The 72,089-nt window shown below is 44.3% G+C and overlaps 1 protein-coding gene across 1 annotated transcript; it reads right to left on the reverse strand.

The window, feature by feature from the left end:
- Window positions 1-25,015: 25,015 nt before the first annotated feature.
- LOC144103517 (uncharacterized) lies at window positions 25,016-28,364 on the reverse strand. Its single transcript, XM_077636215.1, has 4 exons — window positions 28,001-28,364; window positions 27,240-27,401; window positions 26,738-27,011; window positions 25,016-25,030 (listed from the first exon to the last, which is right to left on the reverse strand). Exons 1-4 carry the CDS (start codon window positions 28,180-28,182, stop codon window positions 25,016-25,018), a joined length of 633 nt encoding a protein of 210 aa, XP_077492341.1. The 5' UTR covers window positions 28,183-28,364.
- Window positions 28,365-72,089: the final 43,725 nt, after the last annotated feature.

A 72,089-nucleotide genomic window follows, 5' to 3' on the forward strand; every position in this document is an offset into this window, starting at 1 on the left:
TGCCAGCCTTCTCTAGGCTTTGACATGTAGGAAATTGTCATCCTAAAGCAGAATAAAAGACCATTAGCAACTAGGCAGGGAGGCCATGAGTAGCATTTGATTTCTCTTCTCATAGCCTTTGCTGGTTTTTACTAAAACTTTAAGCAATGCTTTGAATATGACACTCGGAATGTGATCCCAACATTCGGATTTTTTTTTGATAATGATACAGCATTTTGATATCTTACGCTTGTTTGTGCTGAATGCAATAGGTCAGGCAGACCAGCGGCTTTTGAGGCGTTTAAGTGGGCACACCGAAAAAAAAACTAGAGCAACTTGGACAAAATTTTCTAATTCTGTATTTTTTATTCCTCATTTGGGGCCCTGTAGCTATTTTGTCACTAATAGTATCGAGAAATTTGCTCTCAAATGTTATAAATTGATGTTTTTTCGCTTCCTGATGAACACTGCACAAGACCTGTGCCCCCGATAGCTCAGTCGCAGATCGCATTACGCGAGTTCCTAAGAATTGAGCCCGACCACTTTAGTTTCACCGTAAAGGGAAGCAATATTCGAGATCTTTTGAAAAATAGTGCAATTTTTCTGGCCAAGCGGAAACACAAATATGCTGATAAATGGGACGAATGACGGAACGAACATTTGGGTTGATTTTTCCAGATTTTAGTGTCTTTGCTATTGGCAGCATAGATTCCTGCAGTGTGTCATGACAAATCAAAGAGCAAAGATCTTTTTGCGAATCCACCCTGAAATATTGAGTAGTGCACTAAACGGCCCGATGTTTGAATGTCAAAGTGGAATAGTTCTCGGCAAATTCTTTTCATGTAAATAACAGTGGTGCACCTAAACTTCTATTTTTCTCTATACACGCGAATATAAAAAATCTAACGGCATTTACGAAGAGAAAATATTTTTTTAATATTCTGACTTGCAAAAATATGTTTATCTTTTCTCCAAACCTTTCCGACCAAGGGGTCACCTAACTAGTACAGGGATTGCATATACTGAGGGACTGCAATAGGTTGCTTTGAAAAAGTACTGCTGTAAAATTTGTATGAAATTGTAGACACCGTATTTCTATTCGATTTCTCACGTTATAAGCATACACAACTAAATAACTAAAACAATGACAAAAACATCGCGTTTCTTTGAAGAAAACAAGATTTTTATCACAATCTGCTATTCAGTGAAGCTCACTTGGGCGCTTAAAAGATGAAATTAAATACGGGTGCGCTCGAAAGCTCTGTAATGCATTGTACCACATTAGCGTCAGCAAATTCGAGCGAAAATCATCAAAATTTCCTTTCCCCGAATTCCTAATCCCATGCGCTTCGATAGGTTCCCTTTTAGTTCTGGCAACTATTGAGCTAGGATGACGGTGCCGTCATAAAAGTCTTGAGAAGACAAAACTTGAAGTGTGGATGTTCGTACTGATTTTAGAGATGATAGAGAAAATAACAATCTCTGTATAAAAAAAATTGGCAGTGGCTTAGCTCGGCTATGCCAGGATATACGTAGCGAGAGGTACGTTTCCCTGGCTGAGCTTGTGGTCACTGTATGATTAGAAGTGAGAGACATTGTTTATACACATCTTTTATTCATTTTGGTTGACAGAGAACAAGACTGCCCGACGATCGATGAAGTAGCAGGCAGCGGTCTCAATTTTGTAGATACAGCATTTCGATTTGTTAGAGCCTCTTTAGTATACAAGCTCTATTGTAGTTCCCCATTGTGTAGCCTGGACGTGAGGGTCCAAAGCTAAATTAAAGTCAAACTCTTCTTTTATACACTTAGAGAGTCCTGTTTTCTGTTGAAATCACCCGAAATTACACACAACTGTGAAACCGGGCCGTAGGCTGGTCCATACTTGGCAACCACGTCCATCGTCTGCTTTACAGATGTCCCCGGTGCCACGTAGACTCCTTGGATGATATTTCCGCTTTCCAGAAGCCGAACACAGCAGGCTTCACCATTATTCACCGCGATCGAAGGCAGATGTCCGATGGCGGCGATCCCTTGCTTCACTTACACACATACTCCAGCGTACTTATTTGGTTCAGGTCAACTGCCAGGCGACAACCTCAGGATCGGAAGAGTTAATCTTCTCTGGTCTATACCGCCGCTTAGCAGCGGCTGGACTCTCCTTTGCATGCATGTCAAACGTTGTGATAGACGCCCACTACATCTCAGCCTTTTGTACGCAATCCTGCGCATGCGACGCGGAGTTCGGATGATAGAGCGGCGTGCGTTGAGGCGGCGACGAACGCGGTGCAGCTGCTGGGTCTCTCTGGTTACCATGGTATCGGCGCATGCGCACAACTGCTCATCTGCATGACGTTACGCTCGGCTTAGACGGTGGAGCGGGCGCGCGACCGCGGCGACGGCGAAGAGGACGCCGCACTTTGCTCCGCTTCGGCTGCTATGGTAACGGGGCATGCGCACAACTGGCCTTTCTCATGAACCGCGAAATGCTCGACTGGTAGCCCAGTGTAGCTCCCGCTACAAAACACCTTCGGCGGAAAAGCAGAAAATTTGTTGACAACAGGTTTCGTTTATCTTGATTTGAAGTCATTCCCGGCTACTCAGTGCGAGCAAGTAGAAGTATGAATGCGTGCAAAAGTAAGAATGAGAGTAAAGGGTTTAAAAAAGTTCAAAGTACAAGTCTGCATATTACTATTCCTTACAGGCGGGGAGTTCGGTCATTGTTCAATAATAATAATAATTAATATTAATTGGTTTTTGGGGAAAGGAAATGGCGCAGTATCTGTCTCATATATCATTTGACACCTGAACCGCGCCGTATGGGAAGGAATAAGGGAGGGAGTTAAAGAAGAAAGGAAGAAATAGGTGCCGTAGTGGAGGGCTCCGGAATAATTTCACCCACCTGGGGATCTTCAACGTGCGCTGACATCGCACAGCACACGGGCGCATTAGCGTTTTTCCTCCATAAAAACGCAAGCGCTGCGGTATGGTTCGAACCCGGGAACTCCGGATCAGTAGTAGAGCGCCCTAACCACTGAGCCACCGCGGCGGGTCCGTCGTTGTGCTCAAAACAACGATTACAACTTGCCATTCCTCAGGTGGGTTTTACCGTACTGCACGCAAATGGCTGTCTTGTCGAGAGTAAGGTGAATTTCGTAGCGTTGCTGCAATGTTGGTGCGTATGTCCTGTTTAACCATAGCTCTCCTGGTCACCGTCACGCGGCTCCAGTGGGCCATGTCACGGAATGCTGGAATGCTATAGCAACCAGATGAGTGCGATGAGTGCAGAGAGACCATTAAAGGGAACTCCTGCTTCTCGGAGCACGTATTTTATCCTGCTTGATAAAGCTCATGGTTTGTGGCGGTTTAACGTCCCAGAGCGGCTCAGGCTATGAAGAACGCCGTAGTGAAGGGCCGCCGTCACGTGGCTGGAGCGGGCCATGTCACGGTATCCAAAGAATGGAAAGCAACCAGCAGAATACATCAATACGATGACAGCTAAGAGAGAATTAAGGGAACTCCTGCTCCGAGGAGCAGGTCTTTGACCCTGATTGATAAACCTTATGTTTTATGGAGGTTTAACGTGCCAAATCCCCTCAGGCTATGAAGGACGCCGTAGTGAAGGGCCGCCGGTACGCGGCTCGACCGGGCCAAGTCACGGATTCCGGGGAATGCTAAAGCAACTAGCTGATTACGTTAATACGATGACCGCAGAGAGAGAATTAATAACTCCTGCTCCTCGGAGCACGTCTTTGATCCTGCTTGAAAAAGCTTATGGTTTATAGGGGTTTAACGTCCCAAAGCGGCTCAGGCAATGAAGGACACCGTAGTGAAGGGCCGCCACCACGCTGCTCGAGCGGTCCATGTTACGGAATCCTGAGAGTGCTAAAGCAACCAGCTGAATACATCATTACCAAGAGAGCAGAGTGAGAATTAAGGGAACTCCTGCTCCTCAGAGTACGTCTTTTATTCCTGCTTGATAAAGCTTATGGTTTATAGGGGTTTAACGTACCGAAGCGGCTCAGGCTATGAAGGACACCGTAGTGAAGGGCCGCCACCACGCTGCTCGAGCGGTCCATGTTACGGAATCCTGAGAGTGCTAAAGCAACCAGCTGAATACATCATTACCAAGAGAGCAGAGTGAGAATTAAGGGAACTCCTGCTCCTCAGAGTACGTCTTTTATTCCTGCTTGATAAAGCTTATGGTTTATAGGGGTTTAACGTACCGAAGCGGCTCAGGCTATGAAGGACACCGTAGTGAAGGGCCGCCACCACGCTGCTCGAGCGGTCCATGTTACGGAATCCTGAGAGTGCTAAAGCAACCAGCTGAATACATCATTACCAAGAGAGCAGAGTGAGAATTAAGGGAACTCCTGCTCCTCAGAGTACGTCTTTTATTCCTGCTTGATAAAGCTTATGGTTTATAGGGGTTTAACGTACCGAAGCGGCTCAGGCTATGAAGGACACCGTAGTGAAGGGCCGCCACCACGCTGCTCGAGCGGTCCATGTTACGGAATCCTGAGAGTGCTAAAGCAACCAGCTGAATACATCATTACCAAGAGAGCACAGTGAGAATTAAGGGAACTCCTGTTCCTCAGAGTACGTCTTTTATTCCTGCTTGATAAAGCTTATGGTTTATAGGGGTTTAACGTCCCAAAGCGGCTCAGGCTATAAAGGACACCGTAGTGAAGGGCCGCCACCACGCTGCTCGAGCGGTTCATGTTACGGAATCCTGAGAGTGCTAAAGCAACCAGCTGAATACATCATTACCAAGAGAGCAGAGTGAGAATTAAGGGAACTCCTGCTCCTCAGAGTACGTCTTTTATTCCTGCTTGATAAAGCTTATGGTTTATAGGGATTTAACGTACCAAAGCGGCTCAGGCTATCATAGACACCGTAGTGAAGGGCTGCCGCTACGTGGCTCGAGCGGTCTATGTCACGGAATCCTGAGAATCCTAAAGCAACAAGCTGAATACATCAATACGATGACAGCAGAGAGAGAATTAAGGGGAGTCCTGCTCCGCGGAGCAGGTCTTTGATCCCCCTTGGTAAACCTTACGGTTTATGGGGGTTTAACATCCCAAAGCGGCTCAGGCTATGAGGGCCTCCGTAGTGAAGAGTTCGGAAATTTCGGCCACCTTGGGTCCTTTAACCTGGACTGGCATCACACAGCACAGGGGTGTGTAGAATTTCGCCTTCTTCGAAATTCGGCCGCCGGTGCTGGGATTGAACACGCGTCTTTCGTGTGAACAGCCTTGCGCCATAGCCACTTAGTCACCGTGGAGGCCCGTTTGATAAAGCAAGCATCTTAAGTAGAACTGTTCCTTCCATGACAAATTGTGAAAAAAAATTTGAATATTTTGGATATAAATGAAGCAAAATTGCGACAGTCGCGTGTAGCATCCAAAAGCTTAAGTGAGGAGTCTCGTGTACCTTGCGTGCTACGAAGACAACTGAAAGAATGGCATGGGGCTAACTTCACTTGGTAACTTGTTTCATCATTCGTGGCATGCCCGCTGGAAGTTTTGCTATCGTGCCAATAAATTCTACTGGCCTGTGTCGGTGACCTGTGTTTAGGAGGCACGCGTATAGCAGCGAACTGAAGTTTTATTTTCGGACAGCTGCACGTCAGTGGCCGGAGATTTTGTCTCCTGTAAAAAGAACGTTGTGCTGTGGAGGTTCGGTGAAAGGGCCCGAACATTTTACTAATTGAAATAAAAAAGGAGCAATGGCAAGCTTAAAATTTTTAGTGAAACTAAAGCTTTATAAATGTAAAAGCGTGTTTTCAGGATGTTATTAATGTTATTAGGAATGCTGAAGGCTGTAACCTTTTGTTTAAAAGAAGAGAGTAAAGTTCAACTCACAACAAGTAGAGAGAATTTGACCCCAATCAGTAGCGAAATATGCGCCTTGACCTTGAATTTACGTGCTATGTAAATATCAACGAGCGCAGTTTATAAGCGGCCGCATGTCTATGCCTCAGCACACATATCCAGCCATCGCCAGCCCAGGTGACGACCACTATGCGTAGCCATACATTCCTGGTGTTATTTCTGGTGTTTTGCTGCGCCGTGCTCCTGGTGGAGGGCCAGAGGAACAGAGGTACGTATCAAGCAATTTAGGTAATTTGCAAATGTCCTTCGCAAGTTGTCGCCATTTGATTTCTTTCTGAATTAACTCAGGCACTTCGAGTTGTTACTCTGAAACATGGACAAAAACTGCATAGCTATATCTGTAGAGATCAGGATAAAAATCGCTATACAGTCGGCACCTATGTGCAAAATATCTACTCTACTGCCGCCGTGATGGCTCATTGGTAATTGTTCTCGGCTACTGACCTAAAAACGCTGGTTCTTTCCCGGCCACTGCAGTCTCGTGTCGATGGTGACGAAATACTAGAGGCCCATGTGCTTTGCGAAGTCAGCAGATGCTAATAAATTAGAGGTGATAGTAATTACCTGGAACCCTGTACCACCGCGCCCCTAATTGCCCGAGGGACGTTAAACCCTATAGAACCTAAGCACAAATTCTGTAGTGAATTCGACGCACATCAAAGTATTTGTGCATGCAAAGCTCAGCCTCCTAATGTGTGACAAATTTCTCTTTTGCTGAAGTAAAAAAATTGAGCAATACTTTACGGTATTGGTATGCGGTTGGATGAGCAGCGCCGTTTTTAGGATTGATACGTTTTGTGTTACATTTTTCTCGTATACTGAATGCTACAATGTAGCGCAAAACACTTCAGCTCAAGCATTTTTTCTATAAAAGGAAAAGGCTGCCGCGCTTGACACTTCGTATTATAATAATTGTTTGTGCATATATTGTTTCAGTCCTGATATGAAGAACGAAAATATTCAAGTCGACACATTCAAATAGCGCTAGTATGTGCAGCTAACGTGTTTGACTTCGTTCGCTGCCATCTAGAGACAATCGCTTGCGGGCTACACGTGCGCACTAATTGTACTTCTTCAAATATGGAATGCATAGACACTGAATAGCTCGCATATTCGTACATGCGTGTAGAGAACGCCAAAATGCCCCAATCCATAGAAATAGTTCTGGAAAGAATTCAGCTCTCTTTCCAACAGTTTTATAAGCGAGTGTAAACTTGTTGTTTTGTATATGAGATTCAGTAAGTCTACTTCAAATCTGATCTTTTTAAAGGCGGAAGACGTATTTAGTCTATGCCTTCAGTATTAAAGCTTAAGCATATATTCACTCTAATGCTTAGTTTCCAGGTTTAATCCGCTATATATTACATTTTTTATAAGTTCTGAAAAACGACCATCGGATCCGCGTAGCAATAAAATGACCCGCTGTACAACTCAATCAAATATTCACTTCTTAGAAAGGTCTGGTAACAAACCCTTTATTACTGCATTCACGTCTGTTTTGAATTAAGAACGCTTATATTCCCGAGAAGTGCAATGGTATATTTGTCTTACTTTTCCAGTATGCTTGCTGTTAGATTGCGGCTTCAGTAACGTTTTGATGTATGTAGGGTTGATTTGCCTTCATTTGTCTTTTCTTCTGAGCATTTAGCTATGACAGCTAATATTTGTAGCAGAGATAATAATTATAATAATGGCTGGTTTTTTGTGGGGGCAATCAAATGGCGCAGTATCTGTCTCATATATCGTTGGACACCTGAACCACGCCGCAAGGGGAGGGATAAAGGAGAGAGTGAAAGAACGAAGGAAGAGAGAGATGCCGTAGTGGACGGCTCCAGAATAATTTAGACCACATGGGGATCTTTAACGTGCGCTGACATCGCAAAGCACACGGGCGCCTCAGCGTTCTGCCTCCATAAAAACGCAGCCGCCGCGGTCGGGTTTGAACCCGGGATCTTCGGATCAGTAGCCGAGCGCCCTAGTTACTGAGCCACCGTGGCGGGTGTAGCAGAGATCCAAAGCGCGCTATTTTTATCAGCTATGGCATTGCAATTTCAGCTGAATACTGAAGCCTTGTATGTGCAATAACCGCTGAGTTAAACTATAAATACCTGGCTCTTACGACGATGTCAGTTTTCGCTCCATTAAATCTTATAGGTGCTATATTTTCTACGTTAGACGCCACTCTTTATTACAAAATAATAAGGTCTGAATAAACCGCGTTCTGAGATGATAGTGAATTTAGAATGATGTTAGGAAGGAAGAAAACGACCTGTTAAGTACGTTAAGTTGAAAAAAAGGTCATCAGAAGAAACTTCAGCCTGTAAACGGACACTTCATATGCGCCGAGCGGAAATAAAACTCGTACAGTTGAGAGAGAGATGAGAAGAAACGAAGACATGAAATAATGGCCAAAAATAGCGAGATGAAAGAAGTACTTATCAAGCCGAAAAAGTCTACACTCGGAGAAATGAGAAATTTAAACGTAACAACGCGAGTATAAACAGTTGCTCCAGTATACACGCAGTATTAATCATGTGTGGCCAGATCGCGGGAAAACAAAGATCAGAAATATTATTCCAGCACTGTCGACACACGCATCGCGCTGTAGCGATTCTGAGGCACATCAGTAGGAGAGCGGGTCGTACAATTGACGTGCAAACGCGGGAGATCTGCATGGTATTGACAGAAAAGAGAGCTAGTTTTGGCGAACAGGGCGCATTCAGCTAGCGTAACATCTGCCAGAATTTTTTTTTATCGCTGGCGCTCGCCATCCACCGCAAAGGGGTGGTGACTTGGAGTTGTTTCTAGGCCAATGATTTCTTCCGTGCTTTCGTTGCCTACGAAGCTGCTTGGAGAAGACAATGCATGGACACGATTCGCAAAACCTCCTTGCGCGAGGCTCTCGGCGAATCCTCGAAAAGCGCATAGTGGCGGTAATAAACGGCCACTAATCTGCCTACGGCTCCGCACAACGAGAGTGCGGGCCTTCTGTATGGGAAGAGGCAGCGATGGAGTTGTGGTAAAGAATGCACAAACCGATTTCAATGCTTATTAGCACCGCCGCTGCTGACAAGCCAAGACGCGCAGTACATTTTCGTGTAAGGCTTGCAGGTGTTTAGGACCGCAGTAACATAAAGAGAGGCATTCTTGATTGAGATCGAGACGTCTATGTACACGATGATGCGGTCACTGAGTTCCTAATATTTTACTGTCTGGTCCACTCAGCTGCCGGGTAGCGGAAATAAACGTGCTCTACTTCTTTAGAAGCCGCTATGAGACAACATCGATTTTCTCTTTGTATTTGCAAGGCTTTTTATGTCTTCTTTTTGTCTTGACGATCTCCTACCATAGCAACTGCAAAAACCAGCCAGCTTATCATTATACAAGGGCAATAAACCCTTCTCTCTAAATTTTGAAGAAAAATGAATGTAGCCCGGTACATAAACTGTAGCAGCTGCTTTGCGTAGACGTTAGCATTTTGTGACACCGAAATCCGCCTCTGACATCAAGGATGGGTACGAAAAGATAACTGAGAAATCTGGTTGAGAATATAATGAAATAAAATGACCAGGCAAAAGACACAGTGGTGTCGATGATGCCGCTACTAGCGTTTGACTGGGTATAAGGAAGATGAATGCAAAAACCGATTCTTTCGCTTTGACTTTCAGCCAGACAAGGATGCAATATTCTTCCCGACAGCCCGAGGTGTCAAAAACTTCCAAGAAAAGGTACGCATATTTTGCGTCCCTGTTCACTCAAAATATGGCTATGTTACCTCAGCACGGATGGTACAAGGAGGAATTAGACCTGTATTTTTTACCGTCTGGTTGTAGTCAAGCTCAATAAATTTATTGACCAATTCATGGCACGCCTAGAATAGCGTACTGCAGTACTTCATAAGTTCTGCCCCGTGTTTCTTCGCATAAGCATGCGTTCTATTACATAATTTATGGGCCCGTTTCCTGAGTTTAGCATCTTTGTAGTGGTAGCAGCAGCACGTGGCTTAACCGGAGTGTGGTTGTGACGCCAGGCACTCGGAGGATGTTTACCGTGGAAGGAAATGAGAAAGACAACAGCAGTGGAGGAGTGCGGAACAATAGAGTGGCTTCGACTGCAATCACTGAGGGCTGTTGAGTGTACCAGGCGGAGGACGCCGCGAAACTGTACGAGTGGACCGGAACGGAACTTATTGTAGAAGGTATAAGGTATTGTAAAACCGCGGCAATGATTAACTGTAAGGTGGCTGCCGTGGAAAAAGGAGGCTATGGGGAGAGAAAGGAGTTGGCGACCACGAGGTTCATGCCGAAAAGTGTTTATCGTAAAAGAAAGAGACAGACAATAACAAACGCGCCGTAATTTAGCAGGGCATGTATGTGGTGGCAGGAGCATTGCAGCAAACAAAAAAATAATGAATGAGGTCTCTGCACATCAGGGTCTTTGCATAGATTTTTGTCATGTTACCTGTCTGCCTTGAAGCTGATATCGTTTGGTTGCTCAGTTGGTAACACTGAAAAGATCAAAGAATTTTTTACTGCCTAGGTGGGTTGAAGGATTATATTTTCACCGCGCATTAGGTGAAAAATTTGGCCTGCCCGTCCACACATGGGAGAATAAAATGCACTAAAGAAAAGCACGGTAGAAACTGAGATCGGTACCTATGCACCTTAGATCACGGGCTAACGTCTCTCTCCTTTCCCAGGTCTCTTTATAACATATTATTTGTTGCGATAGGTTTATGGCTATTATGTATTTAAAAAGGCTTTGCTAATCAGAGTGAAGTTTATATGAAAACAAGGAAAGGCAAGGTTGAACAATTTTAGAATTGAAATGACTAAACGATTAAAAATATTTTTATGCAGCAATATTGCATCTACCTCGAAACATGAGACACCCAAATAAGCATTAGAATAGGCGAAGAACTAAGCACATCACCAAGAAGGAGTGCGACCCCTTGTGAAGTGTGTGTTGGGAAACACTCCTCAGACAGGCGGAATCAATCGGCCGAAGTGATATTTTGTTGAAAATACAGAATAACTAGAGCAGTTGATTAAGCGAATAATGTGTGAGCTTTACAGCCCAAAAAGCAATAACATTTATAGGTGTTCATCAACATATTAAAACACAATAAAGGGTACTAAGCTATCAAAGAATAAAACCAACATAAAAAATGCGATTTTTTAAATACCTGCTCGAAGGCATCGGAGAACAAATTTTCTGCTTACAGTTTATTTATTTATTTATTTATTTATTTATTTATTTATTTACTTATTTATTTATTTATTTATTGTGTTTACCCTCAGGGCCAGAGACATTACAGAGGGGAGTGGTTACAAAAATAAAAAGAAGCAACATACAAAGCAGCTAAGAAATTAGTAATACAGAAATGATGGCTCCTAGTCATGCAATATTATATAATGGGTTATTGATATGCTGAGTATTAGAATATAATATAGTACATACATTGCATCAATGCAATAAAAAACACACACATTTTGTTAGTGCAACAAAGAGAGTCAGATGGCCAACTTATACAATGTTATACAATATAAGACTACGTACAGTGCAGCAATACAGTGAAAAAAATAGGCAGTACAACAAGTAAAAAGAATAAAAGAATCAGATGCTCCTACTTACGGAGTGTTCTCTAATGCGGTCTTAAAGTGTTTGTTGTCAGCAATGGTAGCGGTTGATGCGGGAAGGTGGTTCCACTCCACAGCTGTGCGCGGAAGCAATGACTGAAACATGTCATTTGTTTTGCACTATGGAATTCCGACTTTTTTACTGTGATCTAACCTTGATGAAATGTATTGGAGAGGTGAGATCAGTTTGTCGCGAAGGGAGGGATGATGAAATATCCTGTGAAAAAGTGAATCTAAGGGCTTTACGGCGAGATGTTAACGATGGCAAGGTAAGATTTAGTTTTCATTTCAGAAATGCCGGCAGTTCGGTTATAATTGAAAAGAATAAAACGAGCAGAATTGTTTTGTACAATTTCTAATGAGTGCATTAGGTTTTGTTGAAAGGGATCCCAAACTGCTGCAGCATACTCGAGCTTTGAGCGGATCAGTGACTTATTGGTAAAGCAATGTTCATTCTTCCCAGAGCATTATAGTCATATTTTTCTCTATTCCTGGAATTTTGACAACCACAAATTTGTAAACTAATTGTATGCACCCAATAAAATCAGAATAAAAGTAATGAAATATAGGGTGACATAGAAGAGGAAATTATGCGAAGCACCATGAATGGAGTGCTTACTTTGAACCGAAGCCGCGCATATTCTCGAGCAAAATATATTTCAGGCGCACGTGAGCTACCAAAAAAAAATAGAAATGGCGGCCACACGGGAGGTCAAAATATTTGCTGGCTTGCTTAACACATTCAAAAATTTTAAAAAATCAATGGCAATTTTCTACAAACTTGTGTACATCAAGTCTTTTTGCCTTCATGGCAAAACCCTCCTTCTAAAAACAGCGGTCTTTTGATTTAAAGACTGTATTTAAAAATAACTATTTAAAGGGGTTGCAATGCATTAGGAATGTGCGAACATTATTCTTTTTCTCTTTCGTTGCTAATTTTTGGAACCCTGCGTTGGAAGCTTGTATTGATCTCGATCCAGCCTTTTGTAGTAAATTGAACTTTTGGCAGCCATTTTTCTGTGTCAGCCGATTGTCTACAGCTTGAACTATACGCATCAGACATCCTTAATTAAAATTCTCAGTTAGGAAAACAAATTTTTGGTGCACGCAAAGATGTACAAGAAAATTCTCCTTCCGAAATACTACCTTTCACATTTAATTTAGGCACAACGTTGTTTCCGACCCGTGTATAAACTTTTACTAATATGCAAAATATATAGCATCGCTTATTTTACTCTTTTTTGCCTCACTCTACCCGTAGGTTGCCACTGCCCAAAGAATTTAGGCACTCCCGGCTACATACGAAGAGAGCGCTGGTACTACAACAAAGACACGAGAACATGCGAACAATTTGCGTGGTCCACTCAAGGTGGAAATTGCAACAACTTCCCATCGTTTGAGGACTGTTACACGACGTGTTCAAATTACTGATGATGAAATAAATAAAACACACCAGGTTTATGAATTGAGTGTATTTATACTGATTCATTGTTTTGAACAACTTAAGGCATAAAACTTTGCTGGTTTGGTCTTAATATAGACAAGACAAAGCAAAAGCGCTACAGGACAGGCACGAAGAGAGAGAAGACAACACAAACGCTAGTATCAACTGAGCTTACTCACAGAAAACCGCATTTTTTTGCAGGAAGCGATCATATGCCTACAAATTATCATCAACCAAAACATATGCGTGACGCCACCTTCCGTTTCTAGAAGATCCCCTCGCTGCCAGAAAGATAAACAAACATTCGGTTTGATCACACACGAGTGCCTTTCCATATGCGTAAGATAACCTACAAGTATCTCTCTATCTTTCAAGTCCGAATTTGCAGAAGCAACAGAAGTCCGCTCTGAAAATAGGAAGCATTGATTTTCGTTTTGTAGAAATTGTTTGCAATTTGCCGCGATGTCTCCAGATCTTTATATTGCCGTTACAGCCGCCTTGTGCAACATCAGCAGAACGTTGACACACCGGCTAGGTTGGCCCATGTATTCTCCTTACGTTATTACAATTCTGCAGGCTACATAAGTGTGGCATGCCAAATACAGCTTTCTGTTAATTATGGGGCAGGGAAGTATTGCGTTGGTGGCATCATGAAGAACTTTGGAGAGTTTGCCGAATTGGTCGGTGCAGTAATCGCCACAGTTTTAAGGCGATGCTTCGGTCGGTGAACATAGGGAAGTGCCGTGTTTCTAGACTGCTCTTTATCTGGTCGACCAGCCGTCTGCGTCTGTTACCCAGATTTTATCTTCTTGATACCGATTCCATTTAAAGCGCTGCACTTGTCATGTGAATAACCTTACCCGGGCAGGTCTTTGGTTTAAGGACGTTGGTCGAACAGTGCAGGAAGAAATAATGATTTTTTGCGGACATGCCTTGGGCTTTTTTGCGTGATGGTAAAACTCAACAGAGAGTTATAACGCGGTGGCTTAATGGGTTATGGCTAGCATATGAAGAATCGACTATTATCTACATTCTTACTTCGCTGACAGTCTTGATACCACTCCTGGAATACTGGTGCAGTGGTTAGATGATGCGTTACTGCCCTGCGATGGTAGGCACGGCCCCCGGCGCGCTTTGTGCGAACCAGGTTGCTGTCACCGAGCAATTTCTCCCAAACAATCATTAATTTTCTTGCCGTGGTGCACACTCTGCTCAGAATCCGGTGGCCAGGTTGTGAAGACACCACAAGTTCACAAGACGTAGGTGACCCACCTACCTGCAGCGTTCTTTTTGAGGAGATTTTTAGTGGATTTTTCGCACTAGGTCGGCGACGCCGATGACTCCGACTCCGGATTTCCTGCGACAAAAGCTCCTTTACGCTGTTGCGTTAAAAGGCACTTTCGGAAACTTATCATGTGAGCACAGCATTCCGCTTCTGTGCCGCAAATACCCCCGAAGGCCTCGCGACCATCTCATTATTTATGAAATCAAAAGTAGGAGTTCTATCGCGTACCGCATATGTAACCAAGGTGATTTGTGTTCCAATAACATGCACTGTATTGTATTCATCATTTTGTTTTATCGTAAGTAACCCACTCACCTCTGTATTCTCTCTGGAACAGATGGTACATTGAATAAATAAAGAAATTTAAAAGAAGGAACTTTGAGAAATTCTTGCGTCTTATCCATTAATGCTCCAGTATATCAAGGCTTATAAATGGGCCACAGGTCTTATATTGTTTGAGTAGCCCCTCTGGTGAAAATTATTTTCTGGAGAGCAAGATCTTAAAATCCACCTATTTCAGAAACGTCTATCGCAATATTAGGAACCAAAGTTTTCGTCAACCAGGTCGTTTTGCGCCATGGCACACCAGAAGTTATCCCGAACTGGGGAATAGCATTTACGGCATAGCTTGCTCAAGGCATTATGAACCACAGCCACATAAGCCACCGGGGAGCCACTGTATACTATGCATTGGCTGACACACAGAGCGTCGGATCAAAACCTTCGCAGACATACACCGATGTATATGGACGCCGAAACCAACACCTCACATACCATCCTCCCTTATGTACTCTTTGCGACCAACACTGCTGTGTCAGAGACTACCCAGAAACCAGTGTTTAGGCAAGTCTATGGCAGGAACGCAACCACCATGATGGAGGTGATGTTTCTAAAGATCATCGCAAATGAAGAAATTGTCGAACTTGCCACATACCTCAAGCGCGCACACGAAACCGTAGGCTTGCACAGCTACGGATCAAGGACCAACAGTACACCGACACTGCACGAATACAATCCCCTCGAGCGTATGCAGGTATGGAAGCACATTAGCCTTCATGGGCTCAAATAAAATATTTCGCGCCGCCACTTCAGCCCGGTCGCGATTCTTCATGAAATAAGAGGCCTTCACCACGAGGGTATCTTCGATGAAGTTACGGCATATCAAAGTCGCCGTTCACGCATACAGGTTGTTCATTTTGTGCACCTGAAGCCTTGGCAAGGATCATAGCAGAAGAAACATGTTGGTTTGCGTTATCAGTGATTTAACGCAAAGCAATAAGGCATCCTCTGTGCCAAAAATATGGCGCCGTCGGCATACTAGAGCGCTACTTTGTAACTTGCACCAGCGGAGAATGAAACGAAGGCAACACATGGTATTTATCAATTGAGAGACGTGGCCTCACGAAAATTTGGGCCAATTTTGTCGTCACTTTGCAGCCTCGTAGCGCGCGCCCACCGGGGTTTGGAGCGGCGTGGAATTCCTCCGCAGCCTATACTGCTGCTGAAATCGCCAGTCGTGTGGTCTTTAAAACGATTCTACGCCGCAAGTGAGCACTAGGTGGGGGCTTCATTGTGCTTTACGAGGTTCCAACACTGAAAGACGAGACGCAGTAAAGAACATAGATGCCATACTTCAAACTTTTTTGGTATTGGCGAGGCGGCCGCAAAGCTTGCACCATGATGTTCAACTGCCGGCTTTTTGTGCAGATTCACGGCTGCTCTGTGGACCCTCTCACCATCATCATCATGTATTTTGCCTTATTTCATGTATTTACTTCATGTATTGACATCATCATGTATTTACTTTACAAGATTATAGCAGTGAGGGTAGACATCAAACATACAAGCATAATGTCACGGTGTTGGTGGCAAGTCGGGCAGCTTGGCGGCACGTCTTTCAGGAGGGGAAACTTCGAAATTCACCCTTCAATCCGTGCGCCACCAGCCTCAGTCTTCTTGCCCGATCGCCACCTGGCATTCCTCTCCTCTTAAAAAAGCCGCACGAGAAGACCGCGCAGAACACAAGCGAACTCAATCACACACACAATCTCACACGAAAGGTTCCAAGAGTCTGGGGGGGGGGGGGGGGGGGGTGTCACCACACAAAATACGGCTTTATGCATATAACATGGGCAATTTCTGGGTGATGTAGTCGACGTCGCATAAAAAGGATACTACTGCGCGAATTAGACACGACAGGAGAACAGGAACAAACACGACAACAGAGGCGCAGATTTCGAACTGTTTATTCGAGACCGAAAGGCAAACGCTATATAAGGAATGAACCTTGGCGCATAACCATCATTGTCATTCACACAAGTCCTGATTAAAATCTAGACCACATTATGAAATTGTTAAGTTGCAGAAGGGCCGATAAACCACTGAGCACTCAGCCAACATGTCCCCAGACACTGTATGCCAAGAAAATGAAAGTAAGGAACCTAACAATATGGGGTTGCATAATTTTTCTAGAATAAAAAAAGCTTCAGCCAGCAAGCTCAACGTTTTCGCGCAGCTGGTTATCCGCCCCACCTCATCACCGCACCGTGTGAAAGCCTATTACAGTAGCTTAAATGCCGTAAAAAGAATGAAAAATACAAGGAAAAGCCACTGCAGGTGATGCCTTGCATACACCGGGTTATCCCAAAACATCAAAAAAGTGCCGAAGATGGTTTTTTCGGCACCGATCAAGCTGAGCCGCGTGTGCGCTTTGCTGTTGACTGAAAAGAGAACTAGGCCGCAATGCTATATCAATCACGAGAAGAAGTTCCCAAAGTGCGACTCGGGCCTTGTTTACAAAATTCCCCTCACATGCGGTAGAGTTTACATAGGGCAGACTGGTAGGTGCTTCAATGAACGGGCACGCAAACATAAATTGGCAGTGAAGAACAATATGGGAGGTCATCGGGCACATCATTGTAAGAACTTTAAAGGGAAGGTTAAGGGCAAGAATAAAGTACCTTGCAAGCCAGTTTTGCGCAACACTAACTTTTTGTTTAAATCGAGAGATAAGACAAAAACGGAGGTGGTTGAAGCCTATCACATTGTAAAAAATGGTGAAATATGTCAGCACTTCGTCTATTTCGCTTTCACTGAGTTTATCGCGATTTTAGAAGGCCACATATATATGTTTCATTTCTGTCCTAATCTTGTTCTTGGATGTATGTACCCCAATTAAGGCCGGAAATGAAGTTTTTTAGGTCTTATTTTCACCTTTTATGCCACACCATGATTTGGTCTCGTTTCGATATTTCTTTACTCTTGTTGTCTGTTGGCTCACCTGCATTGTCATTTCGCGTTTTTTTATCCTCTTTACTCGGGTTGATTGTTAGGTTCCTTACTTTTTTTCATTTTCTTGACATGGAGTGTCTGGGGACATGCTGACTGAGTGCTCTGTGGTTTATCGGCCCTTCTGCAACGTAACAATTTGACAAATGTGGTCTAGATTTTAATGAGGACTTGTGTGAATGACAATGATGATTATGCGTCAAGGTGCATCCCATATATAGTGTTTGCCTTTCGGTCTCGAATAAACAGTGCGAAGTCTGCGCCTGTGTTGACGTGTTTTTTCCTGTTCTCCGGTCGTGTCTAATTCCTGCAGAACTAATGTTTTTTTCGTCAATGAACCAACTAGCCCGCAAGAACGTTCTACTTCTTTACATTTCTTCCACCCAGGGCTCTGTTTTGTGTGCCCAAAGGAAGAGCGATACTGTGTTGACGTGAGTGAACCTAATCGCTGTGACCACCTGTCAGTCCAATGTCCTGGCGTACTGCTTGAAACGCAAGATAGTGCCGCCGCAAGTACGAGTCTTCTTCGGACAACTGTAACCATCATCGGGCCACGTAAGGAGGATATGTGAGGGGTAGAAATCAGAGTGCTGGAGACATGTGAAGATTTTATTTTGACTGGCTGCAGGCTTCACTTCAACTGGAGTTTGATGCTATCGTCGCAGCTACCAGGTACGCGGAGTACAGAAGGCTGTCAGCGAATGCCACAGAATTCCTCTGGCAGCAAGCGAGACGGGTCCTTGCACAAAGGCCTCGCGGCTCTCAGGCTGATAACAGGGTCACCGTCCTTGATGGTGTTGTGCTACCTAGAGACGTACAGAGGATCCCAGAAAAATGCCCCAAGTTCTCTTAGCAGCCTCCCGTCAAGCGCTCTCAGCTGGTTGTGGTCGTGGGACAAGTCGGGCAGCGTGTTCCTGAAATTCATCGAGAACGAGTCATCGGCAACGAAATGGACTGCCATCAGCGCTATGTAAGTCACCTACCTCCTAAAAAATCTCCTATAAAAAAAGTAGTCATCTATTTAAAAGAAAATGGCCCGACCATCATCTAGACGGACAAAGAAAGCGGATTTGTCGTCTTACCTGTCGGATCGTTCGACAAAAATGCCACGGAAGCAATGACAAAAAACTTCAAACCAGCAAAATTCATTCCAAAGAAACAAGAAGGGTTTGCACTCAAGATACTTCCGAGCATGAATCATGAAACTTAAGCCAAGAAAATAAAGAAGAAAGAAGCTGGTAGCCTGCATGTATTCTTCAGTGGGAAAACCCATAAACCGGAGTATCCTCTAAGAGCCATCGTTTCCAAAAAAGAAAAACGGCAAAGGATGATTTGGGACAACCTACAGCGTAATCTGGAAATGACAGTTGGAAAAGACCCGTTTCTCGTTCTGAGCCCAAGTGAAGTGGTGGCATACATGAACCAAAGCTTGCTGAAAGCCACTACTGGTTTCTCTATTGACATTCAATACCTTTTTTATTCTGTACTACATGATGCCTTCTTTGATGCAATCCGCCAAAAAGTACAAGAAAGTCGGGAAATAGGTTTTCAGAATAAGGCACGGGTCAGCAGGGAATATTTTCTTGAGTTGTTAAAATTTTACCTTAGATCCACTGTCATTGAATTTAAACCCAAACACTTTATCCAGAAAGCCAGAATTTGCATAGGATCGTCTGTAGCCTCTGTCCTATGTGATATTTACCTGTCAGCGGTACACCAGCGCATTCACGAATGATTGTCCAGTGACAAGGTTTTGCGTGTTTTCCGTTAGGTTGATGATTGCTTTGTTACACTTAACTTGTCCCCAGAAGATTACCTTGGTGAGGTGGTGACTGACATTTTAGGGTTATGTGACACCTCCTCCCTGGGATTAACATTCACCCACGAATTAGCTGACGACAGCAGACTGCAGTACCTTGATCTTACACTCGAATTCGGCTCTAAACACATCTGCTGGTCATACATTCTGAGAACCTAAAAGAACCCACTGCCTTTTGGAAGCGCACATTCTAAGCTCGTAAAACGTGCCAACGTAATCTTAGCCTGCCAATCTGGGGTAGAAAAATCATGCAACCACAAATAAGAAGAAGGCATTAGCCAGCAAGTTCAACGTTTTCGTGCAAGTGGTTATCCGCCCCACCGCAGCGCGTGAAAGCTTATTACAGAAGTTTAAAGACCGTAAAAAGAATGAAAAAGACAAGGAAAAGCCACTGCAGGATATGCCTTACGTATACCGGGTATCCCACAAGATCAAAATGTGGCGATTTTTCGACACCGATCAAGCTGAGCAGCGTGTGCCCTTTGCTGTCGACAGAAAAGAGAACCAGGGCGCAATGCTATATCAATCACGAAAAGAAGTTCACAAAGTGCAATTCGGGCCTTGTTAACAAAATTCCCCTCACATGCGGTAGAGTTAACATTAGGCAGACTGGTCGGTGTTTCAATGAACAGGCGCACGGGCATAACCTGGAAGTGAAGAACAATATGGGAAGTCTTCTGGCACATCATTGTAAGAACTGTAAATGGAAGTGTAAGGGAGAGAATAACGTGCCTTGCAAACCAGCTTTTCGCCACACTAACTTTTTCTTTAAATCGAGAGATAAGATGGAAAGGGAGCTGGTTGAAGCCTATGACAATGTCCAAAATGGTTACAGATATGTCAGCACTCCGTCTGTTTCGCTTTCACTTAGTTAAATTGCGTTTTTAGAAGGCTACATATATTTTTTTCATTTTTGCCTGAATTTTGTTCCTATTTGTATGCATCTCAAGGCCGGAAATGTAGTTTAATCAGGTTTTATGCTCCCCTTTAAACTTGCTCTATCTTGCCGTCCATGTCATGCTTGTTTCCATAACTCATTCCACTCTTTTAGCTGGTTTTAATTTTCACCTTTACTCGTGTTCTTTGTTTCCATACTCTCATGCCGGTTTTTCCAAATGTCACACCATTATTTTGTCTCGTGTCCATAGTTTTTTACTCTTGTTGTCTGTTGGATCACCTGTATTGTCATTTGGCGTATTTTTCACCCTCCTTACTCAGATTGATTGTTAGTGTTAGGTTCCTTCCTTTCTGTCATTTCTTTACATGGAGTGTCTGGGGACACGCTGACTGAGTGCTCTGTGATTTATGGGCCCTTCTGAAACGTAACAATTTGATAAATGTGGTCTAGATTTTAATCAGGACTTGTGTGAATGACAATGATGATTCTTCTTCTTCATCTTCTGTTGATGTTGGAAGAATGGAAAGTGGGAAGGCACGGGCTTGTCTACTGGAGCCTCCACGCCCACTGCCTCGTGTCATAGAAGGAGGTAGGGGACGGGAAGAAGATTGAAAGGAGAGGGTAGGCGCGCAGCCAATGATCATGCCAGCTTACATGTGCTGCCCCCTCAGGCCTAGAGGCAGCCAGAGATTCCGGTGGCCTTCAGGAAGGAGAGGAGGTGCCGGAAGGTCAATGATGGTTATGCACCAAGGTTCATCCCTTACAGGGAACCGCGGCGTCGCAGAGTGGCGGTACTGCTCCTGACAGAAAGCGCCATCTCCGACAGAAAAAGAGAAACTGGGGGCATCCGCGGTGGCGCGCGCCCTTTGAGCCGCGTCGCTCCCGCTCGCTTCCGTGCACGCGCCGAGCTCACGCCGCGCCAATATGTATCGTATGAAGTGCGGCTACAAAAAGGTCGCTCAGCTTGACAGCTACTTCCAAAAAACAAACTTGAATAAAGGTCAAAAGCTAATTTCACATGTATACTCTGTGGAGCAGAGTATTGACCACGATGGAGCCCGGCTATGTGGCAAATGCACATCGCAAGTGAGCGACCACATCGTGTACGACGTGTACGTCGAGGTAAGTCTGTCATTTTGTTATATGCTCGAACTACCGATAAATGACTCGCAATGATTAGGGGCACTCGATCCATCTCTGCTGGAGAATACGAGGCAGATGCTTTAGTTGCTGGTTGGAAAATTCACTGACGCTTGCGAGGTTGGCTGAATTAAAGCACTGCGAAACTCGGCTTACTGCCGCATAATTTTTTTTATTCGGTTCTCACGTCTGCCTACGAGTTTTGTGGGCTAATCTGCATTACAGGCGTTAAACCTGCGGCGTGAACGCGTAGTTAGCTGCGAGTGATACCCAGCCACGGGTGTCGTGCTTGCGACGCAAGCGCGGAAATGTACAGTGTTGTTAGTTTTATCCACGAGGAAGCCGTTAAGCAAAAAGAAAACTCAATCTGTGTGCGTGAGTGCGCGCGCGCGTGTGAAGAATCGGGCTCGATTATAACCGAAAGATTTTTCACGGAAAGCCAATGCGTGTGATAGGACGGCCGATCAGATGGTTATATAAAGTGATGTAAGATAATGAGACAGTGAATGCGGTAACAGAGCAATTGCGAACAGTAATGCAGCGAAACATGCATGACGAGATGGAGACGTGGCTCTAGCAAAAAGCAATGTCTTGGCGCATCCAACTATAAGCCAGGCCACCCAAAATCTGACGTTGCCTTACATTTACAATTAGTTTGATGGTCTAGCATGTCTGGCTGGTTTGAGAAATACCCAGACAATTTCTTTCTCTCATAGTTGGCGTGGTCAAGCCAGGAGAGGCGGAACCTCCTTGTTCAAGGAGGGAGATGCCCATGCAAAGCTGGCATCACAGCTCATTGCAAGCATGCAGCTGCTATGTGCCTCTATGTAAACCGCTACGAGGAGGAATCATGCACCAGCCAGCCCCAGAAATGGGGAAAGCCGAGTGACAAACCAAAGAAGCGCTTAGAACAAGATGTTTCGGACCTCTTCTCCTGTGAGTAGAATTCGCTGCTTTATTAGATGCTTCAACACTGCAGCCTGAAAATATGCTTTCTGGCCAACTAGTTTAGCTGATCTTTTTTATTTCTATGCATTCAGCATGCCGCCCTTCATAGCTGCTTCCATTTGTTAAGTATGCCATTAACTTGTTTAGTTTTTTTTTCGTCCTTCTTAACAGGCCAGGACACTAGCACTCCAGAAGGAAAGCCTCAAGGCCCAAACATCATATTTAGCTATTTGGGCATAGCATGTTCCCTACGACAAATATTGGAAATAGAAAAGACAAGTGCTGAGGATATGATTTTTGAGGAAGTAGTCAATGAAATTGTTGAACAAGTGACGGCAAAATTGGAGAAAGAAACTCTAAAGGAATTACTACAGCCAATGAAGCACCAACCAGTCTACAGATACCTTGAGGTTCTTGAAAATGAAAAAACCCAAATCAGAAATTTTGCCAGCGAAATAGATGAGAAAAGCGCTGCGAGCTGCGATGAAAAAGTAGTGCTTAAAGAGAACCCATGTGACCTATGCCTTCACACAAGGGGCCAGGCAAACTGCTCACGGTATGTAATGGCAATTCGGCAAATGATAGCAAGCACAACACACATAATGAATGAAATCATGTTTATAATGCTTATAATTTGCAGATGGCAAGAAGAGCGTCACGTGCGAATAAGCAGTACAAAAGCACATGCCATCAGGACAAAAAAGAATGATGACGGATTGCAGAGAGCAGCTGAGCAATTATGCAAGAGATCATCCTACACAAGTGCTGCAATGCAATACGGTATGCTTTCCAGCAGCACATAACTTTATTTAAAAGGAAAACATGCTGTGCTTTGTCATCAAATCACATCATTGTGCTCCCTGTGCCACAGCAGGATTGAATTCTGTCCAATGTCCATAATAATAAAGTCTATGACGTCAAATTGTTTTTTCAGGTATCAAAACAGAAGCAATTGCACGAGATGAGCTGCAACAAAAGCTTGGTATTTGCATTGTACAAGTAAGTTTGCTTGTTGTTTTACCTTGCATGAGTTCCTCCTTGCACGTCAAGTCTTTTATTCCTTAGATCTTTCAAATAAAGTACTAATTAATCCCATTCGTTATTTTTAGACAGGACTCGTCGTGCTTCCAGAGCAACCATGGCTTTGCTGCATCCCAGACGGTATCGCCAAAATTGACAATGAAACTGTGCTCATTGAGATTAAGTGCACATATAAGTTCAGAGATGAACCTTTCATCTTGTATGAAGAAAGGCGCAGCCTGTTGCCTTTCTTAGTTTTCAGTGGGGATGACATTGTATTGAAAACAACACATAGCTACTACACTCAAATCCAAGTGCAAATGTATATAATGAACGTTTACAGGGCCATTCTCTATATTTACAGTGCTAAACACTCAGTGATAGTAAATGTAAACCGGGATGAGGCCTTTCTGTGGAATCTGATTCCAAAGATGGAGTATTTTTATTTTAAGTTTTTAATTCAGTTTTAGTTCTAGATCTCAATACTTTATTTCCTCAGCTGATTCAAGATGCTTCGCTCAAGTTACTTTACATTGCATAACCACCTTCTTTCATCATGCACGCACTGAATTCCTTATCAATTTTGAACACCTATCCGTTTTTTTTAATTCCATTATTATCCAATTATTAAACATACTTAAGAATTTTGTATTCAGAAGTTATCTAATGAAAATGTGTTATGTTATGTGATATTTATTGTCATGAAGCAACTCTGGCTATAACAGGTGCCTTTTGAAAGGACGTGCCATGTTAATTTAATACACCTGGAGATTTTAAGTGTTTGAGCATGAATTTTTGTTCTAATGGTAGCTTTTTCGTTTTTTAGTCCAAGTGCCCCCTAGTCATGACATAGGAAAATTTGCCAGATAAAGCATTAACATATTTCATCCATAATAAAACTGCATTTCAGTATAAAACAGTGAAATGCCTTAAATTTTTTTAGTAAAGCACAAGTAAAACTGAAAAATGTAAGTTATCAATAATATAGCGCTAAAAGTAGCATGCAAAGACCACATGACAAATTAGGGGAAGCGTCAAGCGTTGGTTTCCAAGAGTTTTATGTCCAAAGGACAACAGTCTCAAGCTTTTACTACATTAAATTTCGGTGCATTGTACTGCATTTTTATTGTAAACACATCTGGGCTGACAACCCAGATGTGTAGCACTGTTTATGCTAGTCAGATGCCTAAGTGATCTCATTTAAGTGTAGTCGGGTGTAGCTCATGTGCAATAAATCAGAGTTCTGTGATATGAAGTCATCGTCATTAGCCTGGCTATACTCAAAGCAAGGCAAAGGCCTCTCCCATATTTCTCCAATTAACCTGGTCCTGTGCTAGCTTGCACCCACTTGACCCCTGATTTGCTTCTTTATCTCATCTAATTATCTGCCGCCCCCCGCTACACTTTAGTTCCCTTCAAATTCATGTTGTTACCCTCAGTGACCACCGGTTATCCTTTCTTCGCATTACATGTTCTGCCCATGCCTATTCTTGATTTTGACAAGAATGTCATTAACTGAAGTTTGTCCTGTGACCCACTGTGCATGCTTCCTATCTCTTAACATTACACCTATTATGAGGTGATATCAAGTGATGTTCAATAAACCATATTTCTGTGATACCATTTCAGTGCCATGTACTGGCTTGCATCCATTGCTTTGACTATTTTGCTGCCATCTATGGGAGAATAAAAAGTTAAAAGCACAGATCTGCTGTGCGAAACACATGGTTACCAACACAGAACCTTTCACAACAAAAGTAAGTAAAACAAAAGTCCTCAGTGCTGTGATTAGCATACCCATTTATTGGCTGGGACGCATACAATTGAGTTGTGAACTCACTTGAGTGCTAACATGAACTCTTATGAATGTAATTCATGCAAACTAAGGTATGGACTACATCAAGCAAAGCAGGCCTATTGCTTAATTATTGGAGGTTGCAAATTTACTTAGGCAGCACACACTGAAAATACTTTCTTCATGTGTGGTATCAGGCTAAGTGGTACTCTGTTCCTTAGAATATGAAAAATTTTCAATCTTTGGATTACTCTCTCAACATGGATACATACAGAGGCAATCTTGTAAGCCATGTCCATGTCATCATCAGACATTTAACCACCTGTTGAATTAAAAGGAGGCATGAGTAGCACCGCACCTTTCCCTTCTACCATTGTGCGGATGCTTGGAAATCCTTTATCACTTAAAATTAAATCACCTGGTCTAACAAGCTCCAGAAAGCCAGTCTTGGGTAATGAATGAGTCAGTATGTCGCCCTCCATAAACCTTTGATACGAAGATTATCATACCATTAGGAATTATACCAATTAAGAATTTCAGCGTGCATCCTCCCTTGTAATGTGAATACAAAATATGTTGACAGTCAGGGTTTGAGGGCGCTTCAGTGCGGATCTCGGTACAATCTATTTTTAAGGTGCAGTTCGGGTAGTTTTCTTTAAATGGGGCAGGCAAAGAAAGTTTGATTGCTCTCCTGGAAAGCATGAAGACCCAATTCTTCAGAGCAATGCTTAAAATACCAAGTGTTATCCTAAAGACAGTGGATGCTGTTGAGGGTGCGACACTGAAAATTACTCCTAGTGCACTATATGTTATCCCAAGACGTAGCTTGGCGAGAAACAAGCACAGCCTATCTTCATTTGACATAGTATTGCGCCTGTACTTCGGAGGAGGCAGCAGGTTCAAAAGGAGGCAGAAGACTTGCAGTGTCACTCCACATAAATCTTGCAGTGCTTTTTCTTTTTCCTTTAGAGACTGAAAGCCTTGAAATCCACAGTTTTTCTTCCAGTTTGCCATCCGTACTTGCAACCGGCAGCAGAATAAGCAGAGAACATGGTGCAATTTACAGGCAAATATACTTTAGCAAGAGGACTAACCAATTAAAAATGGTATTTGCATCACCCTGCAACTATCCTCATTCATTCCCAAAAGAAAATAAGCACCACTACTATAAAATAACAAAATGTTACACAGGAAGAAAAATTCACAACAAAGGTAATTGCACTAAAAAGGAAATCCTCTGCTAGCCTTAATAAAATGTAGCTAGAGTTAAGCACAACTGATAAGAGGAAACCGCAGCATAGTCCAACCTTGTCACTCATTTCTGTGTGCACAACTTGAGTAGATGCATCAGTTCCATTTGTCGCAGAAAGAAGTATAGTTAGCTTTCCTTGAGCCACACTCGCTTTGGTTTGGGATGCCCCCCAAAAAAATATGTATAAATGACTATGTTGTATTGCACAGATATGTTCTCAGTGCTACAGGAGAACAGTGTTGAAAGGGCAGTATTAAAAAGCAAATTAATGTTGGATTTGTGTCAGACTTTTTCTATAGACAGAAATATTATCCCATAATTAAAAGGTGTTCTTACAGCATCTCCCTTTGCAATGAAATGACTTTCTCCTGTGCCACACACACTCATTGAAGGATGCGAATCACTTGTGCTGTTTGTCGAAGCCACAGCTGCGCTCATCTCCAGAGGTGCATCACTGAGATCCATCATGTGAATGTCCTGATGTCGACAGTCTGTAATGGAGGTTCCTGGTTTATGCATTGTCGCTTCATCGTCTGTACTTAGTGATGGATTTTCACTTCCTGCACCGAGCTGTCTAGAAGATATTGCCTGGTTGAGACGCCTTTGCCACCTGCATTGAACCAGTAAAAGTAACATATTACTCCCAACCTTAAAAAGGGTGCAGCCAAGCTCATCGTGCAATTAACTGCTATATTTTTATCTCATTGCCCTTTTGAATGCCCTCCCTGTTGCAATCAGTGACAGGATTTAAAGTATGAAATAAAAAAAGCAGAACTCGTTAAAAAACACAATTAAGGCTGCATTTTACACTGGCAGTTTCACATTTTTGATTTGATACCTTTGCGCTCTTTCCCTGTCAGGTGCTTTTTTTCTGTAGATCGGAGGGAAAATGGTAGGGATGTAGGCTGGATGTTGGCTAATGTCACTCTTGCAGTTGCCTACAAAAAGTCTGCTGCAAATTCTTGTGTGCTCCTTAGGCAACCAAACAGTTCCAACAGGGCTACATAAGAAAGAATAGTATTGTCTATTATCAATTGCCAAGGCAAACATAAACACACGCACAGACACAAACGAAATCGAACAAGTTCCGAAGGGAGCAACTCAAATAATTCACGAGCTCCTCGAATATAGCATAATAATAAGTGCAAGTGTGATTCACAGGTTAAAACAGCATATAAATTCACAACAAAACAAAGCAAACTACGGCGTCTATCATATTTCCTGAGGTGGGTTCGGGCGTAGAATTCACAAATCAATCCTTTATTGCAGCAGTTCGTTCCGATGTGATAAAACTGCTCTGACAGCGCCTAACTGTAATCACCTAACAGCGCAATGTTTATTTAAACGCGCTAACATATTCATGTGCGAACTTGTAACAACGTCGGCCACACCTAAAAAAAAACAATACAGGAAATCAAAAGCCACTACGCAATCGCAATCCAACTTTTACATTTGTGCTTGCGAGAACACAACAAGTACCCGTAATCATCAGTGCAGTCGTCGCGTGCATGTTCAGCGTTGACTACCGGCTGGTAACCAAAACGAACACAAAATACAAACCGCCACAGCCGAAAGCACGGCATGGTTGTACGGACTTACCTAACCCTCCTCACTGCGTTGATCCACGCTTGAAGTCTTTCTTTTTCATACCATTTCCCCGGAAATCGGTACAGTTTTACAGGTGGATCAAGTCCCTTGGTGTTTTCCGCACTGTTGTGGCAGCCGACAACACAGCAATACTTCGGGCCCCGCTTCCGCTTAGGTAGGGCCGCTTCTGCCATTGTGCAAATTCCACAACACGCTCGCCGAACAACTGCACAAAACCGGCGGCGCCGCGGCGCCCTGCTCCGCCCAGGACGGCCTCGGAACGCGTGCGCACGCACTTGTCTGCCGCCGCTCAACGGCGCGCACCGGCTGCTTCTCTTCCCAGTAGTTCACGTTCCGCCGCCAGATGGCCAGCAAACTTGAGCCGCGGGTCCCTATAAAGCGTTTGCCTGTCGGGCTCGAATAAACAGTTGGAAGTCTACGCCTCTGTTGTCGTGTTTCTTCCTGTTCTCCTGTTCTTCCTGTGTTTCTTCCTTTTTTCTGCAATGAACCAACTAGCCCGCAAGAACGCTCTACTTAGTCGACATCTTCTCAGCTCTGGAAGTGCCGCGTCCGGGAGCATCTCGAAGCTAACTTGGCTGACACGCCGCAGGACTTTATAAGGACCGAAATAGCGACAAATGAGTTTTTTGGACAAGCCTCGCCGTCGAACAGGTATCCGCACCAAAATCTGGCCGCCGGGATTGTAGAAGACGTCTCTGTTCTGGAGATTGTATTGGAGCGAGTCTTCATCTTGTTGCTATGCGATGTGAATTCGTGCTAGCTGACGAGCCTGCTGGGCTTCTTGGCCAACCTGCTCAGCGTGAGCAGAAAATTGGTCATCAGTTGTGCCTTGGGGATCAATGCATCTTGATTGTGTAATTACAAGGAATGAGCGGGAAGAGGAGGTGTATTTTCTTGTAAAACAGCATGGTAAGAGCACTTTACCACGGAAAGAAGTATAGGAATTAAACCGCCTTTCAAGTTCTAATGAAGACACCCATATTATTTGTTTCCTATATAGTGCGATATAATGATAGCTGTACCTCTTTTGGTTACAAAATACAGCGGGCAACGTCTGCGTATAGCAGGCCTGTTTCCTGCTCGTGCACGACGCCACTAAGGCATACCGCGAGTTGTGCTCTCTTCGGGCGAAAGCTGTGAATACGAATCATGCGCTTTTGGCAGCGATGGAAGGAAGATGTTTTTGCAGGCATCAAGCAGAAAGAATCACCGCAAGTTGCGAAAGTATACTTAAATTCACACCAAATTTGCAACAAGCATGAATTTCGTGATAAGTGCTAAAAATTGTAGGCTGCCGTGTCTGGTTTGCTGAGTGCTTGAACGTTAGAGTGATCTGACTCCTGCATTACCAGAGGCCTTCTGCCGAGCGCTCGCGCATTTAAGCCGCTTCAGAATTGGGTAAAATCCTGGCAGTCGAAACAAGATACTCCAGGTAGCCCATTTGCGGGCGCTTTTCGCTGATCGCATTGTGATAAGCGAAAGACTAACATCATACAGTTAGCACCTTTCTCAGTGCAATCGTCTACGCATAGGCAACAAGAAACCACAAACATTTGCGCCAGTGACTGAGCCATCGCTTCTGTGTTCATTCCTGCAAGACTACTGTGCCTAGCCTGCAGGTGACCGCCATGCCTCGACATGAGAGGCGTCTTCAGGATCACTGCTCAAAGTTCCCCCAATTTGAGTAAGGATCTGTCTACGCAGCATGGAATCCATACGCATAGGATAGAACACCTGAAAATGGCTAGACGCCTTTTTACTAAAATGAAACGTTAGCGTCGCTTTAGATTTCGCTGTTCCTCCATGTATACAAATCCAATTGCGCTTGCCAAGCATAATACTAATTGCACAAATACAAACAACATTAAATTATTTCAGTTTTGTAGCATATTCATGACAACAGTCAGCCTCTCTCTAAATCCGCCTGATCACACATTAAAAGAGTAAAAACCAGTTTTAGTAAGACATTTCGTTCAGTTTTTTCCTAAACCCTGGATTTCTAATTTTCAGCACAAAGTTCAGGGCGATCTTTAACTATGTAAGAAGTCTTATCTTAAAGGCTGTCTAGGAAACGTCGCGTTCTGCGCCGATTGATTTTACAATCCATCGAAGCAGACCATACACTATATCCAGCGGTGCAAGACTTACATTATGTACATGAGAAAGCTCAGTAATTACGCTACTTATGAATTAAGTTATGTGACTTACTTTTATTTAAGATTTTAGGGCCAAGGTTATATTGTGAAACTGAAGGCTGTCAACATCGGTGCGCTGATTTTTATTTTTTTTTATTCGAAGGTGTGGTTCGAAATTTCAAATGTCAAAAATATGCCCTTGAAATCTCGTTTAGTGTGGTTTCAAAACATATTGAACATCTGTAAACAGGTATCGCTACAAGTGGTATAGACGGCAGAATAAAGGAACCTTCTTCTACATCATCAAACAAAGAAATGGAGTCTGCTTTTGATGCTTTACAAGTGTGTGCGACGCCAATTTATAAATATGAAAAACGGAGAACCAACTAAGCGAGCTCAAAAAATGGATAGTTTTGCCTATCGATAATTCGGGCCACATTCCGTACCGTCAAAATAGAAAAACGGGGCTCACGTTTGTTGTTGAGGGCTTTCAATTTCACATTATGTGCTTGCCTTTTAAAATATATAAAGTTTATTAGATATCTAAGTAATTAATCGTTAATTATTCAGCATTTTCACGCACACAAAGCTCGCCTTGCTATTCTATCTAACTGCGCAAATCACAACAATTTATCTTTCACAATATTTAAAATAAAAAACTGTAAATATAGCAAAAATTTCTGCGCATAGCCACAGAGCGTCTATAATATACTGCCATAGTTTTGAACTCGTCCTGTGGCCTTCGTTGGCATCCGGGGTAGAGGTTATCACTTTCACTGCTTCCCATCCGCCTCATCTAATTGGAATAATGATGGCTCTGTAAGCGCATTTAGGTTTTTCTTCTTTCATTTCCTCTTTAATACCATCGTCATTAGTGTGTCATTTGCAGGCATCGCAAAGGGATTCTTTCTTCGCAGCATAAAAGCGCGGTGCAGGGAATGTCATCACCAACGACCCCTGTCTGACTACGTCCACTGCAGGGCAAAGGCCTCTCTCATGTCTGTCCAATTAACCGTGTCCTTTGCCAGCTGCGGCCACCGTATCCCGCCTTGTCCCCTTCTGCATGCTCCAAGGACCCAGAGAAACCTTCAATGATCACGGTTACATGCTTCAGTTTTCATGGTACAGAATGGGGTTAATGTTTTTCGATGACAGAATTCAGAAGTTGCCTCTCTACTTATCAAAAACGGCAGTCAAGAGGGACGGTCGTTTTAACCATAACAACTGTTAAAAGTGGTTGTTCCTAATTTGCTGCGTCCAGTTCTCTTTGCTGTGAGCCCAACTGGCCAATAAAGCCTTCCACCTAAATATTCTCTGCATGTCATCTTGCCCTTTGAGCCACATGGCATCCGGTGTGAATGAATGTGCGCAGCACTGTCCTAGAGGCCACCGAACAGTGTTTTATTATGTTTTGTATTACAAAAGCGGCCCTTATTTGGACTCGTATGACCTTTATGACAGATTTTACGCCATAATATGAAGTTCGCGTAATATCACACTGCTGTGTAAGAAGTGTCAAAGCCTATAAAGACGTGAGGTGTGATTGTCACAAGCTCAGAGGGAGAAAAATGTTACGCTTATTCTGCTCCGATGCCATCTGCCATTTTCATAGGCCTTCTATCTTTCCGCTGCGAGCTCAAGCAGGCTGGCAGACAGAATACCCTGCCCCGTTCAATGTTACCAAAGCAGCTGCTGCAAACTATGCGTAGTGCCCTCCCGCATAATATCGCCTTGTATAGATCGAGATTAAATATCACTCTCAAACGTGTTATATGTCCTCCACGAAGATAAACGCCTGGCTATGGTGCCATGCCACCTGCCACGTCTCGGTGAAGATATTAAACGCTGTTTAAACGAGCTATTAAGAGGCCTGGACAGGGAACAGTTGGGTAAATAAATACCTTACCAATCAGCGATTTACACTGGACATTGTCTTACTATGACACCCAAGGCATGAATTGCAAAGCTTCAACAAAGACTTAGGCTTACAGAGCAGAATAGCTGGTCTTAAAATTAATGTGCACAAATCAAGGTAACGGTGAACCGACTCGGAAGGAAACAATAGTTTAAAATGCGTAGCGAGGTGATTTAAGTGGTTAGAGAATAAGTCTCCATTGGAGAGGTAGTGAACATAGATCCTGATCACGAGAGTGAATTAGCTAGAAGAAAAACATTAGAGTGCAGCGCATTAGCAGGCTATCTTAAATCTTGAATCGCAGTTTACCAATATTCCTGATTACAGAAGTATGTAAAGGCGCCATCTTTCTCCTACTCACCTGTGGGGCGGAAGAGTAGAAGCTAGCGAAAAGTGTTGAACTTATACTGAGTATCAGCAGCGAACTATAAGAAAGGAAAACGATTGATGTATTGATAAGGCATGAGAGAGTGCAGAATCTGTCAAGGAAGAAACACGGCTCAATGACATCCTCGATAAAATCAATAAGAATAAGTGGGCTCCAGCCGGGAATGTCATGCGGAGGCAACGTCAACGATTTTCGTTATGCATACAACTGAATTCACACAGAAGACAAGCGTGCAGGGGCTGGCAGAATTTTAGGTGGGGGTTGACGTTAATGGATACTCAGGTACAAGATGGTAGCAGCTGCCCCCGAAGACGGTTACTGGAGAGATATGGAAGAGGCCTTTGTCCTGCAATGGGCGTGTTCAGGCTGGTGATGACGATTACGTGGCGTCATACCTCAGGAATGACGATGGAGGTAATGGGGATGAAGCTCTCGAATCAGGCTGGCCGCCTAGCCGTTTTGCTCCGCGTACAGCGTCTGATGTTTTCCTAGAGCTCCTTCACGATATTATCGAGCGTCCTAAGTACACTAGTAAAACTGACGCACCTGTGTGACTGGACAGCACTGGGGTTATTCAAAGTTTTTTTTAAAGGGGTTCCATTATAAGCATAAGGTCCTGTCACCAAAGAGCCGGAGGTGTAATACAGTAGAACATGGATTCGAACTTGAACGAACTCTTTCCAAAGCTGTAAACGACATCTGCTGCTAACGTGCTGCGCTGCCGCCAGATAAGCGCATAACGTCAGCATGACCGTGTCTGAAATTTACTACCCAGATTGCACTGCAGACTCATGCGCAGAATATTTGCAAAGGTGAATTTCACCATCTATTAGTGAGCTTCACTACGCATGACAATACTAGCAACAGCTTTGCTAAAAACTGGCCATAAGATTCCACGCAGAACAGCAAAAACGAAAACAAAAGTTATAAATCACATGGTAAAATTGCTTTTCCAATGGCCACTCACAGAATAAAGTACTTTGCGTATTGTCTCCTTGATTCGTTTATACTGCGATGCTTGCACGTAAAATTTCCGCGTGCTCGTCTTTGATTTCTGTAATGATGGAAGATGATTGCGATGGCATCCAAAGCAAAATTCAAGAGAGTGGCAGCAGAATATGAGGAGAAGCAGTTGCCTAATTCAGGGGCCAATCGAGTTGATCTGTTCTTGCCGCCGCGTGTTCGTATGTCGTTTGTTCTAATTCAGTTTATTTTAATGCGATAGCGTGAAACCGCACCAGTCACAAAAAATCAGGCGTTGTTGGCGGAGACCGAAATGCGTCATGTGAGGCCATGCGCTGGTAGCCGAATCTGGACCCAATATGTAGGGAAAGGGAGGCGGAGGCAATTCGGCGTAAAAGTGAAGAAGCGGAACAAAGCACTATAGAGGCTAAAAACCAAACGCCGAACCAAGGGTAACATTGAGCTCAGAGCCAGGCAGGACAAAATGAAACGTCATGTACGTTAACTGAATGCTTGATTATGGGTGCAGAATCCCACAGCCAGAAGAGACTAGTGGCAAGAAAATCCCGAGTAGGATGCGCATGAAGCTTAGGTGAAGCGTCAGTGTATACAAGAAGACCTCAAATTCAGAGCTCAGAATGGCGAGGCGAAGCGTCAACAGCAGTAATATCCTGAATCGAGGGCGCGCGAAGTCGATGTCCAGCGCAGGAATCGACAAGACACCTTCCTACCCGCCCCCGCCCCCTCCGCCAAGTTTAGAGTGCGGGAAGCAGAGGTCAGGCTACAACACCGTCAATAACTTAATGAACTGAGGATACGGGAAGCAAATCTCAAGTGTCTGCACTGACATGACGCCGAGTTGAGAACGTGTGAAATCGAAGCCAGGAGACAATATCGGTGAGAATACCCTGAACTGAAAGCGCGAGAGGCCGCGGAGAATCGTCCTCATCGGCAAAAAGTTCTGGAGTTCTGCACTAGTTAAGCGTGGGCCACGAGACAACTGCAGCAAGAAGATCCGGAATTGAGTGTGCGGTGAGCCGAGGCCTAGGGTCTTCATCCACAAGAAGGCCCCGAATTCAGGGAGCGTGAAGGCGATGGCTGGAAAAAACAGCGGAAAGAATATCCTGAATTGAGGCTGCGGGAAGCAAAGGTCACGCGTAAGCATCAAAAAGAAGAACCAGATTCCAGAACGCGTGGAGCCAAGGTCGGACGACCACAGCGGTAAACAGTTCCTGAAATGAGGTTACGGGAACCCGTGATGAAGCGTCAGCATCAAGAGGATTTTCGGTTCTGCACGCATGAAACCGGGGCCACAAGACAACAGCGGCAAGATACTGAACTGATTGCGCGGGCAGCCAAGGTAAAGCGTCAGCACAGACAAGAATGTCCAGATTTCATAGCGCATGAGCCCGAAGAGAAGCCGCAACAGCGGCTGCGGATCTTCAACTCAGGTCGTGGAATGCGCAGTTGAAGCGTCGGCATAAACAAGGCTCCCAGTTCATAACGCGTGATGCCGAGGCCTGGGGAGAACACCGGCAAGAATATCCTGAACTGATGGTGCCGAAAGCCGAGGTCACGCGCCAGCAGCGACAAGATATTGAGTTCTGCTCGCGTAAAGCCAGGATCACGAGGCCGCAGCGGCTAAAAGATTCTCAAGATAGGTCGCTTGAAGCCGAGGTGAAGCGTTAGCAACTACAAGAAGGCCATGAGATCAGGGCGTGTGATGCCGTGGGGAGGTGACTACAGCGGTGAAAAGACCCTGAATATAGGGCCCAGAAAACCGAGGTCTCATTTGCACCGGCTAGACATCGAGTTCAGAGCGGGGGAAGCCGACGACAGCCGACAACCATGGCAAGAAGATATTAAATTGAGGGCGTGCGAAGCTGAACGCCAGCGGCAACGACAGGGAAAACACCCAGAAGTGCGCTAGAGAGAACTGCCCAAGACAGTCTACAAGAGCAGCAAGACAATAAAGAAATGCGAGCAAGGGAAGCCAAAGCTCTGTGAGTCAGGCGACGAGATCAGGCACGCCAACGAGGCCTGAGAGGTTACTACGGCATAAGAGAGCGAGGTATATTTTTGAGAAATGTTTCTCACAAAATCCCTTGGTAACTCTTTCTCCCTGTGCCATCGGCTTTGAGACAAGATCGATCTGGAGCATTTTCGAGAGTAACATGCCAAAGTGGTTGCCGATACATTTCAGATTTATGTTTCCGGATTCCAGGTGTGCCGCCCTTACCGTGAAATCACCTGGCGAGCACGCGTGCCAAACTTCGCAGCCAGGAATGGGTATGGGTGCCCACCAAATCCGGCGCACATGCCAATGCCTAATCCCGTAGGCGAGAGTCTAGTGTCAATCTGGATACCTTCAGGCAAAGCCGCAGGATGCAGTACAGTGAGAGCAGCCAGTTTGGCATCAAGAAACAGATGTTGAACCTGCCCATAGACGTTGACGCAATGGCCCAAATTCTCCCACGAGATGTAGAAGGAGATCAAGCCTTGTGGTTAACATGAAGCGCTCGATGGTAAACCAGACTGTATTCGTTGTATAGCGAAAAAGGCTGAATTGCTACTGTCGCTCGTGTTTCTGAAAAAAGTCAGCATGTTATTGCTACCACGTCATTTGAATCAGCCAAGAGAAGGTGGAGAAAGTGTGCCAACATGCCAGAACCGAATGATGTGAATGCTGAATGTGTAGGCTGTCCTGGAAGCCAAAATTATCTAATGGAGACAGAGTTATCACGTGAATAGACAGTTGTAGTCGCCTACAGCAAATTTATCGTGATGGTGCCAAGGGAAGGTAGAACAAACGTTTGCATTGCGTACGATGAGCGCGCGGAATGACCTCTGTGAGCCTCGAGAGATCAGCCCAAACAGAAGGCCTAGTTTCTACACAATGGCATAGAGCGAATGTTGAAGAACATGTCAAAGGGGTGCGACAGATAACCGCATGTTCTGTATAGCAGCCAGTGTGATGCGTACACGAGTTTCGTCCTCGTTGAGCGTGTGGAGGATCACATCTGGCATGGGTGTTGTGGCCAAGGCGCAGAACACCGCGTATTATGATATGGCTTTTAAGAACGCTGCGCAATACATAGGCTAATGCTGGCACCTACACAAGCAGGAGGTGTTCGCTATGATTCGGCAGCTCGGTAGCCAACTGCGTTCCGTACTTTGTGCGCATCTTAATTTCACTGGTTGATTGATGCGGCTCTTACGGCCTCTTTATATAGACCGGAGCGACTCGCAAGTGCCCCTTCAATAGCTCCGACTTGATGAAAAGTCCCTGCTCGTGAACGGTGACCCGTTGGTGTGCCCATTTTATTTCGATCAGACAGTGTGAGTGATAATGCAGATTCCACAGCACCAGACCATTTCCTCGTTCGTCCCGTATGTCTTAAAGGAGTACCTCAAATTGATTGAGTTCAAGCCCCGGGGCAATGCTGGAACTGAGGTGTCCTGCATTGAGATAATGAGATGGCCACTGACCAAGTGACCTTATTACCCTTGGTTATCATAGGCTTCACCTAGAGAGATACTGCTGAAACCTCGCGGGTGCAGTTAAAAGTGATTCCGCAAAAGACAACAATTTACTCTATAATTGCTCTTGTGATTTCCTTTTGCAATCGCAAGGACATTCCATGGTCCCTTCATTTTAAAGAATGTGGCGTGTGGGAATAAATTTGATTATTGAAATATCACATATATTTCTGGAAAAAACGAATAGCATTTGCAACGGAACAAAATAGATATGGCTAAAACCTTCAATAATGTTTTGAATTCAGAGCCCGTAGAACGAAATGACAGAGGCAAAATTCAAGAGTGAATTTAAGCCAGGCGCAAAACGACAAACATGTTATGAATGCAGCGAAGAAGCTTATTGCCGCTGAGGATCGAACAGAACAAAAGACGAGAAATATGTCATTTTTAGTACGTTATATGCCAGTCTTCAGGTTGAAATCCCCGGTTGAAATAGGCTAACACTAAGCGGGGAACCATATGTTGTTTATTGATTGATCACTGTCAAAGGAATCTGCTATGGTTCTCTAAAAGATTATAAGGAATGGCATCTGAAGCCACCATTTCTCAAAATAGGTTCCACGTTGCTACATGTCCATGGCTTCCTCTAGGATGAGCAACATTTCTTCTGGCATAATCATCGTCGGTAAAGCGCTGTTTTCTATGAACCTGCAATCGCCAACACACATGAACAATTCGCAAAGCTCACGAACTGCAAGGGAGTCTCTAGATTAAACCAATCCTCCCCGGACGAGATAGCCGGCTGCCCGTAGATGCAGGTGCAAGACTGGCCTTCGGCTTTGGAATCTTCAGAGGCTGGCGCTTAACGAAGAAGACGACCAGAAGCGCCGAACGCTCCGAAGCTCGAGCGCCGAACGCTCGGTCCCTCGTGCGTGCTCTGGACTGAACGCTGCCTCTGGTCTGTGCCTGGACTGTACCGCTGGTTGTTCGCGACGCTGTGCTTTGCAAGACGTTCCTTATTACAAGTGGTGGAGGTGCCAACGATCCCCTCGCCCTGGAGCTTCGCACCCGCGCATTGCCTATCGCCTCTACAATGCCTGAGACCGTCACCGAAACCGCTTCACCGCTTCCGTCAGCTGTCTTCTGCTAAGGCGCCGCGCGCAAGCGTGTCCCGGCCTTCTTCAGCGGCACATAACACGGATGTGGAGGATTGGTTGGCCTCGTATGAACGCGTAAGCGCATACAATAAGTGGGACGGTAGCGTGAAGCTCACCACGGTATCTTTTATTTGAACGACGTCGCCAATCTCTGGTTTCGAAACCACGAGGCGGACATCTTAAGCTGGGCAGCTCTAAAAACCAGCCTGACAGAAGTTTTTGGCCTTCCCGCAGTGCGTAAGCTTCACGCCGAGCAACGCTTGCAAAGTCGGGCCAGCCAACCGGTGGAAACTTCACCAGTTATAGAAGATGTCGTCGGCCTCTGCAAGCGTGTCAACCCTTCTATGAGCGAGGCATATTATGAAAGGCATTGAGGATGATTCCTTCCAGATTCTAGTCGCCAAAGATCCCCAGACTGTATCCGGTGTCATCGGCTACTGCCAAAGCTTCGATGAGCTGCGCAAACAGCGCCTTTCTACCCTGCGTGCAGGCTTTCAGGAGGCCACACTTTGCAGCTTTGCTCTCCCAGGTGATCGTACTCTGGACCAACCGGCGCTCCTCCAGTGCATCCAGCAGTTTGTACGTGAGGAAGTCGCACGCCAGCTATCTTTGTCTACCTGCCCGCCTACGCCTGCGCCATCGCTCACTCCCAACCTACAGCGTGTTATCGAGGAGCGGGTCGCTGAAGTCCTGCCACCCCCTCCTCAGCCACCTCTGATCGCGGCTCCTCTGACGTACGCCGATGCCGTGGTGCGGTCGCGGCCCTCACCTGCTGGCCCTGTCTACAGGCCACCTACCTGCCAGTTACAACACCAGCGACCTGCAACCGCACCTTACCGTCCGGTTGCCCGCTCCCGATCACAGCCGCAGCCACTCAACCCCTGGCGCACACAAGACAACCACCCTATTTGCTACGCCTATGGCGTCGCTGGCCACGTCGCTCGTTTTTGTCGCAGTCGTGACTACCGTCCCTACGATTATAGGCGTGAGCGGACGTACGACCTTCCGCCGTCGTCCTCGCCTGCATCACACGAGCCGCCTACGGATTCTTCTCCTAGTTACCATCCCCGTTCCCACCGCTCGCCGTCTCCTGCTCGCCGTTCCCGTTCTCCGATGCTCCGCCGCCAACCCGCCGTCCACGCGAAAAACTAACGGTCGCTGTTCCAGAGGGAAGAACTGCGCCACCAGCGACTCACTCAAGACCTGTTTCTGTGCCTGCCAATATTGTTACCATGTTCGTTGAAGGAGTCGCCGTCGAAGCACCTGTGGACACTATCGCAGCGGTTTCCGTTCTCAGTCACACCCTCTATCGCAGACTCAGAATAGTGACGACGCCCTTTTCCTGCCGTTTCTCTCCGAACCGCCAGCGCTCAGGACATTCGACCTTTAGCCGTCTCCACCGCCCGTTTGCTTATCGAGAACGTTCCCTACACAACCGAGTTCCTCATCCCCGCGCGCTCCTATCACGACGTTATCCTTAGTTGGGACTTCCTCTCCTCACATCACGACGTTATTGACTGCACCCGTGCTCAGCTTGACTTGTCGCCCTACAGTGACACCCCCTTGAATGCACCCGGGGCTGCTGCTGCTACTGTGGCCGTCTCAGAGGACACAGACGTTCCGCCTTTCTCTCCAGTGCTGGTGCCTCTTTCTTGTGCTCCTCTCTCAGATGCAACTGTCACTTATACCCCGCTTTACGATGCGCTGACCAGAAGTCTGTTTTGCCGCCTCATGCCATGGTGACTGCTGTTCGTGGTTCCAGTGCTATTTATGTGGCCAACCCGTTCTCCTGGCCTACCCCATTACTCCGTGGCCAATCGCTTGGTAGTGTTGCCTTTCTCAATCCCGCCTCAGCATACCCCCGCGTCGAGAGCACGGCCGGCCTTTACGTCAGCGCCATTACGCCTGCTCTCATCACCAATCAGTCTTCTCTCGATATTTTTCACCATTCCGTCGACGCCGCCCTGACGTCTGCCCAACGAGACCAGCGTGTGGCCGTTTTGCAGCGTTTTCAAGCTTTCTTTGACTACCAGCAACTTTCATTGGGCCGCACCACCGCCGTTAACCACTGTATTGAAACTGGAACCCATGCCCCTTTGCGCCAACGTCAGTAAAGCATGTGAGCTGCTGAGCGCCGCATCATTGACGAGCAGGTGACCGACTTGTTCAAGCGCCACGTGATACAGCCGTCGCACAGCCCGTAGGCATCGCCAGTGGTCCTGGTCAAGAAAAAGACGGTTCCATGCGGTTCCGCGTAGACTACCGTCGTCTGAACAAGATTACACGCAAGAACGTTTACCCTCTCCCTCGTATCGACGATGCCCTCGGCTGCCTGCAGGGCTCTGAGCACGTTTCTTTATTGGACTTGCGCTCCGGTTACTGGCAGGTGCCGATGGCGGAGGCCGATCGCCCAAAAATTGCATTCGTCACACCCGACGGACTCTATGAATTTAATGTCATGCCCTTCGGCCTCTGCAATGCACCCGCCACATTCGAGCGCATGATGCACAACATACTCCGAGGGCTCAAAGGCACACATGCCTGGTTATGGTGGCCAGCAGCTGGGAAAAGACAACGTTGATTGAATAGACGTGGGAGAGGCCTTTCCCTGCAGTGGGCGTAGTCAGGCTGATGATGGTCACGGCATTACAAACATTGACTGCTTTATCTCCATCTGAAATAACCGTCAGCCGGATGCTTACAATGATTATAAACTGAGGGAAACCTAAATGCTTAGAATGAACACAAAAAGTGTTCATTTAACTCTTGTAACAGGTCTTTACGAGCGCGTATTATATGCTTTGTAAAATATAGAATTGGCCATTAGGGCTGGGTTCTCGCCTGCGGTGCTGTAGGAGACCACAATGTATGCCAGACATTGTCACAGGCTTTATATTCGGCGTCAGAGTAAAGGACTGTGCGGACTTCTCTTGGGCGCTGGAAAGATAACGAGCCTACAGGACAAAGAAAAATCCCAAAACGACGCAATTGTATGGCGCAAGGTACTTCTGGCCGCGCTGTTTGCATGCCTATTGTGCTGCGCTTCCAGGTAAACATTATATTTGACACCTAGTAACGGCTTTAGAGTATCGCTTTCTTACATCCTTCAGCTCTTATAAGCGAGTAATTACTCATTGGCATCCACCCAAGCTCAGCCACACGCAGTTACAAAGGAAAGCTATACAGCTTCTTCAGAAACTTCACAGATAAAGAAAAATTCTTCCTGGTCCCGGGTTCGAACCCTGGACCACAGCTTCACCGGAGGAGTCACTCAAACAAGCGCAGCTGTATTGCTGCGCTTGGGTCAATGCCAATGACTAATTACTCTCTTATTACAAATCTCCTCCACCAATGGGGATTCCCCTAAAAATTTGTCCTCCCTTCAGCTGTGCCCGAGCGCTGTGTAAAACTATTTCATCGGCACTTAGTACGGAGTTGTATATTGGTAATTTGCCACTTTTTGCCAGAATTGCTCACTTAGCTCGACTGCACACGCTATTTCCCTGTACCTGATTTGAGCTTCTGGATCGCGAAGGCATAGAATCGTTTCTCTATGGTTTTCGTGGCTTCAGCTGCTGTGCCATTTTGCAAGACTTTTGCTTTGACGAAAATAGTATGTAGCCACACCATCATTCATATTTTCATCATCATGATCGTGAGCCCGACTATGCCCACTGCAGAGCAAAGGCATCTCACATGTCTCAACCGTGTCTGTTTTCAGTGACAGCCGCCGCATCCCGCAAAATTCTTATTGCCAACCGCCGCTTTCTGCCACTTCTGCTGTGCTCCTGTTCCCTTCAAATTCACTCCATTACCCATAAAGACCACCGTTATCTTGCCATCACACTACAAGCCCTGGCCAAGCCCATTTCTTCCTCTTGATTTCGGCTGTAGATGTCATAAACTCGAGTTTTATCTCTGACCTACTGTTCCCTGTTCCTGTCTGTTAACGGTACACCTATCCTATTGTTTCAAAGGCCACTGTGATGTCCTTAAGTTAAACCCTTTTCCTTAGCCTCAAGGCTTCTGCCACATAGGTGAAGGGGGCAGAAATTACGTAGAGGTACAGCAGCCACCTCGCGTGCAAGAGGACTGGGGTTCGAATCTCGGTGCCCCACAATTCTCACCCCGGTTTAAAAAAAGAAAGAAAAACTCTCCGCGTATCGATGCAATTTGATAATCCAGCCTTGGGGTGCCGCCTGATCTCGGTGACCAGGAACGACATCGCACTGCTTTACCAGTACAGTATTTGGTCTCCCAAGTGTAGTACCTGGCCACAACTTGCTGCATAAGGAAAGCAATCTAAGAGTACCCGGCAGTTAAGACGTCTAAAATCGCACTGATCAGCTGTCAGGGATTAAAGTGAAAGTCGCTATATTCATAAGAGTTGCAGAGCATGCGTCAGCAAACTACCTATCGTACTGCGGGAGCGTGAGATTCATCTATAGGTGCTATATTGGAGAGATTTTGATGAGCATGGCTGGAAAACGTCTTCAGTGTAATCAGGCCGTATTAGTTTTATGTTTGAATTAATGTCCAGCTGACAGTTACCGATTTTCTCCAATGTAGGTTTCATTTATCTGCGCAATTATATTCAAGGAAGTTTCATGCGGCCAGTTTTTTGGCAATTCTGTATAAGGAACACAAAACATGTTCCTTTATTTTTGAGAAGGTAAAGAGAAAAATATCAAAATAGGCATTCAGAGGCTGGAACATGGCTATTTGGGAAGTGTAATACCTGTGGCGGCCGACAACAGGAAACAAGTGATTCATGTTTACTAGTAAGGTTCGTAACAAATTATTGGAGTTAACTTTCTACCTTTACAGTTAAACGACTCATTGCAGTTGAAAATTTGTAGCCAGCCGATATTAATAGCCGCATCACTTTTCAGAAATCAAATCTGCGGTTACCGTGGCTGCTACAGAATAATAAATTGTCGTTTTTCTACAGCCTTTACATAAAGCGCACTTCCTAGGAGAAGGCGTGGTGATGTTAAACAATACTTGTCCATCATGGGCCACTTTCTATGTGTGTCTTTTGAGCTGGAGCGAAATGGTTTCTAGGGAGACATCTGATGCGAACGCCAAAGCATATTTTTCAAGGATCACTTCGTCCCCCGCTGGAATACTAGGAACACGAAGTCTTTTTCTTGGGTTGGCTAGTGTTGAGCCAAAAAATTGGCGGTGGTTTAGTTAAACCTGGAGTGACGCGATAGCTACAGCTGGCCGAGTGAAGCTTAGCAACGTGACGAACCACGCGATGAACCACGTGATCAGCCACGGCGCCGCGCCGCCGGTAGCTTCTCCCCACCACGTGACCAACCACGTGACAGCGTGGCGGCGCAGCCACAGGGTGGCGCGCCGCCACGCTGAAGGCTCGAAATGCTACTGTTATGTAGCTATCGCTACAAGACCTAGATTTTTCGTCTGCATTGGAAGCGGCGCCGCTATGCTCTCCTCAGCATGCATGCGAGATTATTTCAATGGTGAGATTTTCTCTCTTTCACCGCCTTAACACAAATGTTAGGTTGGCATGAAAACTTCACATTTACATGGCTTGTTCAGAGTAGAGACTTTTGTCATGGCTTAATGCACCTTTAATGTCTTGCAGTGGCCAAGCCATTACGCGAAGTATCATTTTCCTGGCATTCCTCCGAATTTCCATGGAGGATGAGGTGCAGTGCCACCTGCTCTCCCTCCAGTCAGATACGCCGCAGACGAAAAGTTTCACATTTAAGTCCATATTTAAAATTCCCAAACATTTACAAAACCAGCAACGTTTTATACTTTCCGAAGTAAATATAAACGCCTGCTGTACAGCTCTGACCTGGCCTGTTGTGAAGAGCTGGCGTGTATTTATGCCGTTTGTTTTAAGCATGCGCCAACAACCATAAAGAAGCTTTATTGAAGGTGTCCTTTGTGTTCTTTAATGTGCGGTAGTGACAACAATTTGTATAGCAACCTGAAGAATTTGTTATAATGCGAAAACGACATATTTAGTGCAATGAAAACTCTAGGATTGTATTTTTCTAAGCGAAAAATTGTGATAGATGCAGACGTGTAATTGTAAGTTTCGTAGCAGAAATACGAAGTGTTGTTTTTGTTTTTGCGAACGTCTACCTCAAAGGAGTGCAATGAACAGTCCTGAAACAAGCGCATTCACCGAAAGAGTAAACGTTAGTGTTGCGAAAGCATTCTCCCCTGTCCTTTTGAAATTTCGTCATGATTTTTTTTTGAGAGGGGGGGGGGGGGGTGGCTTGTACTGAGGCTGCGTGTCGTACTTTGACCTTATTTACAAGCAGAATGGTACTTAAGGGGCTACAAAATGAAGCTTCCAAAAGACCGACCACATCCTAAAGCCTAGAAAAAAGACTCGTCACAACTTGCCTTTATGGCAGTCGCATTTAGTTTGTACCTGCATATAGAGGGCATCATGTACAAAAGTGAGCTTTAGGCTGCTTTAACTTTCCTAAATTCCTCAAAGAAGATCTTTTAAGCGTGTAAGGCTTGAAGTGGTACCTTTTTTCAGGACTAGTTTGGTTACGGCTCTAAGCTGCGCTAAATGACAAATAAAGCTTGTTAGCGATCATCTCAGTGAGGTTTATCTTAAGTTGGCTTTTTCTATACTGACCGTCGGACTCAGAGTTCATATAGCGGCGAAGCAATCACAAATGAACATATTAGGTTTGCTTAAAATTCTCACACACCCTTAGCGACCTTTAATGCAAGCGAGGTTTGCCAGGAACCACTCGAAAAAAATTGAAATTCTCGTGGGAATTCTTTGATGGATACTTCTTTTAGTGAAAATAAACTGCTGCTATATAACGTGCGATATTTTAAAAAGTAAAAAAAGAAAATCTCCGATACTCCAAAACTAGTCTGTTATGAAGCAAACATTTATATCATTTCGTATTATCTTCCACATTGCACAGAGGGAGGCAGCCCCAATTGCAAATTCTCTGATAGTAAGTGCTTTGCTATGTGCCGAAAATGGTGATGTCATTGAATAAGGAAATCATAATGAATGCAACGCTCCAAAACTTTTTCCCTAGTCATGCGTACTTAGCTTTTCCATTTCGCGAACAAGTATGTCAGACGTCAAAATAGTGTTACCAGGTTTACCTGTGTGCGGAAAACCTGCAGCTGTTGCCCCATAGCTTTAATTCCCATGAGAGCGTTTCGTGATCACTGGGTTGAAGGCACTCAAAACGCCATGTGCGAAACGGCACCAATGGCAATAAATACTCCTACGTAGACGTCATCCTGCGCGACTGTAAGCACCTGTGACACATTCATTTGCACCTTTTCTTCTGGTGCTCTCAATGGAATATCAAGAATTATGTATTGAACCTGTGAATTCTTCGCATGTTCTGGAAAATAATTTGATAAATATTAATTACTAAAATGGCTCCAGATTACATAGATCTCTAGATTTATTTCTCAGTTAAAACAATGAGGAATATGGCGCAAACACGAGGGAATGAAGGATGAGATTTACAAGACCTGTTTTGTTGTCCGTCTAGGAACTTTAACCAACCGAGAATATCGTACAATTTTTGGCTTTATTGGAGCAAGTAACTTAAACAACATGCCATCTTCGTAGTAAATGTTTGCCGGTGGCGTTGGTCCGGTGATTTCCAGAAACTGGATGCACCGCTTGAAAGCTTCTCGATGATACGACTTTCAGGCGAAGCGATTTAGTGAGAAACGAACTTTTATAAAGGCTATTTACAGATGGGTGCAAACAAAAGTCAGTATACGGCCACAACTATCCGCGGCCGGCCTAGCCGACCGCCTGCACAGAGACGAGGGACACCGCGTCCCAACAGTCAAACTGGCGCGCCTCGCACCAGCTCTCAACGGTCACTCCCTCCGCACTCGGCCAGACCGAGCGCCTGCCAGCTAGGAGTCGCTAGAGACCAATGCATCTGGGCGCGGCTCCCTTCGCGGGTACATCCCGAAGATGCCCGCGCCCCTTTCCACACATAAAAACAAGCTGCTAACTGCGGCTCATCAGTTTTGACGAATAGGAAAGCTCAGAACTGATGTCAGCGTTTTTCCCTTCCCCCCGAGTTACTCCCTAGGTGGTCTCGCAATCCTTCGCAAAGGGGACAGGGGTCCAAGGTCGAGGCCGGCAGATAGCCCCGCCGTCCGGAGCGGCGAAGGAAACCGCAAGGACGAATGGGGAGACTAACCAAAAAGGCATGAGTCCCCTTCTAACGGCGTGCACCAAAGCAAAACAAAATAAAACAAAACCGGACGCGCAGCCTAGGTCACTGCCCTCTCGCGGAATATTCGCAACACATGTACAAAAAGATGCGACAGCGCGCCGAACCCTACATTCGTACAATTAACATTGTGCACCAAGACGCCGCGGTGGCTGAGTGGTTACGGTGCTCGGCTGCCGGCCCGAAAGACGCGGGTTCGATCCCGGCCGCGGTGTTCGAATTTCGATGGAGGCGAAATTCTAGAGGCCCGTGTACTGTGCGATGTCAGTGTATGTTAAAGAACCCCAGGTGGTCGAAATTTCCGTAGCCCTTCACTACGGCGTCTCTCATAGCCTGAGTCGCTTTGGGACGTTAAACCCTCCATAAACCCATAAAAATCATTGTGCACCGTTAGTGACATGTCATTTACCAGTGGCGCCAGGGGTTGGTAGATAGCATACAACGAAAGTGACGCTGCTATCGCCCTATGCAAGAGGAATTAGTTTTGGTGTATAGCTGTGAAGTTCCAGTTCGAATATTTTTGTCAGCGTCGAAAGGCCAGGGTGCCCATCGCAAAGGTACAGAAGCATCAAAGAATGCTGATTTCTTATACCTGAAAGTGTAGAAAATAAAGCAGTAGTATATGACAGCAGTGAGTAACAGGTACAAATAACAGAAAAAAAGTTGAAAGCTATGCGTCCTAGTTCCCGAGCACTTATAGTCGATCCTACTGATGGCACTTGTTCCTCTCTATCGCGTTAGTGAGAGTGGAAAGCCATATTGCTTCCCACTTCCCTATGCAAAAGGTAAGATTAATTGGACAATGACAAAAAGAAGCAGCAAAAAACCTGAGTGCTCATTTGTTGAAGAGTGTCCTCAAAGAGTGCAGCTTAGAGGACGCAATAGGCCTGGCGAAAAGTCATAAACATATGCATTTGCGGATTTTCAAGGTAGTAGCTACGCACGACTGGACAGAATATATGTGTCGGCAGAGTTTTCGCCTTCCTGTGAGTAGTACGAGGTGAAGCAAGTGTCATTTGGTGACCAGTGGCTAGTTACGGTAACTTTGGGAGGAAAGAAGCAGTGTAAAGCAAAAATGAACTGGGATATGTGGAAGCTAAGCTCAAGGCATATAGATGACTACATATCTCTAAGAAAAGTTAAGGAAAGCATGAATATGTTTAATAATAGTGAAACAGGATGTATTGAATCTTGGTAGCGCTTTAAGCAGGAGGGGAAAATTCATGCCATTGAGCGTTCAACCGTAATAAAGTATGAGAAAAAAAAGAAAAGCAACAGCGAGACTTTCTGACAAACTTAGGGCGCGAAGAGTATCAAACGTCGGGCATGTTCATGCATGATATAAAAGGCGTCAAAGTTAGGCTAGAAGCTTTAGATGGTCAGAAGTACAGAGGGGCGGCGATAAGAGCAGGCACGAAAAAATGGCTTACTAGCGAAATGTCAACCAAACGCTCGCTCTCAGATGAAAGGGGATTCGCGCGCTCGAACGAGATCTCAGTTATCGAATACAAAGGACAAATCCTCAGTGATGAAAGTAGAATTTCGAGTGCATTCGTGCAACATTACTGTGAGCTGTTTGCGAGCAAAGCAGCAAGCGAAGAAGGGTTTCGGGAAAAATTTATGCAACTAATGCCAATATTAAGAATTGAGATTATGGAAGAACTAATGAACGAAATAAGTATTGACGAAATAGTGACAGCAACTGATGAATTGAATGCCGGAAACTCGCCGGGACCTGGCGATTTGAGTGCGGCCATTTAAAAGAGCTTTAAATATGACGTTGCCACTAAGATTTATAAGCTTTCCAAGGAGTGTTTTGAGGTCGGTAGGAGATTATGGAAGAACTAATGAACGAAATAAGTATTGACGAAATATTCACAGCAACTGATGAATTGAATGCCGGAAACTCGCCGGGACCTGGCGATTTGAGTGCGGCCATTTATAAGAGCTTTAAATATGACGTTGCCACTAAGATTTATAAGCTTTCCAAGGAGTGTTTTGAGGTCGGTAGGCTGCCATCTTCGTTTAACAATGCTCGCAGGGTATTAATTCCTAAGACCGATGACCCAGCCAAACTCATAATGGTTACAAGCTATAGACCGATCACGTTATCAAACGTCGATTATAAAATTCTGATGAAAGTGTTAGCTAAGCTATTGCAATACATCATAAAGGACATTGTAGAACCTCATCAAACGTGTGGAATAAAAACAAGAAGCTTATTTAAAAATATTCATGTAGCACGCAGCGTGCTCGAGTGGTGCGATGCTTTAAATAAGAAAGTGGCTTTGGTTCGAATAGACTGAAAAATCGTTCGATCGGGTGTCTCACGAAATGCTCTACTGTATGTTGGAACATATTGGTATTGGTTCGGTTGTTCACAAAGGGGTAAAAATGGCTTATGCACCTTGCTCGACACGCGTTACGATAAACATACTGCTATCTGAAAGAATTGATGTAAGGGCATCTGTTCGACAAAGATGTACACTGTCCCCTCTCCTTTTTGCAATTTATTTGGAGCCTTTTTGTAGGATAATAACTGCGAGTGGGCACATCCGAGGCTATAAGTTGGGAGCGTGGGAGGTGGGAATACTGACATACGCCTATGATGTAGCGCTCTTTTGTGAAGACCGCAAAAGTATTGTAGAAACGTTACAAGTAACTGAATGGTTTTGCAGGAAAACTGGCAGCGCTGTTAATTTAGACCAATCTCTCGGAGTCTGGCATGGGCAATGGTACATAGAACCAGAATTGTTCTGCGAGGTCCGATGGGCTACAGATCCCGAAGTTTATTTGGGAGTGCCGCTGGACAAATATAGAGAGCATACCGATTAGTGGAATGAAAAAGGGGAAGAAATGCGGGACAGGACGAAAGGATGGATGTGCCGTAATATTTCCATTTTCGCGCGTGCAACGATATGTAACACCTTTCTTGTGGCAAGGATCAAGTATTTACTCCAGACATTATATTGTGAACGGAACAATATCCAGAGGTTCCATCGGGTTTTTGCTGTCTTTTTTTGGGAGTATAATTGGGAAAGAAATCGCAGAGATAATCTCTTCCGTAGAGTATAGGTCGAGGACTGTCTCTAATGCATCTATATGTACGGCAGGTGGTTTTAAGGCTTTTTTTCTTGCATGACCAAAATGACTGCTTCCTGCGGACATTCATACAAACTATGTTATCCAGTGCACTTCCAGAATTCATTGTCTCTTCGTGCAATGCTCGGAGGTACACAGTGTCTCGCTTCCTGCGTGAGGTGGTCTGGTCGTTCAGGTTTTTGCAAGTGCGGTTCTCCCAAGAGTATGCGAGTGTAACTCCGAAGCGACTACACAAGGATCTAGTTCGAAAGTTGTTTCCAGCTTCACTGTACAGAACCTTATACTGTGAGGGCCCTGTGAAAGACGTTCTCAGGTGAGTTAAGGACATGACTGTTACACCTAGCATCAAAACATTCTTTTTGAAATTGCTTACAGGAACCCTACCAGTAAAAACATGGCTAGAGGAAAAGGGCCCTCTTGTTCCTCAGGGCTCAAAGTGTCTCTTGTGTAGAAAGCCAGAGACGGTCGAACCCGTGTTCCTGGATTGTTGGGATGCGGCGTTTTACTGGTATGTTTTGCAAAGAACCCAAAAAAAAGACTTGCCATTGACACCGCGCGGAATTCGGTACCTGACCACTGAAAGTGATGTTGCACAGTATGACCAGATTATGTTATTGGGCCTTCACAGCATTTGGAGGAGTAGAAAGGCTTTTAGACATTGTGACTTGGATGCACGATCGGTATGTGATTATTTTGTTGAACATATGCATAAATTAAGAGAAGTCCTGAAGCAGCAGGACCATGCGGATGATGTATTGAGTCTGATGGACAAACTTGTTGTAATGAAAGTGCATTAGACACGGTTGTCTGCCAAGGGGCATGCCAACTACAATATTTTACTGATGTATCTATTCATTCAATAAAAAAAAGCTTGATGTGGCCTAGTCGTTTCAGCATCCGCATCACATGCGGGAGGTGCTGGGTTCAATCCCCAGCGCCGCAGGGTACCCACGAGTTTTTATATGGGTACAAGATTTCTTCCGGCCTGGCGCTCGGCTTTTCTAGGGCGAAATGATTGGCCAATAGGTCTTCCACCAAACTGTTGCGTTGATGGGATAATGATTCGTTCCACCGTCGAACGACCCTAAATCCGCCTCGTGCGGCAAAAGCCCACTTTTGGGCCTTTTCCATGGGACCGTAACCCTCGGAAATTGGACCCAGCTTCGTCTCGAAAACGCGCCCTGTTGGCAAGGCCGGCCAATTTTTACCGAAGGCAGTGATCTTGTGGTACAGTATTCGCCTTGCAATTGGAAGGTTCTGGGTTCAATTCCTAGTGCGGCCGGAAACCCACTGGCTTTTCTAATGGGTACAAGGTTCCTCCCAGCCTGGTGCTCGGGTTTTTTTTGGGGGTGAAATGCTTCTGAAAATGGTCCTGAAGCAAACTTCTGCGTTGATGGTACAGTGATTTGTTGCGCCGTCGAACAACCCTAAAGCAGCCTCGTGCGGTAAAAGCCCTCTTGTGGCTAGCGAGAGGTACACTGGGCTACCAGTCAAGCATTTTGAAGTGCATGGGAGAGGAAAGTTGTGCGCATGCGCTGTTACCGTGGAAACCGGAGAGGAGCAAGGTGCGGCGTGTACGTGTTTCGCCGTTGCCGCGGCCGGCGTCCGTTCCACTGTAGGAGCCGAGTCTGACGTCACGTGGATAAGCAGTTGTGAGCATGCGCCGATACCATGGTAAGCAGGGAGACCCCACAGCTGCGCCGCGTTCTTCGTCGCCGCCTCACTGCACGCCGCTCTATCACCCGAACCGCGGCGGAGATGTACTGGACGTCTGTATCATAACGTTTGACATGCATACAAAGAAGGAGAGTCCAGCCGCTGCTAAAGGGTGGTATAGAAAAGAGAATGTTAACTTCCGATTCTGAGGTCGTCGCCTGGTACTTGGCTTGAACCAAATAAGAACGCTGGAGTCTATGTGTACGTGAAACGAGGTATCACCGCCGTCAGAGATCTTCCTTCGAACGCGGTGAATAATGGTAAAGCCTGCTGTGTTCGGCTTCTGGAAAGCGGCATTATCATCCAAGCAGTCTAAGTGGCACTGGGAACATCTGTCAAGCAGACAATTGATGTGGATGCCACATGTATATCAGCATACGGCACTGTTTCACAGTTGTGAGCGACTTTGGGTGAGTTCAACAGGAAACAGGACTCTTAGTCAGTGCATGAAAGAAAAGTTCGACTTTAATTTAGCTTCGGATCCTCACGTCCAAACTGCACAATGGGGAACTGCTAGAGACCTTGTATACGAAACAGACTCAACTAAATCGAAATACTGTATCCACAAAATTGAGACCGCTGCATGCTACTTCACAGATCATCGGGCAGTCTCCGTCTCAGTCGAGCAAACGAATTGAAGGTGTGTATACCAAATGTCTCTCATTGCTAAGCATAGAGTGACCACAACAAGCTCAGCCAGGGAAACGCACCTCTCGCTACTTTTATCCTGGCAAAACCGAGCTAAGCCACTGCCAATTTTTTTTCAATGTGTCTCTTTCAAGCCCAGAGTGACGGGATTTGAAGGCGCAGGCTTCTTTGCCAAGCCATGCAACCATAGCATGGACACGCACCAGACCGGGGCATAGCTTTTACCCTTTTTGTGAAAAGCGGGGGGTAACCGGCCGGCAGCGGGAGTCGAACCGACCACCTCGCGAAGCCGAGGTGGGTGCTGTATCACTACCGCAGGAAGTCTAACTTCCTGCGGAATGTTGCATAAAATGCATCAGGCACATATTTAGGACACCCAACTGAATTTTGTCTTGCCAGTGCGCAAGGAATCTTCACTGCAAAGCGGAATGTGATAAAATCGATGTGCACTTTTAAAGGCGGGCAGTGTTTTTGTCATTTTGTCACCTAAAATAAGCATGCGACCAAAATATGCAGCAAACGTCGACGTCAGAGATTTGTTGGCATAAAAATATGCTGCAAATAAAAGTATTTTAGTTGTCTGTGCTTAATAATTAAACAAATTAACCAGAAATACGACGCCTAGTGTGTTCTGCAAATTTTAGAAAAGTATTTTTCAAATAAAATTAATGCAGTTCTTCAGAGCAAGCAATCACCATCTTAATTTCTTAATTAGGTCACCCTATAGCAGTAAAGAATTTGGAGAAAAGTTCTAATACTCTTCCTGTCAGCACGTTAAAAACCCTTTTTTCGGTTCTTTGAAGGAGTTTTTACGTGCTTTCTACATGTACTCATACAGTGAGAAGGAAGAAATTGATCTGCATCACAAAAATTGGGATGAAAATATTTATGATAATAATTTCTTGAAGAAATATTTCACTTACATAAAAAAACGGAATTTTTGTGGACGCCTCGGTGTCTCAGGGCTGTTTCGCAAAAAAAAAAATACAATGGTCCTTCTCTAATTTCTCACAACGCGCCGAAGAGATATGCGATGCAAATTGCAATGACACTAAAAACTGAGAAAAAAACTCAGAAGTTTGTTCCGTCATTTCTCCTGTCTACCAGCTTATTTGCGTCTATTTTTGAACTGCGAAACTGCAGTATTCTCGCATTAGACCTGTTATCGCTTTCCTTCACGATGAAATTAAGTTGACCGGGCTCCATAATTAGAAACTCACCGAATGAGGTATGCGCCAGAACAATCTCATACAAAATTCGCGTGCAATATTCAAGAGAAGCGACAAAAAAATTCAGTTTATAAGTTTCCTCAGCATTTTCATCGACATTCTTCTTGGCCAATGTGCTGCACAATCCATTATTACGAATAAAAAAAATTAAACGAGAAACGGAAAATTCCGACCACGTTGCATCTCTTTTTTCCTTCATGCCCATTTAAAGCCTTCAAATACCATCGGTATGTCTCACCTATTTGCGTTCAAGAGAAACAAGAGTAAAATATCAAAATACTTTATCATCATCAAAAAACAGACATTTTAAAAGTTAGCTCGTATTCCGCGCGCCGTATTCGAAGCCTTAATAGCTTCATATCCTTGTACAAACCAGCAACAATTATATAATGACAGAAAACATCCGTTTTTCATGCCCTCCCTTCCTCGTTGCTGACGGTCTATTTTATTAAGTTTAGGAGCATACTTTTCTCCGTGCGTCCACAAGGAAGGCTCGCAAATACACGCTTTTTACACGTTAAAAAGTTGCAACGCCTCCGCGCTCTAGCGTAATGCTTGCCGTCGGTGTCCACGCAGATTTTGGTGTCAACGAAAAATGCTCACGAAAGGCAGTTCTTTGAAATATGAGGCGCTGGTTTCTTTTAGCTTAATAGAACAGCATGAATTCTTAGTCTATTATTATATCGCTGCCGCGGTTGGTCTTGGTGTTCTCCTGTAGAAGACTTACCTGATATACAGTGCCTTCAAAGCACGCGTGATAGTAATTTTTTATTCTCGAGAGGGAAACCGGGCAAATTAAATGCTACCTTGTCCGAAAAGAGCCATGGTGTATACATAAAAAAAAATTTCAGCATCGATATTTTCAGGTGGCGTAGACCAAAAAAGAGCGTCCCAAAAAGAATGGAGATTTGGAGCCCTGCGCGACAGCTGTCTCACCTAAAATTCAAGAACCGGGACTAGTTGGTATTTGACTGTGCCTGAAAGCGCTCACTATTGCTTACCACGAGAAGAAAACAAAGAAGAAGGAGCAATGAGGCAGAATCAGCGCGTCTTCAAGAAAAATTTGTAAGGTCGAAAAGAGCTTGCTGTTTATGCACAAACTTCAATGTGGTGGCAAGATATAAGGTTAAAACTCGAACAAGAAACCCTAGCAGCGAAAGAGCAAAATGGCTCCCTTCTCCTGTGATCAGCACAATATCCCCACCAGTTACAACTCACAATGTAATATATTTTCATATTGAGTGACACCTCAGTTTTCTTTTCCGGCAGCCCTACCCTGGCGCGGTTCTATAAGTTCCTTTTCAGTTCTCCCATGTGTTGAGCTCAGATGATGGTGGCGTTATACAAGCTCTTGAAAAGACAAATATTTAAATGATGTACTTTGCGCTGATTGGCGTAGAATAGATGGAAAGGCCATTCCATGTACAAAAATACGTTAGGCGGAAATGGAGAGCATTTGTTGAAAACAGGTATATTATAATTTATCTTCATATATCAAAACAGCGCAAACAACAGGCGGGGAAAGCAGAGGACAAAACGACTACACAGGCGCAGTGTCTGGATCTGTCGCTCACCGGCCGGCCGAGCCACACTTGCTGGATGTACAGCCCTCGGTCATCTAAAGGTGTACTGAATTTCGCCTCAGGGCATTCAAAACTGATACAAAATGCTACTGCTAGTTCCTGTATCTAGGCATCTTTAAGTAAATCGTGCTCTAACACCTTGCAGCAGAGTGTCTCGGCGCAGGTGAAGAAGCTCGAGGCCAGCCGGTATCCGAAACACGTCAAACTTACCACGTGGGACAAGTTGGTTAGGTGGGTTAAGGCGGGCGAGGAAGCCAGCAGAAAGGACCGAGAGACTCAGAAGTTTGGCGTCGGGCCATCTGCGCACAAAATGGTACATGGCCTTAAGAACGTTGGAGGGCGATATGGCGTACCGGTGGTATTTTCCGGTCCCGTTAAGATTATGAACATTTGCCCACAGGTAGCAAAGAGAATGCAAGGTGTCACCAGTCAGAAGAGACCAAGGTGTACCGTTCGGCACTCTTCCCCGTTTGTTCCTGCTAGTATGGGCGTTGTTTATCAGATTACAATGTCCCGCGGTGCTGTTTATATAGGACAAAACGGGGAGATGTCTTAATGTGAAGCTGGGGAGCACCAGAATACTCTAAAAGACCGCGTTAACGGTTTGTCTGAACGCTGCCCATTACGCAACGAGAACGAAGGGGGTGACAAGAGCAAGAAAAAGCATACATGTTCGCTAATGTTTTCCAAAACGAAGATCTTGTTTAGTTTAGGCATGGCGATAAGGTGGTCCGTGAGATTATGGAACCTTCTTTATAAGAAATTGCCCGAAGCCCTGAATTAGTCAGGCTTCCATCACCTTGGCTGATTGTGAGTTTGATTTTTTGAGTTCTGCTTTGCAATGATTTAAATCCTTTTTTCCTTGGTTTTGTCCGGGAGTGTGACTCCTGTTATTGGGAAAAAAAATTATCGTGTGACTCTTTGAGAGAAATGTCCTTACCGTGTCCCGTGATGTATTTATTTGTTCAGAAATTTCCGAAATTAACTCCACTTGTTAGTTCAGCGCCTGTATCGTCGTTTCGTTCTCCGCTTTCTCCGTCTGTTGTTGGCGCTGTTTTCAAATATGAACCTCAACCAACTCGCCAAACTTTCCGTGTTACGTAGCTTATCCTGATTTGAACACATTCCCGGCTGCTCAGGACTCGAAAGCGGAAGGCTAGATTATGCAGGCAATATTAAGGATGGAATAAAAATGAATTAAATGAAGAAACTTGAAAGTTCGCCTCTGCACTTTTCCGTTCCTTACAGGCGGGAAGTTTGGTCGTTGTGCACAGAACAACGATTAGCCGCCACGGTGGCTCAGTGGTTACGGCGCACGGCTGCTGGCCCGAAAGAGGCGGGTTCGATACCGGCCGCGGCGGTCGAATTTCGACGGAGGCGAAATTCAAGAGGCCCGTGTACTGTGCGATGTCGGTGCACGTTAAAAAAACCCAGGTGGTCGAAATTTCCGGAGCCCTTCACTGCGGCGTCCCTCATAGCCTGAGTCGCTTTGGGAGGTTAAACCCCCATAAACCAAACCAAATCAGAACAACGTATACACCTATGCATTCCCGAGATGGGTTTTACCGTACTCCACGCAAAAAAAGCCTTTTGTGTGGGGTGTGAAGTGAGGTTTGTCCCGTTGCTACAATGTTCGCATGTACATCCTGTTTAACTAAAACCCTCCTGGCCACAGTCACGCGGCTCGAGCGGGTGATGTCACGGAATCCTCACATTGCTAAAGCACCCAGCCGAATACATCAGTACGAAGACAGCAGAGAGAGATTTAAAGGAACGCCTGGTCCTCAGAGCACAATGGCATTTGATCTTGCTTGATAAAGCAATCATCTTGAAGTGCGCTTATTTCTTTCTTGCCAAACAGTGAAAAAAGTGGTATATTTTGGATATGCATGTAGCAAAATTGCGGCCGTCGCATTTAGCATCGAAAGCGTAAGCCGCTTATTTTGTGTACCTTGATATCAAACAATGAACCAAAAAGTATAGCAAGGGGTAACTACTTCGTAGCTTGGTTCAACGTCCATGGCATGCCCACTTCCAGTTTTGTTATCGTGCCAATAAATCATAGTGACCTGTGTTGATGAGAAACGTGTATAGTGGTGAATTGCGAGAGAGAGAGAAATAACTGTAGTGCCAATGGATTTGGGACACGTTGGTCCGTGCGTCCCCACACAACCCCACTTGCACGATACGTTCATCAGTTTGAAATTTTTTTTTCCGACAGCTGCATGTCAGTGGCGGGAGCTTTTGTATGCTGTGAAGAGAATGTTTTTGCCCTGGACGGTCGGTGAGAGAGGCCAAACATTTTACTAATTGAAATAAAAAAGGGCAATGGCATGCTTGAAATTTTCACTAAAATTTTACATTTGGAACGGTAGAATTTAATTTTCTGGATGTCTTTGGAGAGTGAAAGGTTGTGAACTTTCTTTATGTGCGCTGTGTATACTGTAAGTTACGGCCAACAGACACGTGGAAAAGTTATCTCCCTTTGCTCTGTCCCGTTTTTCTATTTTCCATTTCCGCTCCCCACGAATAGGGTAGCATACTGGACGTCGCCTAGTTAACCTCCCTGCCCTTTCCCTTCATCATTCCCTCCCTACCTCAGCAGTGCTGACGGCAGTAGTCTTTCGTTTAACAGAACTGAGTAAAGCTCAACTCATGACGAGTCGACAGAATTTTACCCCAATCAGGAGCGAAATCTGCGCCTTGACCTGACATTAAAGAACGAAGTAATTGCCCATGAGCACAGCTTAAAAGCGGCCGCAAGTGTATGCCTCGGCAGAGATATCCAGCCATCTCCAGCCTAGGTGACCACCACTATGCGCAGCCTTACTTTCCTGGTGTTATTTGTGGTCTTTTTCTGCGTCATGCTCCTCGTAGAGGGCAAAGGGAACAGGACACGTACGTATTAACCAATTTATGTAAATTGCAAATGTCCGTTACCAAGTGTCTCCAGTTGATTTCTCTCTGAATTATCCCAGCTACTTTGAGCTATTACTCAGAAACAAGAATCACTACTGCATGGCTATAACTCGAGACGTAAGGATAGAAATCGCTAGAAGATTGGCACCTATGTCCAAAGTATCTACTCTTCTACCGTCCGTTCGTTATTATGCTCGGCTGATGACCCGTAAGACGCTGGTGCAAACTCAGCCACTACGGTCTCACTTCGATAGAGGCGAGATATACAGGCCGATTTACTTTGCAAAGTCGGTGCATGGTAAAAGATAGCAGGTGGTCAAAGTTTTGCGAAGCCATCCGCGCTTCGGGACGTAAACCCCATAGAACCCAAAAACAATATTTATAGCGTTTTCGAATCGCATTAAAATATTTGAGCAGCAAATCCCAACGTCCACATGTATAGAAAATATTTCGTTTGCTGAAACAAAACAGCTGAGTGATACTTTATGGTTTTGCAGTGATTCAGATGAGCAACGTCGTTTCTAGGCTTAGTACATTCAGTGTTAGAATTTTCTTGTATACTGAAAGTAAGGGTGCCTAAAACGACTTCAGCGCAAGCACTCTTTCTAAACAGGAAAAGGACGCCGCGCTTAGCATTTAGTACTATAATAACTGTATGAGCATATATTGTCGCAAAATCTTGATATGCGCGGCGATAATTATTCATGGTTCCCATATTCAAATAGCGCTAGAATGCACAGCTAACGCATTTGACTTAATCGCTGCCTAATAAAGACAATCGCTTGCGGGCTGCACGTGTGCACTGATTGTATTTCTTCAAATATTGTATGTGTGGAGATTGAATATTTCATAGATTCGAATATGCGTGTATAGAACGTCAAAAAGACACTTTCCATGGAAATAGTTATGGAAAGAAATTAGCGCTCCTTTGCAGCATTTTTACAAGTGAGTGTAAACTTGTTGCTACCTTATACGGAATCAATAGGTCTACCTGAAATCTGGTCATTTTCAAGGCAAAAGTTTTTATTTAGTCTATGCCTTCACTACTGAAATTTAAGCGTATATTGATTGTGATTTAGTTAGCTGTCGGTTCTGATTCACTGCATATTATTCAATTTTCTAAACGTGCTGAAGAACGCCCATAGAATCCTCGTAGCAATAACATGACCACCCAATACAACTGAACCAAATCTTTTCTTCTTAGAAACGTTTGATATCAAAGCCTTTCTTTAGTGCATTCATGTTTGCTGGTGAACAAGTACCGCCTATATTCCGGAGAAATGTAAACGTAAATTTGAATTATATTTCCAGTAGGTTTATAAGTGAAACTGCGGCTTCAGGAACGATTTAAAGTTTGTAGGGTTGTTTATGTTACCTACCCGCATTTGTCTTTTTTTTATTGGGCATTTGCCTATAACACTTTATATATGCAGTAATGATCCAAATTATGGTATTTTTGCAGCTCTGTCCTTCAATTTCAGCTGAATACTGAAACTGAAGCCTTGTAAGCACTAATAACCACATAGTGTAACCATAAATATCTGGAGGTTAGGACTGCTCTGAGGTTTCGCTCCGCTAAATCTTATAGCAGCCAAATTTTCTGCGATATTAGCCACGTCTTTATCATGTTATCATGAAATGTTTAAATCTGAATCAAGGGCTTCCTGAGATGATAGTGAATTCGGAAGGATGTTAAGCAGGGAGAAAACGACCTGTTAGTGCTTTAAGTTGAAAGAAAAGGTATCAGCAGAACCTTGCGGCTATATAATGGACACTTCATATGTGGCGAGCGGAAATAAAGCACGTACAGCTCAGACAGAGATGAAAGGAAAAAACGAAAAGAAAACATGTGATAACAGGAAAAATAGCGGCGAGAAAGAAGTACTTCCTGTACAACCCACGTGCTAACGCGGGGGTTCTGCATGGTACTGATGGAAAAGAGAACTAATGATGGCGATCAAGACGTATTCAGTCTGCGCAACATCTGCCGCATTTTTTTTATCGTGGGCGTTCGAGATCCACATAAAATGGGTGGTCACTTCGATATATTTTTAGGGCAGTGATTTTGTTCGTGCTTTCGTTGCCTACGAATGTGCTTGGACACGAATCGCAAAATTTTCTAATGGGAGCATCTCAGCGAATTCTCTAATTGCGCATACGAGCGGTGAAGAACTGCCACTAACTTGATAGCGGCTTAGCACAACTAGGGTGCGGCGCTTCTGTATTGGAAGAGCTAGCGATGGAGTTGTGATAACGGAGGTACAAACCGATTCCAATGCCCATTAGCACCGCCGCTGCTGACGAGTCTAGACGAGTCGAACGTTTTGGTGTACAGCTTCAAGATGTTGATGACAGCCGTAAGGTAGATAGAGGTATTCTCGGCTGAGATGGCGATGTCTATGTACACGATGATGCGGTCACCGATTTACCAATATTTTATGGTATGATCCGCTTCGGTGCGGAGCAGCGCAAGAAAGCGTGCTCTTCCATTCCAAGCCACTGCGCGACAGCATCAATTTGATCTTTGAATTGTTAAGGCTTGCTTTGTCTTTTATTTGTTTTGACGAGTTCCTGCCGTATAAACAGCAAAAACAAGCTTGCTCATCATTAAAATACGGCAATAAACAAACCTCTCCTAATTTTTGAAAAAAAACAAATGTAACCTGCTACATAACATGCAGCTTGCTTCGCTTAGACGGCAACATTCTGTGACAACGCAATCCGCCTATGACAAGGAGGATGAATACTAAAAGAAATTGAGAACCCTGGTTCAGAATATTACAGGAATAAAATAAGTAGACAATTTCAGCATACGCTGTTTAAGAATAAGCAACTGAGGTGCCGAGGATGCCGCTACTACTGTTTTACCGGGGAATAATCAAGAACCACGCAAAAACGGACTTCATCGCTTTGCATTTTAGGTATACGACCATGCAATATTCTACCGAACAGCCGGATGTGTCAAAGACTTCCAAGAAAAGGTACGTATATTTTTCGTTTCTGTTCGGTAAAAATACAGCTGTGTTGCTCAGCAGGGCTCATACAAGCACGGATGTGGAGCTGAATACATTTACTGTGTGGTTCATGTCATGCCTAGAATAGCGTACTGCAGCACAGCATAATTTCTATCCTGTGTGTGTTCGCATAAGCCCGCCTTCTATTACAGATGTCATGGGCCCATTTCCTGAGTTTCGCGTCGTTGTAGTGGTCGTAGCAGCACGCGGCGTAACAGGAGCGTGCTTGTGATGGCGCGTAATAGGAGCATGTTTGCCGTGGAAGGTGAGAAAGGAAACAGTGGAGGAGTGCGAAGCAATTGAGTAGCATGGAGCGCAACCACTGGGGGCTTTTGAGCGTTCCAAGCGGAGGGCACGGCGAGAGCGTAAGGATGACATCGGAACTGAAGTTACCGTAGAAGAACGAAGGTGTTGGGAAACTGTGGCAATGCGTAACCGAAATGTGGCTGCTCTGGAAAGAGGAGGGTATAGGAAGAGCAAGGAGAAGACAACCGGGAGGTTCTTGCAGGGTAATTATCCGAAGAGTGTTTACAATATAAGAAAGAGACAATGACAAACGCGCAGTAATTTCAATTCAATTCAATTCAATTTTATTCAACATCTTGAGGATGTTGGGTGCGTCGACAAAAAGCCAGAGAGAAGGCCTGACAGGAGTCGACGCACCCTACAATGACTTGACAGCAGCATCAGAATACATTATTAACAGGATCACTACGTGAATCTGGAAATAAAATAAAATAAAACGGCAAGTAAGCACACCGGCAAGAAAATACAAAATAAGTACAAATCTCAGTTGCACGAAGTGCTGACGGGTACCTAAATGTACATCAATTTAGATGCCTTATTTATTGACCACGGAAGAGTGTATGAAAGCATTTGGCAACCGTAATTCGTTCGAGTTTTCGGCACGAACCATGTGAAACCAGTACGGGTGGAATACTTCAGTTCTTTACATTTTAAGTTCGACAGGTGCGCCATAAATAGATTATTTTTTCTAATACTTGTTTTATACCGCCTCAGTAGTATATATTCAAAGATTTGGGGAAGGGGGGGTGATGTGAAGCGATGCCTAAATCGGTTCTGTATGTTCAAAGCGTGAAGCATTAACAATATTTCGAACAAATTTCTTTTGAAGTAAATGCAACCCTTTGATATTCATAAATGATGTTGTTCCCCCGACCAAAATACAATAGTCGGCAACAGAGAAAAACAGTGCGTTGTACAGCATCGCTTAATATGCTTTGGAAAGAGGTACCGCAGTCGGGACACAATACCAGCAACCTTGGACAACTTGTTCCTAACCTTTTCAACGTGTTCATCCCATGATAAATCAGGGTCTGTCTGCTAGTCAAAGACTAGTTCATGGAGGGCTAGTGAAAGAACTAGCTCACGGGGAGAACTAAAATTTTGCTCTTGAGGAAAACATACATGAAGATCGCACTAAATTTTTTTTACCATAATTACAGCGAACTGAACTGAAAGCACTTTAACAGCTTTCACCATATTTCCCGTTCTAGACTATAACAAACGTATAGTTTTTTCCTTAGCCTTTCATCGCTTCTGCGGACTTCCGACTTCCTGTTTATTTTTCTTGAATGAACACAGGGGGCCATCTGTCCTACGTCTTATCAGTCAAACAGGGATTATGTACGGAGAAAGGTACCCTAAAACATCGCCAGGAGACTTGTGAAGAAAGCCATATAGTTATTGTTGCGTTACCTGACGTTACCGGTGGATACCGTGGGTCGAATAACCCTTCGGGCTCCGCTTTTCTCTCGTTTTTTTTTCTCTGCGGGTGTTTAGGATGGACACATGGACGAAGTACAATGTGCCAACAGGGAACGTCATATGGATACGGTATTTCTATTGCAGTCTACAAAAATATATTGTAAACGGACTTTGTACTTCAGAGTCTTCGCATAGATTTTCGTCATCCCTACTTGTTCGCTTGAAGCAGATATCGTTTGGTTGCTAAGTTGATAACAATCAACAGATGGCACCTAAAATATTATTGGTGATGTGGGCTGAAGGATTACTATGTCACGTTGGGTCAGATGCAAGTTTTGGCCCGTCCGTACAAACACGTTAGAATAAAATGCACGAAACAAAAGCACGGTAATAACTGGGATCGATACCCATGCTGCCGGGGTGACGACATAATGCCTATAGTCACTCAGTCGTTCACTCATTTTTTATATATTATTGTTATAAATGTAATTAAAACATTATAATTAAGGTTAAAAAATTTGAGATCTAGAACAACTAAACGAAGAAAGTTGTTTTTATCAGGCAAGGTTCTATCCATCTCCAAACAGGACAGCCAACAGAAAATAATCACTAGAATGGATGAGAAACTAAGCACATTACCAAGAAGTAGCGTAACGCAATGTGAAGTTTGTGTTGGCAAGGACTTCTCTGCCGCCGCTTTGGCTCATTCGTTATGGTGCTCGGCTGCTTCCCCGAAAGATGCAGGTTCAACCCCAGCCGCGGCGGTAACAATTCGATGGAAGAGAAATGCTAGAGGCCCGTGTGCTGTACGATGTCAGTGCGCGTTAAAGAACACCACGTGGTCGAAATTAACCTGAGTCCTCCAATACGGCGTCCCTCATAGCCTGAGCCGCTTCGGCACATTAAACCCATAAACCAAACCAAACACTTCTCTGCGGTGCAGAATCAATGAGCTAAAATCGAATTTTGTTGATAACAGAATTTATCTATAGGTTTTCATTATGCGAATATTGTATGGGATTTACAACCCAACAGGAAATAACATGTATATGGTGTTCAGCTTCATACTTCAGGATTAATGATGTCACAGAATATCAGGAGCATAAAAATTCGCTTTTTAAAATATCCGTTCTGAGGCATCGCCGAATAGCATTTACTGCTTTCACTTGGTAAAGACATGTTGATTTTTCTGAACGTTACAGTCGTATTGTTCTATGTCGCTGTAATTTTGAAAACCAGACATTTATAAGCTACTAGTATGCACTTCGACGTAATAAAATAATGGGCGTTGTCTAAGAGGAAACCAAACGAGTCACCATGCTCGGATAGCTTGTTTTTGAGGCGAAGCCGTGCATATTCTAGAGATATATATATTCCTGCTCTATTTGTGCTACCACAAGTAACATATAAATGGCGGCCACTCGGGTGGTCACAATATTACTGCTTTCTCTTCTCACTTAAAAACTCACTCAAAAATCGGCGACAATTTTCTTTCAAAATTGTGTACATTATGTCTCTTTACATGCACGATAAAACCATCTTTCTTAAACTAGCGATCGTTCGTTGTTGTGGCTATTTTTGAAAATCTCTATTTAAAAGTGTTCAATACATAAAAAATGTGCGAATATATTTCTTTTCTTATTGGATGCAAATTTTCGGGGCTCTAGATTAGAAGCCTGTTTTGGTCTCTTTCGAGCTTCTCGTTCTAAATGTAACTTTATACTGGAATTTTTCTGTGTCGGCTGATTGTCTAGAGCTTCAACTATGCCCATCAAACATGTTCAGTTGAAAGGTGCAGTTGTTAAGAAAAGAAAACTCCGGTGCACGCAATGATATATGCGTAAGCTCTCCTTCAGAAAAACAATCTTTTGGATATACTCTAAAGGACAACATTGTTGTACATCCAGCAAACATGCAAAATTTATCACGACTGATTTCAGTCTGTGTTGATTTACTCTACTTCTAGGTTGTCACTGCCCGAAACATTTAGGTACTCTCGGCTACATACGACGAGAGCGCTGGTTCTACAACAAAGAGACCAGACACTGCGAATTATTCTCGTGGTCGACTGTTGGTGGAAACTGCAACAACTTCCCATCATTTCAAGAATGCATAAAAACGTGTTCAGAATACTGATGATGAAATAAAGAGAATGCAACTGATTTATTGATTGAGTGATTTTACATGCTTGGTCATTGTTGTGAAGAATTGAAGCAGAAAGCTGGGTTATTGCTGTTTATTTGAATAAGACAAAGTACTAAAATAAACGGCAGGGACGAAGGGAGAGAACAAAAAGGACCGTATGAACTGGGTTCATTCACAGAAAACAGGGCACTTATGTAGGGGCGATCATGTGCCTACAAACTATTATAAACGAAAACCTATGCGCGACGGCACCTTCCGATTCAAGAGGTTCACTTTGTTGCCAGAAAGATAAACATTCGGTTTGCTAACGCACGAGTGCATTTATATCTGTTGAGTGAAAGACTTCCAGGATCGCTTGCTTTTTCTTGTCCGCATTTGCACAAATAACAGGTGTCTGTTAAGAAAATAGGCCACATTATACATCATTGTGTTTATACTATTTTTAACCTGCAGCCAACTGTTCAGATCCTTATTTTGGCGCTAACGCAGTCTTGTGCAACATGAGTCTAACGTTGACACATCGGCTAGTTTCGCGGATGTAACATTTTCCGCCTGGTAACGAAATTTTGTAGACCAATGAGGTCCTACACGCCAAATACGGCACCCGTGTTATATGGTGCACGGAACTTTTTGGTGCAGGCATCATTAACAACTTCGCAGAGTCTTCCGAGTTTGTTCGGTGCAGTAAGCACGACTGTGTCGTTGCTTTCCTAGCAGGCTTTTTGAGGCGGTGCGTCAACTGGCGAAGTTCGGGCAGTGCCACGCATTTAGCCCGCTCTTGAGCTAGGCGCTGTCGTCTGCGTGTGTTCCCCGGTTTTTATCTTCTTGATAAGAGTCTCAGCCACAGATGCCATCAGTTTCATAGAAATACCTGCCTTTGCCATGCAAGCAGTCTGCATTTGCGCACCTGCAAGGACATTGTGCGAGCAGGTCTTTTCTCCCAGGAGTTTGTTCTAACAATGCAGTAAGAAGTAGTGAATTTCTTCAGACATACCGGGGGCTCTTTTTCTCTAGTATTAAAATCTCTCTGAGAAAGTTTGAGGGGACACTTTGGCTGTGCCTTAAGGGCATGACGGGATAGCCTAATGGGTAAATGCCCGCATATGAAGAATTGGCCGTTCTCTACATTCTTAGATCACTTGGAGTCCTGGAATCACTCCTGGCCCATTGGTACAGTGGTAAACTGGTGCGTAACTTCCCTGCGATGGCAGGCGCTGTCACTGGTGTGGCTTACGCGACCGAGGATGCTCGTGCCGACCACCTTCTCCCGAATAAACACTAGTTTACTGTCCATGGTGCGCAGTTTGCTCAATTTTCGGAGGGCAGGTTGTGATGACGCCACACTTAAACACGACCTAACTGGGTCACCTACCTGCTGCGTTGTTTTTTTTGGGATTTTTAGTGAAATATTCTTTGACAGTCAATGACGCCGACTCTGGATTCTCTTCGACACGAGATCCTTAATGCTGTCGCATTAAAACCCATTCTTCAAATGTGACCTTATGAGTGCAACATTCTGCTTTTCTGCCGGAAATAAAACGAAAGCCTAGCGCCCGTCTATTTATTTATGAAATGTAAAGTTATACTTCTCTCTCTTAACTCGAGAATCGTGCCTCTCCAATTAACTCTGTCCTTTGCCAGCAGCGCCCACCCTATGCCTGCGAACTTCCTAATCTCACCCGCCCACCTATATAACCTTCTGCAGCACCCTGCTACGCTTACCTTCTCTTGGAATCCACTCCGTTACCCTTAAGGACCTGCGGTTATCTTGCCTGCGGTTATCAGCGTAGCACTTCTCGCCATCTTATCTTTAATTCAGCGGACTTTCTTGACAAAACTAGAATCCTGAAAAGCGCCGCAAATCAAGAATTGGACATCCGCTACACCGAAGACTTCTCAACTCATGTTCGTTCCGTTCGTTAAAAGCTGTGGTACGCGTCCACTCCTTTAAAGAACTGCGGTGCCAAAGTCCTCATGCGTTCTGACGACATTTTTATTGATAAGGTACGTTACGACTGATGTGACACAACTAACTCCATGGTGCAAAGCTTCAATGCCAGGCCGCAATGTCCAAAAAAGCCGGTCAACAAGACACTTTCGTTGACTTCGTCGGTGCTGACCTGCTAGCCTAAGTAATTTTATGATATTGAATATTAACGCTTGAAGCCCAGTAAATTAGTTTCCAAGCCTGTTTTCTCTAATATCCTTGGATTCTCCTCACATCGTTGTCGTTACATAACGTGGTTGCATAGGGATACACTTAACGACGAGATAACCACGCATCACACCAGAATGTTATCAAAACCCAGAGCTACAGACTACGCCGACACGACATAAAATACAAGCCAGGTTACCGTATATCAGTGCGGGCGCAAAATAATCACGGATGACGGAGTGAAAACAAACTTCCCGAGATGGTTATCCGGGTCTTAGTCGTACTATATGCCCAGTTTCGTCGGCCATGACCAGAACTGAAAACCTTTTGCGCCCCTATTGCTACCTGCGCCAAAGTTTTTTTGTCTATTTTTGCTTGTCCTTCTGTTAAGTAAAGCATGTTGTTTATAATATACTACGGAATGTGCGATCGGCGCTTTGTGTTGGAATGTTTTTTTTAACCTTTAGCTTTGTTCGTTCCTTAGTTTCACTGTTGTGATGGGGCGTCGACGTGCGAAATCTAGGTCTCAGTAGCGTGCCAACTGCTCAGCGCCGATAACATCACGACGTGTTAATCTTTTGACGCCGCCTCCGGCGGCTTCATCTGGCTCGACGAACTTTAGAAAATCTTCTCGCCTATTTTTGGCAAGTTCAGCGATCCGCACTGCCTGCAATAGGCACCTGAAAAAAGTTTGCAGTAAATGGCAGCATAAATAACCGTTGTTTTAGGCGAAAGATGTCATTTCTATTCTAAATCCAATCTTGGAGATTGCATGCTTACAAATATGCTTGGCATTAAAGTATCTTGGACAAGTTAAGTTCATGTATATTTTCACGAGAGCTTCAGTAAGTCCCAGATAGTCCTTGTGATTTTGAACCAGAGATGTATATAATAATGAAGCTATTGCAGGGAAAGTTGAGTAGTTTACACAAAAATTTAAAGCCGCCGCGGTGGCTGAGTTGATATGGCGCTCGGCTGCTGGCCTGAATGACGCGGGTTCGATCCCGGCCGCGGCGGTCGAATTTCGGTGGAGGCGAAATTCTGGAGGCCCGTGTACTGTGCGATGTCAGTGCACGTTAAAGAACCCCAGGTGGTCAAAATTTCTTAAGCCCTTCACTACGGCGTCTCTCATAGCCTGGGTCGCTTTGGGACGTTAAAACCCCCATCAACCAAGAAAAAAATCAGGAGACTTGCTGTCTTTAAGATTACCAAATAAGTAAAAAGATTAGTGGAGGATTGTGTAGACCTGATTTGAATGCAAAGATTTTACCGCCACTGTTTTTATGAGGTCGTTTCTTCAAATAAGCATATATGGGAAAGAGGGAGGTGACAAACTTAATTATAGGGTTCAAAAAGTTATCTCATAACTTCTTACAAACCGCACGCACTGCATGGACACTAAATAGGTTTAGGCATGTTGCAAGAAAAAATCGTTAGTGAGGCGAACTAATGCACCTTGCTTGCGTGCTTGAATTGGCAGAGGCTCGAAATTGACTTATTTTGATGCCTATTTTTTTTCAGAAGGGTGCTGATGCTAGATTGCTACGTTATAGAGGCATATTTTTAATGGAAACAAAAATCTCTACACCAAGTATTCAGTCTGCTACTTTTTCACAACTTAATGAACCTCTCCAGCATAATTATTATTTCCGAACCTTGTGATACGCCTTAAGACATGAAAAGAGCAGCTATTACTTGTCGTTCTGATACACCTTTTGCGCTTCGTTTTTTAAGTTCATTATTGTTGTCTACCGCTGAGCAACCCATTCAATTTTCTCCATATACACGAGTCGCGATAACACGCCGTGGAAAAAAATATGATGACGAGCGGCAGCTTCTACATTATGTTAGACGTTTAGGACCTATCTCTAAAAGTTATTGCCTTAATAAACTCCGCTATATGACTGTTGAGTCTACACGCGCTACCGCTTTCAAGAAATTGCTGCGTCTTCTGTGAAAGTTTTCCGTTAACAAAATTTGTACATATCTGCATCCAATTTTGTTTCGAAGACATTTCTTTCTTTGATGTATTGTTGCAGAGTTGACGTTGATTCAATATCAATGCACGCTTTTATTGAAAAGAAATATTGATTTAATTATGTTGGACCGTTCTCTGCTTTTCGATTCAAACTCTTGAAGTCGAAAATGAAAAGAGCTGTGTAATCACTATTTGAAACTGCATGGTCGGCTCATCTAACCAAAGGCATTCTTTTCAAAAGGAACTGCCTTTAACTGCACACAAGTTTGCTTGCAAAGTTTCCCCAGTGATAGTTTTTCTTGCATCTCATTGTTCGATCTTTTCGTAATTCTGAAAGCTCCCTCTTCCCAAAGAGGACACGTTTTTTATTAAACCATGGGCAGTTATTCATTTGTATTCGTACTCATGTGCTGTTAATGATGAGTTTATTGACCAATAAACGATTGCCTTCCTGTCCATGCCACCAACACGCGAAAGTATGACTTGCGCCTTATATTTGGCCGACGCACGTGCTGGTTGTGGATTGTGTAGGATTTTTACACTTGGACGTGCACGTCTTGCACCCAGTTTTTAATAGATTCTCGCTTATGAGAATTTATTATCAGCTGTCTAATGAAAAACAGTGGCCGTATAAGCTTTTGGCCCCACTGAAAGCCATGGCAGCAAGTTGTCGCAACCTAACAGCTACTGCAATGCGCTGCGCAGTGTCTCACGTAACCATGGATGTTAAATGCAGCACGGCGGCCACAATCGATGATATTTCCTGTGATTTTTTGTGGCTCAAATGCTCTGCTACGCGACGTTCCTCGTATAGTATTTGAGATCATTTTAGTTGTGATACTCACTATTACGCCTAAGAGTAAATACTGTCGAATATGCTGTTCCATAACAAGTAGATCATGGTGTTCCACCATGTAGTAGATCATGGTCTCTTAGTCCACAAGTTGCATTGTTTCAATGTGAGTGAGATGGTTGTTGAATGGATTAGGAAATATTTAAGTTTCAGGTGGCAGTATGTCACAATAAACGGAGCCAAATCAAATGTAACTTCCGTCACGTCACGCGTCCCAAAAGGGTCAGTTTTGGGACTTTTGCTTTTTCTTGTGTTCATTATTGACATATCAGAGAATATTACTTCTACATGCGACTCTTCGATGACGACTCTGTAGCCTACAAAGAAATGAAAAATTCCCGGAAATCATTGCTTTCAGGAAGACCTAAAGGCATTGCACCGATGGTGAGGACAGTGGCACATGAATATAAATTTGGAATAAACAGTTCACATGCGTTTCACGAAGAAAACGAATGTACCTAATTACGTCTATAACATAAACGGCCACTTATTAGAAACGGTTCTCGAATATGAGTATTTAGGTGCGTACATCACCACAAAATTATGCTGGCATCAACATGTTGATTCTTTTGCTGGGAAAGCTTGCAAAATGTTGGGTTTTTTTGCGCCGTAACACGAGAATGTTTCCGCAAGACATTAGGGATTTACTATTTAAAACATAAATTAGGTCCACGCTTGAATACGCTTGTACTGTATGGGACCCGCCGACAAGGACTGACAGACAAAAATTAGAAAGAGTCCAGAACTTAGCGGCCCGCTATGTTTCGGGGAATTATAGTGAATACTTTAGTGTGTCTGGCATAAAACAGGAATTAGAATGGGAACCCCTTGAAGTAAGAAGGAGAAAGCTAAGGCTTAAATTATTTCATAATATATATTACAAAAAGATTGCTATTCCTTGGGAGAAATACATTTTTCATCGACACTACAGATCCAAGCGGGTTGATCATAACCATAAAGTGCGCGAATTCAGATCATGAACTGATTTGTTCAAGATGTCGTTTTTTCTTCACACTGTTCGACAATGGAATGCTTTGTCTTCATTTCTTCTTAATATTAATGACAATGAAGTGTCTGCATTGGCATTGTGACTGCCATTGTAATAATTCTTGTTGCTTTGTACAACCTACCCCCCACTGTAATGCCACTGTGGCGCTGTGGGTAAATAAATAAATAAGTAAAAAGTATTCTGTCAAAATTGACAGGCTAGTATACAGGATGTTTCACCTCAGACTTCACGCAATTGAAAAAAAGGCTTTTGAGTTAGACAACCGCTTTTTTTTCGGCATAGAATTGCCAGTGATTTCAGCATGTCACTCTACAGATAGGACGTCATATCTAGAAATATGGTTAACTTATAATGAATAGCTAATTTTTTAACTATTACTATTGGGCTCCTTAATTCTTGAGAAGCATAGAGCCCACTTAATCCATAACCATACTAGTTTTTAGTATTTCGAAAATGCAGTTACCCTCGGAGCTGTGTCTCAACAAATTGTGGGCATTTCGACAAGTTACGCGCATTGGAGAGCTTGTTTTGCTTGCAAATAGCTCGAAAGTGCATATATTTTGGCACGATATAGCCAAAATGTGTTGCGCAGTTCTGCAGTACATTTGTTTCTCACAAAATATCAGTTCGACTGGATAATTAAATTTTCTCTTCTGATTAAACAATGGCACCTGCATCTGTGTTGGTCTTCAATATCTCTAAATTTCACGCAGGTTCAAATTCACTCAGCTGCATTTAGTAGAGGTTGGGTCTGCAATCTAAACATGTTTAGTCACCTCTGCATCATTCTTCGCGAATGCAGGAGATAATAATATGTATATTATAAACGAGTACAATTCTTCTGCTGCAGAAAGTTCGTTTATCGTTGTGAATAATTCGCCAAGCTTCCATTATATGATACTGCTAAAAACTGGCTGAAGACATGAGCTAGAAGACGAACCTTCATTCGTTACTTAGTAGCCACTCTTCGTGTGCGCCTATCACTTTTTTCTCTATCTGTATGCCACCTTCTCTTATCAGGAAGACAAGTGTTGTCGGCGCTACCATTATGCAACGTAGATTTGGTTGTGAAAAGAGCATGCCCCAATAAGTTCAACAATCCGCGCTGTTCTTTGAACAGTGCTAGTTATGCATATCTCCCTGGTTGAGCAGCAGTGGTAATTATATGGCGAAGTCCTATATCGCAGTAAAGTGCTTAGTGCCTGGTTAGAAATTATCATCCTCACTGTCATTATCAGAAGGCATATTCACAGATGACTTCTAAAAAGGCCTGCAGAATTTACTGCTCCAGTTCACATTCGGTCGAACGCGCATTCCGCTTACAAAGGTAGATAATGCTTTACAGGGCCTGTTGCTAGCATCGAAGCTGTCCAGTTTGTGCGGATCGAACGTCACCTTTCAATGCCTACCACCTCGGTCGGGCATTCGTCATTTTTCCTGTAGACTGCTTTAGCAAGCCTTGTAGAATAGTACTTTTTCTTACTTGTAAACAATTTGGTAAGAAAAACCAGATAGATTTGAACACCTAACAAGTGTGTGAGAATATGCTTTTTGTCAGATGCCTTATGGTATTAGTAGCTGAAGAAACTTCAGATTTACAGCAGCACGCTTATTTAGCAACATAACCATTTACAGCTATATTTTTGTTGACAAGGTTTACGGTCAAATTCCAAAGACGATTCCGCTTTTGTGGACGTCTGTGCGACTGCTAAAACCCGTTTATTTGCTTCAATCG

Source organism: Amblyomma americanum, chromosome 9 (assembly GCF_052857255.1).
Source record: "Amblyomma americanum isolate KBUSLIRL-KWMA chromosome 9, ASM5285725v1, whole genome shotgun sequence".
NCBI lineage: Eukaryota > Metazoa > Arthropoda > Arachnida > Ixodida > Ixodidae > Amblyomma > Amblyomma americanum.

Bases quoted from the DNA above. Each gene is read 5' to 3' on its own strand.
- LOC144103517 (XM_077636215.1), bottom strand. From the start codon at position 28,182: ATGGCAGAAGCGGCCCTACCTAAGCGGAAGCGGGGCCCGAAGTATTGC. The intron at 27,402-28,000 runs GTAAGTCCGTAC...TTTCTTATGTAG, and splicing joins AACGCAGTGAGGAGGGTTAG to CCCTGTTGGAACTGTTTGGT. The intron at 27,012-27,239 runs GTATCAAATCAA...GGTTCAATGCAG, and splicing joins GACAGGGAAAGAGCGCAAAG to GTGGCAAAGGCGTCTCAACC.